The 72,089-nt window shown below is 32.1% G+C and overlaps 6 protein-coding genes across 6 annotated transcripts; 2 read left to right on the forward strand and 4 right to left on the reverse strand.

Annotated features, from left to right (window-relative positions):
- The first annotated feature begins 2,386 nt into the window (after window positions 1-2,386).
- Window positions 2,387-20,542, forward strand: LOC139516498 (eukaryotic initiation factor 4A-III). The gene is made up of 11 exons (XM_071306647.1): window positions 2,387-2,553; window positions 3,616-3,688; window positions 4,037-4,166; window positions 4,578-4,710; window positions 6,480-6,560; window positions 7,700-7,841; window positions 9,726-9,864; window positions 11,335-11,450; window positions 11,803-11,910; window positions 14,079-14,206; window positions 20,153-20,542. The coding sequence occupies exons 1-11, from the start codon at window positions 2,421-2,423 to the stop codon at window positions 20,167-20,169; spliced, it is 1,200 nt and encodes a 399-aa protein (XP_071162748.1). The 5' UTR covers window positions 2,387-2,420; the 3' UTR covers window positions 20,170-20,542.
- A 6,695-nt stretch (window positions 20,543-27,237) lies between these two features.
- On the forward strand, window positions 27,238-29,191 carry LOC139516499 (uncharacterized). Its single transcript, XM_071306648.1, has one exon. The coding sequence runs from the start codon at window positions 28,414-28,416 to the stop codon at window positions 29,062-29,064; it is 651 nt and encodes a 216-aa protein (XP_071162749.1). The 5' UTR covers window positions 27,238-28,413; the 3' UTR covers window positions 29,065-29,191.
- Window positions 29,192-50,062: 20,871 nt separating this feature from the next.
- Window positions 50,063-51,898, reverse strand: LOC139515245 (triadin-like). The gene has a single exon (XM_071304808.1). It carries the CDS (start codon window positions 51,896-51,898, stop codon window positions 50,063-50,065), a length of 1,836 nt encoding a protein of 611 aa, XP_071160909.1.
- Window positions 51,899-55,358: 3,460 nt separating this feature from the next.
- On the reverse strand, window positions 55,359-55,991 carry LOC139515246 (uncharacterized). The gene has a single exon (XM_071304809.1). It carries the CDS (start codon window positions 55,989-55,991, stop codon window positions 55,359-55,361), a length of 633 nt encoding a protein of 210 aa, XP_071160910.1.
- Window positions 55,992-65,143: 9,152 nt separating this feature from the next.
- Window positions 65,144-67,737, reverse strand: LOC139516464 (loricrin-like). Its single transcript, XM_071306600.1, has 2 exons — window positions 67,592-67,737; window positions 65,144-66,965 (listed from the first exon to the last, which is right to left on the reverse strand). Exons 1-2 carry the CDS (start codon window positions 67,653-67,655, stop codon window positions 65,164-65,166), a joined length of 1,866 nt encoding a protein of 621 aa, XP_071162701.1. The 5' UTR covers window positions 67,656-67,737; the 3' UTR covers window positions 65,144-65,163.
- A 1,585-nt stretch (window positions 67,738-69,322) lies between these two features.
- Window positions 69,323-70,259, reverse strand: LOC139514853 (uncharacterized). The gene is made up of 2 exons (XM_071304454.1): window positions 70,153-70,259; window positions 69,323-69,709 (listed from the first exon to the last, which is right to left on the reverse strand). Exons 1-2 carry the CDS (start codon window positions 70,211-70,213, stop codon window positions 69,357-69,359), a joined length of 414 nt encoding a protein of 137 aa, XP_071160555.1. The 5' UTR covers window positions 70,214-70,259; the 3' UTR covers window positions 69,323-69,356.
- Window positions 70,260-72,089: the final 1,830 nt, after the last annotated feature.

Below are 72,089 nucleotides of genomic sequence, written 5' to 3' on the forward strand. Positions count from 1 at the left end.
GTTTTTAGAAATCTCATTGTTCTGGTCATTGTTTCTGTCTCTGTTGCTGTTTTTTTTTAGAATCCAAAGAATTCGAAATGAAAAAAAAACATTATACAAAACACAAAGACTAAGCATCACGAACCCCATCAAAAAAAACGAGGATGGACCTTGATACTCGTCATGGTAGGAAGACATTAGTACAGGGCGGCTCTTGAATATTGTATCAACTAGGAGTGTATAATATATTTGCAGTCGCTGTCGGAACTTTGCTACATGGAATGGAAAGTTCACAATTGGGAAGCTGTGATTATATCTTTTGTCGTAAAGTTTTGTTCTCAAATGACCCTTGTTGCCAATTTCTAGATGTAAGCCAAGATATAAGGCAAACAAATTTTCTATGTTGTGATGTTATGCTATTGTTTCAGAAAAAGGGTTTGATTATATCAAAAGAAAAGATAAGGTCACCGTGCGTTTTTCCCCATTTAAAATACAAACAGCAAAATTCCATGTAGATTCCTTCAGAAAATGCAATATCTCAGAGTTACCTCCCCTTAAATTGCTAATTTAAAAATATTAAAAATCAATCAACACTTTCACAAATATTAATATTTATAAGTTATAATCTTATAAAGTTGTTTTTTAAATGTAAATTCACATTAGTAATCTGCATTCCTGCATCAAATTTTGCTAACTTGATTGAAAATCTGGACCTTAGATTCTCTGTTTTTTTACAATCCAAGATGGCGAAAAACACCCATACCACCTTAAAGTTGGTTTACGCCATCATATTTTGTGCATGTACCAAGACAATTATAATCGAAAATCAGGCAGGAGATATGGTGGACGATAACCATTTTTTCAGTTTTGCTCTTTTTGTACAACCTAGAAAAAAAAGGCAACAGATACCAAAAAGACAATTAAAATTCATATAAGAGGGTGGTAAAGGGTTATTTTCGTGCAAAGTGATCACCGTTTTTTATTTCACGTTCAACGTGTTTTTACTTTTTTATTTGACGTTCAGTCGTGCAAGACGGGTGCCTCGTTCAACGTGTTCTGCTTATTTAATTTTACGTGCATCGTGATTTTCAAAGTCTTATTGTGCGTGCTCGGTATTTTTCAAATAAAATTCAAACACTTGGCAGGGATCGTCAAAAAATACTTTTTTAAAAACCGTAAACCAATTATATCATAAATGTGTATACTAAATCGGGAATATCAAGTAAAACAAAGAGTTAATATATACAAGAAGACAGTGACTCAGTCACAAAAGGTTCAAATAAAAGTATTTATTTTTCGTGCAACGTTCATTACAAAAATTATTTCATGTTCAACGTGAAATTATGTCTTATTTCACGTTTTTTTTGTGCAAGCACCCCCCCTTTACCACCCTCATATAACCAAGGATTTGAATAGTAAGGAGGTCTTACTATACAAATCCTTGATATAACGAACAAAACAATGGCAAAATGAAATGCGACGAAAACCGGATAAACTGACACCAAAAAAATAGAGTAAAGAATAATGAGGTGCTTAAGGAGGCTCGCGGGTATAAGATTTTCAGAAAAAATTAAACATTAATTTTTCATTACAAATTTTATTGATTACCTTAAGTAGCTGTTACTTTATCATATGGTACAAAAATCATTCCAAAAAATCAATTCGTGTTGGCCCCATCGGACTTTTAAAATGTAGATATCATTGAAAAAGCTCCAAATTATCTCCCTTTGGTGCAAAAATGCCATTTTTTGGCATTAAAATTGAAATATCTTTTTTAACTCAACGGTGACCTATATTTTTTATTGTTGTTTTCGAATAAGCTGTACATAAACTAAATAATTGTAAAATTTTATCGATTTCTGTAATTTAGTTCTTTTTTTATTTCGATATAACCGCTATTTCTCCTATTAGTTCAACAGAAAAAAAGGACATTAACAAAAATGTATGCTTCTTTCGAAGGCAGATTGTGAGCGTAAATGAACGGTGACCCCATTTTTTTATTTCATTTTTCTATTAAGTATAAGATAAAGTTAACTTATAGAAAAATATAGAGAAATCCTATATTAAATAAAAAAATTCATTTAGACCCGCGAGCCCCCTTAAATGAAAAGAAGAGAGATTAATGGGCAAAAAGTATAAAGAATAGAGAAAAATAGCATAAAAATTTACAGAAATAAAGGACCCCTATTGATAAAACACGAAGGGATGCAGATGTGTGATGCAGGAAGATTTTGAAAATATTATGATAAATAAACATACGTTCATAGTTTACTTGTAATCATAATTTAACAATGTACTGGTAGCTAATATTTATAATACTTCCTATGCTTTAGTGCTTTGATTGTTTGGTTAAAAGTCGTAATCTATAGTGCGCTTAAAATCAATGAGACAAAATAGTTAATGACAAGAAAGTGATTGACACGGATCAACAAATTTGCAAAATGGCTGGAAGACGCGTGATGACCGAAGATCTCAAAAATGTTGAATTTGAAACCAGCGAAGAGGTTGATGTTACACCAACGTTTGATAACATGGGTCTTAGAGAAGAACTTCTACGAGGAATATATGCTTACGGTACATACATTAATTTATGAGAGAATATACGAATAAAATTGTGAATGGAAAAAATTATGGGGACAACAACTCGACCATGGCATAGAGCAGACACCAGGCGAAGGCCACCAATGGGCCTTCAATGCAGCGAAAAACTCTAGCACCCAGAGGTGTCCTTAGTTGGCCCCTAAACAAATATGTATACTAGTTCAGTGATAATGGACGTCATACTAAACTCCAAATTATACAAAAGAAACTAAAATTAAAAATCATACAAGACTAAAAAAGGCCAGAAGCTCCTGAATTGGTACAGACACAAAAATGTGGTGGGGTTAAACATGTAATGAGATCTCAACCCTCCCCTATACCTATAGCCAATGTAGAATAAACAAATGCAGAACAATGCACAAAAAATTATAATTGTATTTGTTCACTCGTGTTGGTAGTTGGTTTTTCTTCTTCTTTAGTTATCAGCAACGGAAAATATACCATCACACTGTTTATATCGTTTACATATTAGTTATTAGACAGGCTTTACTTTATTGATAGGTAGATTCTGCTTATACTTTGTTGCCCACAGTTTTGGTTGCCCTTTCTTTTAAGTAGTTTTCTACATGATGTATGTTGTGTTTTGTGTACTGTTGTTCATGTTGTTTGTCTTTTTCTTTTTTAGCCATGTCATTGTCATTTTAGTTCCTATTTAGGCAGAAACCATTTGATTTTCAGGGGGGGCTATGGATTCTTTTTGATACAGTTTGTTTCCAGTTTTTGGAGAAAAAATTATTTTATTTTTGACCCTGAGAAAATAAAATGTTCGTTTTACCCTCAGCTGCCACCATATGTAATTCTAAATTGAAAGAAAAAAGTTGTTTTCAACTTGCCGCCAGAAAAATAGATCTTTCTTGCTGAAAAAAAGGTTGTCCAGGAAAAAATCCATAAGCCCCCCAGAAAATCAAATTGTTGAAATAGCTGTCTTATGCATGTTATAAGTATGAATGTCCCTATGGTCTCCTTTGCCTCTCTTTTAAAATTCTTAACAGACATTCATGTCATAGATTTATTTTATTGTTTAATTATTTGTAGGTTTTGAGAAACCATCAGCTATTCAACAAAGAGCTGTCAAACCTATTGTGAAAGGAAGAGATGTTATTGCACAGTAAGTCAGACTTATTGAGTGTTTTGGTATTCATCCTATATATGGCCCCAGGTGCTTACAGGGCAATTCTTCTATCCATTTTGTAATTTACTTTTCAATTTCATAAATAAGTGAATTAGATCTTCTTTTATATATCTTATAAACAATATAATCTGTATGGTAATTAGAATACACATTTTTAATTTTAAAGTTTAAAATGATTAAATTAAGATAACATAGCTTGTAATTTTTGTGTGAACGAAAAAAATACATTGAGATGGTTTGTATAAGAACTTCTGATAAGCCATGTCAATGAAATGATGTCTTTCATGCATTCAACATTTTATTACTTTAAATAATTTTTTCTAGAGCTCAGTCTGGAACAGGAAAGACAGCAACATTTTCCATATCCATTCTACAATGCCTGGACACACAAGTCAGAGAAACACAAGCATTAATATTATCTCCTACTAGAGAACTTGCTACACAAATTCAAAAGGTAACAGTGTCAGTTTAAGTTCTAATATAAACATGATAGATAATGGATAATAAAAAGTATTTCAGTTTTACTTTTTGTTGGGGAAAATAGTTTAAAGTTCAAAATATACAATAATTACTTTGAATCTATATATACATGTAGCATAATATCTTCTCTTTTTCCATTAAAGAATTTAAAACATAAGTCTTCATTCAAACAGGCATGGTTATACATTTGATGAAATTCAATGGGGTGTAGTATTTCAACAGCAGAAAATGTTTTGCTTTAAAAAGTAAAGCAATGAATCTTAAACTGTCGTTTTTTTTTTTTTTTGCCATGGGATGTCATTTTCTTTTAAACTTTATTTAAAACTGGTTTATGTAAACATGAGGAAGATGCTAGGTCTGATTTAATTCATCTTATATATGACAGGTTATCCTAGCTTTGGGGGATTACATGAATGTACAATGCCATTCCTGTATTGGAGGGACAAACATTGGTGAAGACATCAGAAAACTAGATTATGGTCAACATGTGGTATCAGGAACACCAGGCAGAGTCTTTGGTAACTTTTAACTATAAATTAAAAACATAACTACATAAGAGGTGTTATCATGGTTTACCTCAATAGTTTTAAGAAGATGTGGTATGAATGCAAATAGTGTTTCCTGCAGCTTTTAAAAAGGGCAGGGTAATTGTTAGCTCAGAGGGCACATTAAGCTCGATGGACAACAATTTTAGGGCACTTACAATGTACTTAATATAAACAGGCAATTACTATAAAATGGATTCATTTAAAACATACTAGTTTAATGCTATAAAAAGGACATATAGGCTACATCTGTAATCAATCATTAAAACAAATTGTTAAACAAGAAAAAGTGTTTAAAACATATATATGAAATATTTAAAACAATAAACATAATTAAAAACAAAATCAGTTTTTTAAAAATGTTTAAAAACAAGAAAGAACTACATTGTATGTCATATATATAAAAATATTGCTTTGGTCATATCAATTGTCATTGACAAATCCTCCTTTTTTTCCCTAAAAACAGGTTGACACATTCCCTGATATCCAAATCATCTATTGATTTGGTATTTGCTGACACTAGAACAAGATTGTTTACAGTTGACACATTCAGTCTATTTCTGCGTTGTGAAACTGTCATTTGGTGCTGAAAATAAATAAATTACACATAAAACAAGAATATCTTAAATAATCTGGAAGTTTTTTCATAAATTGTTCCTTTCTTAAATTAATTCAAATTAAAAACTGAAGATTTCTGAAGTAAATTTAAAAAAAATAATTTGATGAAAAAATGAATTAATTGAAAGTAATTAATATGCAAGTGATTTCATGAGATCCTCGGCCTAACTCAACTTTAACCTTAAATTATCCCTTTGGCAGAAGTTTATTTTTACCCCCGAACTGACACCGTTGCAAGTGCGTAACCATTTTGTAATAAAAATCTACAAACCTTTGAAAAAATGATAAAAGCTTTCTGCATTTTGCGGCCTGTTTCTCATTTTCTTCCTCATGTTTTCGCTTCATCCGATTTGTTGATGGCATGATTAGTATCTGTATTCACTATTCAATCTATTGCAGTTTGCTAATCAGCTGATTACGAAATCGATTACAAAATGGCGTCCTAGTGAACTTTGTTTACGTTTGAAGGGAAATAACTTGAGCGGTATTCATAAAATATGTCTTTCAGTACCGGTTGTTAATTACGACGATAAACTGATAAAGGCATGGCGTCAGGAATTTCGACAAAATTAGGACAGGGCGCCAAATTTTTTTCCCAAAAAGGGCAGGGCGTCGAGAAATCGCGACTGGGCGCCATTACACGCCAAAACCACCTGTAGGAAACACTAGCAAATGAGACAACTCACATCCAAGTCACTATTTTTAAAAATAAACCATTATAGGTCAAAGTAAGGTCTTCAACATGGAGTCTTGGCTCACACCGGACAGCAAGCTATAAAGGACCCCAAAAAATTACTAGTGATGTGTAAAACCATTAAAACAGGAAAACCAACGGTCTAATGACTCTAATCATTAACCAAATTAAAAATAAAGAATGAGAAACACTTATAAACCACACATCAACAAACGACAACTCCATAAGATGAGTTATTATGCTTTACCTCTAATACATTTCTGAACCACACCCAGAACAAGTTGATATGACTTATTATTGTCCTATGTACACACATATTCTTGTTACTTTTGTTTGATCATATTATTATTTGTAATTGAAAACATCTTCCCTTTTCATTCTGTTTTTTATTTTTTTATTTTATTGTATGAGATTTGACTTGTCGTTACAGATATGATAAAAAGAAGAAATTTGAGAACAAGATCAATTAAGATGCTGGTGCTTGATGAAGCAGATGAGATGTTAAATAAAGGTAATAAGGCCGAGAAAAAAAAGATCGATGTTTCCGGTAACCCGACCGACCCTGTTTTTTAGCCACGACCCTAACTTTTTTATTGGATCTTCAAAAAAAAAAAAAAAAAATTGTATCAACCGACCCCGTTTTTGACACAGGCTTCTGATAGATGACAATATTTTTTCTCTCTTACTTCTACTTGCATAGAAAGCCAGTAAAACATTTTATTAATGTCAAAAGGTATTCCAAATAGGTTAAAATCCAAGAAATTTGCACAGCAGGTGCTTCAAAAACATTGCAAATGGCACACTTCCGGTTTTTGAAACTAATTACGGATCCGGACTTGGAAAAACCATGATAATTTTCCGGATTTCATTTACGATGTCAAAAAAAAAAAGAAAAAAAAAAGAATTCCGACCTACCGACCCTATTTTTCAAAATGATGATACCGGAAACACATATCTTTTTTTTTAGGCCTAAGAGAACGTAATGAAATTATTTGGTACCATTCATAAAAAAACAAGGGCTAATCCAAAAAAAAAGAAATAGGAATTGAATATGTTTGGTTTTTTTTATACCACATCACCCATGATTTTTATTTTTCATTTGTGGTAGAATTGTATTTGCTTTCACTCCATTACCAACAGAAAATCATGTAATGTCAAACTCTTTCAACGGAATAGCCCTAAATGTATAGAATTGAATGTTGTTGTCTTGATGGAAGAAAGTAGCCAACTTATCATAACTGTATTCTCTGTGGTCACTTAAATAATCGCAATGAACATATTACGAGGATTTTTTACAATTTCAACAGTAAAAAAAACAAAAAAAACTGATTCATATCTCGTGTGATCATGGCTTAACCATAACTACACATGTATTACCAATGTTATTTCAAGTGATCGGGCGGAGTATATGTTTTAATTTGCATAAGGACAGTCTATTTGAAGATGTGTGTGATAAGGATGATTGCCGTTATAATTATTACTGATTTCTAATCACTTATCAGTGTCATCAAATGAATTTACAAAACAATGATTGCACACTTTATTGATGAGTTTATTCTAAAACACCAAGGTTAAGATGGACATATTTCTTTGTGAACAGTTTATTTGTACACATCGTTTGTAGTTTTATTATGTATATATCTTTTTCAGGCTTCAAAGAACAGATCTATGATGTATACAGATATCTGCCACCTGCCACACAAGTACTCTTAATCTCTGCCACATTGCCACATGAGATTTTAGAAATGACCAGTAAATTTATGACAGAACCCATCCGTATCTTAGTCAAACGGTAAAACCTTCTTTTATATTTTGCAAAATATATGTTTAAAGTTTCAACCGTATTTTATTTAATTTGTAAAGCATTTGAGATCTCTATTACTTTGAACTTCCTATTTACATGATTTATCAAATTTATTTGTTTTAAAATTTATAATTTATTTCACATTCACACAAACATACCATGTATATTTTGAATCATACATTATAGCATTAATCTTGTTTAGATCTTATACCCTTTGCTGTCATATAAAAAGGAGTTTTGTCTCTTCTGTTGTATGCATGAAAAATCATATCCGTGTTATCAAAGTGTATACTTGAATGTAAAATACAATTGAAAATTCACTTGCCTGCAAGAGAAATATAAGTTAAATTTGAATTACCTCCCATTATGTGAAGGAATATAAGATATAAAAAAAAAAATTAATACGGTACATTTTTGGGATATGATTGCTTTCAAGCAATCTGTAGACATATACCATTGACTCAGGGCCATGCCCTCACGTCAACCGTTTTATTCTAAACATTAAGGAACATCTCAGATTCTTATGATTGTCTTGCTTTAAAAGGTAAAAACAAACAAAAGGATTGAACTTGAACAACTTTCCTGTAATGTTCTTCTCATAATCTTCATGTTTGATATTTCCCTTGACTTATATGCGTGTTTTTAACAACACAGAAAATCAGAATTAAGCAGTATTTATATTTAGTGTTTTTATAAATTTAGAAACACGTCATAGGGAATTCCCCAGTTTTGATAAAATGGGATAGTTCTCTGAATTCCGATAAATCTATTTCTGTCATATAAGAACTGAAGTGGAGTTTTTCTTATATGTCACCGTTATGAAACTGATATTTAATATTGTACTCTCATAAAGAAATGGAGAACCATCTAGGTCGTTTAATTATCATTTAATAAACGTTCTTGTTCCAAATCACAAGTCTATGGTTTGTTTATGTAATTATGCGCATGCGTATAGTTTTCTTGACTTCAAGGGGTATCAGATTAAATGGTTGCTCTGGATTCCCCACTCCATTGATTAATTTGAAACTCATGGGATCCTTTCTATGTCTGTCTGCAATTGATGGTTATTGTTGTTGCATAATTTTAAATCACATGCATCATTTAAATTTAAATAAGTGTAGTCCACATCGTAAAGATGTAACTACAACACCCCTTCAACCGAAATGGAGTCTTCCATATTATTGTTTCGAGTTGTCTCCCTTCAGTAAGTAACTTTGGTTGATATGACTCGTCAAGAAAAATTAACTCGTTAGATGTCGATAAACGTCGTATTATATTAAAAACGATCGCAATTTAAAAAGAGGAGTGTGTACGGAAAGGAGTCATGCCCACTGACCCAAAGGAAATTAAATATTTAAAGAGTTAGAAATAGGGTTCCTCCTAAAATTAAGATACGAAGTGAAATACCTTCTTTCCGCACTCTCAGTGACTGCTGTGGAAAGGAAACTTGGAATTGATAGTACAAAAATAAAACGCATTAAGTACATTGTTCATACACTTGTATCCGGGATTGGCTATTTTTAAAGTTGAGTATAAACTATTCAGATTACGAAAATTACATTTTACGCAGTTGAATTAGTTTTGAAAATAAGCCTTGGAAATAATACTATCCAGCTATACCAGGGCTGCCAAAAATGTGTGATACTCACACATGTTCATGCTTTTTTGTGGCATTATCCTTTGATCTATTGTTTTTTCTCTTCGGTGATCTTTTCAATTTTGGCCAAATCTCACGCATTTGCTTTATGAAAAGTTGGCAGAACTGCTATACATGTGTCAATGAAAACAATGGCAATCGTATCCCTCAGAGAATTCTGCTCTTTGATTGTACTTAAATCATCCAATGCTTATCATTTTGTATTTAATTTACAGTGATGAGTTGACTCTAGAGGGAATCAAACAGTTTTTTGTAGCAGTAGAGAGAGAAGAATGGAAATTTGACACATTATGTGATCTATATGATACATTAACCATCACACAAGCTGTCATATTCTGTAACACAAGGCGAAAAGTAAGTAATAAAATAATTTAAAAAAATCAAATAAGAAGTGGTATTTTCAAGAAGAAAGTCAAAAAAGGACTTGCTTTTAGTACAAAAAAAAGTTGGACAATGTGTTGTAAGAAAATACATAATTGTCAAGAGTTAGGATTTTATACTAATCATTTTAACTTTTTTTTATCATGTATTTGATAAGACCCTCCCTTTTTCCTCATTGGCATAGAACACTAAAAATCTTAAATTGCTGTATCTGTTCATAACAAGTCAATACATTTGGTCTATACATTTTTTTATTTATCATATTTAGCATTTTTATGGTTGGTCTATGTACTAATTATACTTACACTTTATCTACCATATTACTTTGCCATTATATATTTTCTTGAATCCAGGAAAAAATCCTATAATTGTCCACTTTAACAGGTTTGGAAATGTCATTGAAAATTGTAAAAATCCTTTGACGTGTTTGAAAACACTTCAATTGTTTAAGGAGAGCATTATTTTCATCTTTCAAATTGGAGTTATTTCTCTTTTCTTTCTTATGAAGCACAAACAGTTTTGGATAATAAATACACTGGTACAAATAATAAAACTATTTAAATACTTTTAGTGTTTACAAAATTATATATTATTACTCTCATCATGCTCATACATAAAATGAAACAACTGAAACTTCATTGTCTAGAAAAAAAATCAGTAATTTAACATTCTTTTCTAAAATGTAAAACTTGAACTTTATAACAAAAAAGAAGAAGTTGTAAAATGACTCTATTGAGAGTAATGGGACAAAAGGTGTTTGCTGTTTGTCAACAAAAAAGCAATAGCCATGGGTAAACCTAAGTGTGTATGTTTGCCTACTTTTTGAACTCAATATACTGTTATTAAGCTAACAAGTTCATGCTTGTGTCAATTTGTTTAATCCAGTTATGTTTTTGTACCAATGTGTTTCACGATTCTTGCTATTTGGATATAATTCACAGTCCAAAATTCCCGCTACAAAGTCATTTTATCAATAAAAAAAATCAACAGTTTTGTAATCACAGAAATTTGTGTCATGCCGCGATTTGCGCTCTTGGACACAGCTTATACTATTACTTGTAACCCGATTATTTCATGCCCTTCTCGTAATCAATCTCTATTCTCGGTAGATGATTTTGACATAGAGCTGCAGAATCATTTTAAATTACTCGAAGAAATACAAAAAAACAAAATTTGAAACAGGAAGTTTTGAAGGAAATGAAATTTTTTACGGTTAATAGAAACGGAAAGGAACAAATCCGGAAATAGTAAATTTAAAAAAAAATAATAATCGGGAGGGGCGATTTCAGAGGGGCAGGCGGGGATGAAAATCTATCAATTAATTTTAATTGGCCTAATGTAAAAAAAAAATCACTGAAAACATATGTGTATCAATAAACAGGTGAATAATCTTATTCCCAGCAGAAAATAGTTGATTATACTATTGTTGAATATTTTTTACAGGTAGATTGGTTAACAGAGAAGATGAGGGAAGCTAATTTTACTGTTTCCTCTATGCATGGTGACATGGTACAGAAAGAGAGAGAAGCAATCATGAAAGAATTTAGATCTGGGGCAAGGTAAGTACTGAATTCTTCAAGAATAAAAAGAGGGGCATTTAGGATAAATTTCTCTCTCATTATTTGCTTTTTTTTTGTGTGGATAAATGTAACTACCGAGTCTTCAATATTCTGTGAATATTAGTTTAAATTTTCAGTGGTTTCATGCTTTTTAGTCTCTTTAGAATATAAATCCTTTTGCACATTTAGTTTAACAGAATTTATATGCAATTAATTATCAATGAAAGGGAACTCACTCTATTATACTTTGAATTAATAATAAGCAGTATGTGAATAGATTCGTTCCTTACATTGAGAGACTTTTCCATGGCAAAGTTTTTATGTTGGTGTACATAGGACTTACTTTTTTCAGTCGTGTATTAATAACAACAGATGTATGGGCTAGAGGAATAGACGTACAGCAAGTTTCATTGGTCATAAATTATGATTTACCAAACAACAGAGAATTGTATATACACAGGTAAATATTTTCTTAGAAATTAAGACTATATAAAATGTAGATTTATAGAATTTTCAAACTGATCAGTATTATTTGTTTATTATAACTAATGCAATTTGCTTCCATCAGAAATATAAAAAAGATGTGGTATGATTGTCAATGAGACAACTCTCCAAAATAGACTAAATGGCACAGAAATTAACAACTATATTCAGTGGTCTCACTAGCCCAAAATAGAAGGGCGCCGCGCCCTGGGTGCCCTCAGCCGCTCCCTGGGTGCCTTCATCCGCGCCTTTCTGCCCTGACGCCTTTTTCCAAAATTCTCTTGTACCGTTTTGGTAAAATTGCCTTTAGTTTCATCGATTTCTGATCTCCAAGTTAATTACATATATGACACCTGTGTGATTGCCCCCAGGTTAATCATGTCATTACAATCAATTACAATGATAAAGACTTCAAAGGTGTTAATATCTAGGTAATTTAATTAGGACAATGTATCTTTTTGTCATACATTTGATGAATGTTTCAGCGAGTGTGTTTAGCTTGGGTCGAGTGTGTTTAGCTTGGGTCGGCATTTTCGATTTCCAAGTCACAATGGAAGAGTGTATAAATGAAGACTTTCATGACTTTAGAATTGAATTTAAGTCATCAAAATAAAACTATGCCTTCACAGAAATGCCTTCCATCTCAACTTGTAAGCGACAAGCACAGTTTTTAATTAACGCAAACGTGTTGGAAATTAATTTTGGAGTTACTTCCCCTGTTTTAGCTTATTACAAATTTGTGCTCTAAAAATATTATCTAGTACCAAAAAAAGGAATAAAGAACCAATTGAATATATAATAACATAATAATGTTACCTTAAGGATAAATAACAGTAGAAAATTCAATAAAAAAAAAAATTCGGGAAAATTTCCCGAATTTTTCATTGTACTAATGAACTCAAAATCATTCAATTTTTTTTATGTCATGTTTTGAAATCCCGGACCTGCGCAGAAATGTACAATATACTTCCTTTTTCCGGTCTCGTTTGTATGAAACTTTGAGTAAAATATATATTTATCAGTCTAGTATAAAATAGGAAGAAACGCGCAATACCAATTTCATTTTTGATAATTCCTTGATATGAAAAAACGTTACCTAATGATAGCGTTTCTTTGTTTACATTGCATATGACGTCATAATTTAAATAACGTCACAACTAAAATCCCTAACAACAGAACCAAACTCGGAAACGTTACGGTATTTCCGTTTCTTTTTTTTTGACAAATAATTAAGTTACAAAAAAATAATTCATACAGACTTTGTCCCCATTTACAGGTAATGCCTGCCTCATATTAACTGTCTTTGAACATATTAAAAAAAATATATTGCAATTTCTGTTTGATAATTATACTTTTAGCAATCCATGTTCTAAACATTGATAAATTAGTAATACACAAAAACATAAAGATAATAGGTATAAAAAGCTGAAATTCTTATATAGATAAAAAAAAAAATTCTTTGACAATGGGTAGAGTGAAGTTAAACTATAAAAACATAATATGTTGATGAAGATGTACTATATAAATCATAACTATTCATAACTACACAAACAATGAAATAAAGACTATAGTTAAAATGCATCTTTATTTTAAAAAAACAACATATACAGTAAAAAAAAAGAGATTCGTTAACTCATGATACACACAGAAACGTAGACAAAAAAATTAGCAGTGCCTTTTCTTATCATAAAAAGTGCCCTGCCCTCCACTGGCACCCTGCCCCTTTTGATTTCTAGCTAGAGCACTGATATTATAGGTCACCATATGGCCTTCAATGTTGACCAAAGCCCATACCATATAATCAGCTATAAAAGGCCATGAATGCATACTTTCTTAAAATTGAAACATTAATGAATTTGCTCATGTTGACAAACAGTTTCGGGGAATTTCATCACATAGTTTCAACAGTTAATAAATTTTCATATTTTTATAAGATTAATAGATAAGATTACGTGTGATGTTTTTAAAAAATTCAGATATATACAATATAACTCTGTGCATAAGAATAAGAAGGATATTATATGTTAACAGACTGTTTTCATTTTGGGTATAAAATAACTTTTTACATGTGAACTTAAAAGCTTACAATTTTTAAAACTATATAATTAGTTAATATATATGTGAATTTTGTTATTATTATTTTAGAATTGGTCGATCAGGAAGATTTGGCAGGAAGGGTGTTGCTATCAACTTTGTAAAGAATGATGATATCAGGATATTGAGAGATATTGAACAGTACTACGCCACACAGATCGATGAAATGCCTATGAATGGTAAGTTCTTTTGCTTTATTAATGTTAAAAATAGTGGTGTCCTTATCATATACAGTTACATACACCCAAACACCCATGGTTGGAAAATTTGGATGGAATTATCAAATGATTGTACCTCTTCATAGTTCTAAAACAGCAAAGCTTGTTAAATGGTCATTTGATTGTTCTGTTATGTGAATTTATGTAGATATGAACTCCCAAGATGGCTGTTCCAAAGTTGAAAATAATGCAATTAGGTACTTGACAGATATAGATATGTCTTTTTCTTTGAAATTATTTTAGGTTGTTAATATCGATTTTAAGGTACAAAATCACATACTTCAAAATTTACTATCGGCCATTTATTGTACTACTGTGAATTCGTTATTATTTGTGGGAAACTAAATATCTTAATTTCTTGTGTGTAGGTGAATCACAAAATTAAATGTGTAAAATCAAACAAAGAAGGAGTTTTCAATAATTGGCTTGTATGCAGCTTCTTGCAAAATCAATAAATCAAATATCTATGAAAATATAATTTTCCCTATAAACCCATGAAAATTTGTTCCACAAAAATACATGTATCAACAGTAATACTTTTTGGTGTATTCATGTTTATTGTTCACACATTTTTCTCATAAGTGTGTAATTTCACTAGCATTTAAGAAAGCCTTGATATAATATATATTTTATTACTTTATTTCATATTCCTTTTGATCAATATGTAAGATTGTATAATTTTCACTTTATTTGGTTATTTGCTAACATTTTGACAAACAATATTTAAATCTTATGACAAGATAAATGTATTTGATTTTTTGTATTACTAATTTATAGATCATTGCTCCAAAAAGCTGCTTATCTTAAGCTCTGGTCCCAATGCCAAATAGAAATTTTAATAACCAGTTTGATAGATAAAAAGGGGAGTGACCATTTTCAAACAAAAACTTGCATCTTATAAGGGCAGCTATTGTTACATATCCTGAATAGTAGATCAAAACAAAATCTTCTCTTTCATTTGAACTAAACATTATACCCTGAAAAGGCAAAAACAATTATGCAGAAATAAAACATATTAAAACTGTAAAGTTTGTCTATTTAGAGGCAAATTTGAGATATTATAATACCTTTCTAAAGAGGTTATACATGTCTACATCTAGCTGTCAGTCTGTGACATTATTTCCCTTGTCAATAACCTATGCTGTTTCAATTATTTAATCACAATCCAAACATGAGCTGTATCAAACTTGTGTCTATACTTGCTCCAGCTATTCATGAATCAACCTCTGTGATCTTTTTCAAACTGCCCCATGGAGCATTTTATTCACATTTACAAGAACTTTTGGTAACTACCATGCATACTCAACAACAAGTTTTCTTTAGCATCCCGAAGTTTTGTTGAATATTGAAGAAGCAGAAGATCCCTTGTGTCACAAGTTGTGTGCCTTCATCTTCTATTATTAAAAAGCATTATTCTTTGACATATGGAAACTGAGGTGCAAATATGAAAATTGTTTTAGATTTCAGAAGTTATTTTATTTTATATTATTTGTAACATAATATTCAACTAGGCAATTCTTTTCAAATAACTGGAGTTTAAATCTCCTTTCTAACTCTAAAGCTCTAAAGACATTTCTGTAAAATTATATTTTTTTAAAGTAATTTCCATAGTTTGCCTTGAAATATGTGTATGCATATATTGTTGGTTATAAAGTATCAGTTCTTTTAATAAATGTTAGCTCTATCTTCATCATTTTTATACGCCCGGGACGTATTATGGTATACAAATGTCCGGTGTCTGTGCGGCGTAAACATGCCGCACAGTAACTTGAGAACAACTTATCCAAATTTCATGAAACTTAATATAGTTGTTTCTTATGATGGTCAAATGATCTGTATACTTTTTGGTGAAAATAAAATAAATTTTTTTTGAGTTACGGCACTTTGTAACACAAACAGGGGTGTGTTTTTTTCAGATGTCGCACTGTATCTCAAAAACAATTTTTGATTATTGCTTAAAACTTTACACACTTCTTAGTTATATTAATCTCAAGATCTGTATACCTTTTGGTGATGATTCAAAATTTCATTTTTGAGTTATTGAGTATTTTGTAAAAAAGGGGGAGTTTTTTTTACATGTCACGCCGTATCTCAAAAATGATTTATGATTATTGCTTAAAACTTTACACACTTTGTTATATTAATCTAAAGATCTGTATACTTTTTGGTTTTGATTCAAAATTTTATTTTAGTGATATTTAGTTTTTTGTAAAAAAAAAAAAGAAGATGGGTGGGGGTTTCACATGTCTCGCCGTATCTCAAAAACAATATATGGTTATTGCTTAAATTTTTCTCAGAAACTATATATGATTTTTGCATTTAACTTCCACACCAGACGTTGGGCGTATCATGCGCTCATGGCGCAGCTTTTTATTATCTTCAATGGATAGAAGCAGTCTCTCTTATTAGCAGTTATGCTACATGTTCTTTTCATATGGATTGATATAAAATATAAAGCTACCTCCCATTGTTGCTTTAAACTGGTTTTTCTTGAAAAATATTTTCTTATAAAATATTGATAAAAGAGTTTAAGACTTTAACAATTTGTTTGTTATTTTATCTTGATCTTTGCTTTGACACCAACATGACCAAGATAAGATCAGATCAAGAAAAATCAATTTTGAGGCTTATTACATTGAAGATAGTAAAAAGTGTGTGATTGTTAAAATTTTGAAGCAGATCTGAGAGATCAATTGCCAATTTTATAAAAAATTTAATTCAGAAATTAATAGCATAGTTATCAAAAGTACCAGGATTATAATTTTATACGCCAGACGCGCGTTTCGTGTACATAAGACTCATCAGTGACGCTCAGATCAAAATAGTTAAAAAGCCAAATAAATACAAAGTTGAAGAGCATTGAGGATCCAACATTCCAAAAAGTTGTGCCAAATACGGCTAAGGTAATCTACTCCTGGGGTAAGAAAATCCTTAGTTTTTCGAAAAATTCAAAGTTTTGTAAACAGAAAATTTATAAAAATGACCATATCATTGATATTCATGTCAACACCGAAGTGCTGACATTGTTATCAATATAACACTGATACAAAATTTACACAAGCAATATCAATATAACACAAATTTTGTATCAGTGTTAACCAAATTCAATAGTAAAACTGAGAGATTTCATTAGAGATAGGATGCAGAGGGAATGTTACAGATTTTTTTCCAGAGCAGGTTATCTGCTGTTAAAATACCACAGGGAGAAAATTTAATCATGTTAAAATGTATTTGTTTGATATGAATGTCTACTATAAAAATAATGTACATGTGCCTCTCACAGTCATTGAATCATAGTAGTAAAATATCACATTCAGTGGCAATAATTGGAAGTCATGATAGTCTGAATTCAGGGACGGACAAAGAGGAGGAGGAACCCAAGACCTGATAGTAAAAATTCACAAAAATGTACCTAGAATACTTTCTATTCTTCAGGGGGTCCTTTCTTTTACTATTATTATTTTCTTCTTTTTAATCTTGATCTTTACTTTGACATTAAGTTAAGACCAAGAAAAACATCTATTTTGAGGTTTATTGCATTAGATAAGAGATAATGTTTGTGATTGTTTTTGAACCAGATCTGAAAATTATTTGCAAATAATAATTGAAACTTGATTCTGAAAATAATAGCACCAATGTAAACAAAATATAATGAGTAGACCTTAGAGTTTAATTTGAGAAAGGATTTGGGTAAAATATTACAGCTTTGTTTGTCGTAATATGCTGTGAAAATACCACAGAAAGAAGACCAATATTTATTTGATTGTATAAATGTCTACTGCATTACATGCCTCTCACAATAATGGATCATTTCGTTTAATGGCAATAATTGGAAGTCATGATAGTCTGGATTCTGCCTCAGATCCAGAATTTATAAAAGGGAGGCACCCAAATATAAGGAGACCTGATAAGAAAATCACAAAAATGTACTAAAAACACTTTCTCTTTTAAGGGGGTCCTGGATTAAATTACAATGTATGTCTGTAAATTTGTTTTGTCTCACTATGAAACCATATGAGCATTTTCTTATTTACTTAATATCTTGTTTAAAGACTTTTTTGAATTGCTTGTGTAAATTTTGTTTGACTAAAATATGTTAAGTGAAATTAAATGTTTAGATAAAGAAATCTTTTAAGTTATATCATATTACTGCTCATTTAACACGTTTAAAGTTCAAATGAACTCCCTTTAAACTGGAAAAAATGGTAATTAAGGAAAAAATATTAAACGATCTGTTAAATACCTGAAGGTGGGTCTTAATTATGTGATGATGAGGCATAATATGCATAGTACCATGAAGTATGCAACCCTGTGCTAACCTTTTGGTGGATTTTATTTTGTGAGACTTATTTAATTGCATAAACTCATGCAATGCACAACAGTTTCTTATCATTACACTAAAACTACAGTAGATTTAAATAAACTTGAATGAAATTATTTCATTTGTATACCCCTTGATAGTGAAGACCTTGTTACCAATAAACAAGTGTTTGTTTGTCCATTCATGATATTTGTTTTCAGAATAGTTTATTGATACAAATGTAGATACATTGTATTTTTTTTTGTTGGTTGAAAATTGTCAATAATAATAAATTCATGAGTTATACATAATATAAGAAAAGATATATATATGTAGTTTGTTTCAACCCAATGATATGAAACTTATACACAATGCTTATTACCACAAAGCTAAGATCAAGTACAAATAATGTCAAATTTGATAGTGTCTCTTTTACAGTTCTTGTGTTATATCCCTTTATAACATTAACGGTACTAAAACACACCCGTGATATCGCGGGTCCGTGACTGAATTAAAGTATATAACTATGCGTATTATCTGATAAAGTCATGCCGATTATAAGATGCACACTTTTCTCTGCTGTTTGAACCTGTCGACCTGGAACTTATCAGTTATTGGTAATATTAATTATTTGGAAAACAAAAGTGCCTGGAATGGAGAATTTTTTAATCAACAGCATTGTCCTATATTAGTTATAAATAAAGTTGAATTCTTTGATTCACTGTTTTACGTCATGCCGGCTAACAAATTGAAAACTGTACCTATACGCCTTAATTTAAGTCCAGATTTTTAGTAATCGTATTGTCATTTTAGAAAGTCATACCGATTAAAATACTATAATAGGGAACAATGTGACAATGGTTGAATTTAGTAGTGTCAACCCTGTAGTTATGACTTGTGTATAAAGCAAAATCCTAAATACACCGTATGGTGGTGCGCCTGCTAGATGCGGAACGTACAGATAAGGTAATAGGTAACAGGTGAACATACTGATTAAAATACTACAATAGGGAACAATGTGACAATGGTTAAATTTAGAAGTGTCAACCCTGTGGTTATGACCCGTGTATATAGCAAAATCCTAAATACACCATTCTGTGGTGTGCCTGTTGGATGCGGAACATACAGATAAGGATATAGGTAACAGTGGAATATACTATTGGTATCGGTATCGGATTCGACCCGGAACTTGTTAATTATTGGCAATATTAATTATGTGGACAACAAAAGGGTCTGGAGTGGTGTAATTTTTAATCAACACCAATGTCCTATATTAGCTATATATAAAGTTGAATTGTTTGATTTGCTGTTTTTACCTGATGACGGCTGACAAATTGAACCTCGTTATTTTAGTATTATAGATATGCAAGCAAGGGCATCATCTATATCCCATGGACACATTCCTAATTTATTTTTATTGATTTATCATATCATTGTACACTGAAATTGATGTTGATGTGATGTCTGGTCAATACATGTATGATATAAGAGAAAATGGGGGCCTTAAATACCATGTTTCACTAAACAAATACCGGTACATGTACATGCAGTAATATTATTTGCAAAAATGCAGTTTGGACTGACACATAATTTTCTTATATTTTCAGTTGCTGACTTGATTTGAGACCAAGGATGAATAAATGACTTTTCCAAGTGAGGAAATTTACATCTGTGACATTCATTATTTTACAAGGACATGGATCATTTTTTAAATCGTCCCATTTTATTCATATCTTCAGTCAGAATCATGTAAATACCATAAATCATTTTTACATAATGTGCAGTTCTGGCCTAGAAATTTCAAGTGGAAAGTGAAGAGTTGTTTCTGCAGTATGTTTATATAACTTGATAGTTAACATGGGTATTAAAGAGACTCGTTCAGTTTGTCAATAGTGAATCGTGGGAAATTTAGTAGAAACCTATCCATTCTGTCAACGGAAAATTTGTGTATTAATGCTGGGTCAGTGTTAAGTATAATAAAAATACTGTAAATTTTATAGACTGTCTTATTGATATAGATTTAAGTTGTAGTTTGTTATATATAACTTTATTTTGATCTTCAACCATAGAAACATGTAAATTCTACATTGACAAAATCCAACACACAATCATGACAAAGGGAAAATCATTACAAGAAAATAAAAGTTTTTATGGTGACTGCTATGATATAAACAGAACAGAACTTTAATGCCATTAAAGGAAAATGTTATGAAATAGATAAGATAACTGAAGATACAAAGGAGGTTCTACAGCTGATTTCCTACTTCTTGTAGAGTAAAACATTCGTATACTTGTTTGCTCTGTTTGTATAAATGTTATTTCAAGATTTGCAATTAACATTGACAACTTCAAACAATATATATAGGAATATTTTAACCTGTATGAACTATATTTAAATTTTATTGTACATGATCCCAATTACAATTGTACAATATACAAACAAAGCAAGCAAACTAACCAAAGTCTTGCTTTACATGCAGTAGGAAATAAGCTGTAAGGGGTTTAAACCCTCTTATTTTATCAGAATTATGATTTAAATCAGATAAAACAAAGGAATAGAAACACAATTAAGTGTCCCTTGTAATTGCTTGTATGTCGTCTGTCCATATGTTCATTTCATTTTAGTTTGCCTCAACCAAATCTTATACTGAAACTTATATGAAACTTATACACAATGCTTATTACCACAAAACACAAATCAAGTTAGAATTTTGGGTTGCCTCACTTTTACCTTTCTTGAGATATGTCCCTTTATAAGGTTATATGCAAGTGGGGCATTTCCTCTTATTATTTATAGTTAGGTCAAAATGTGTCCCTAAAAGTGCATGTTTTATCTGGTTCTCAATTTATTTCCTCATGTCCTTCATTGTGTACAATGTACATTAGAAAATAGGCCACCAGAAGTGAAGAAATTGTCATATCTTTAGAGATAAGAATTCAAAGTGCACTTATATAGATATGATCATGATGATATAGAAATAGAAATGATTCTTTGTAGACCTTAGTCTAGATAGCCTAGTTAAGTTTAAGGTTCAAATTGATTTTAGGTGAACAGTGTTCTAGCAAAAAACTGAGGGCAGAGGGGCACATTCCTATAAACATGATAGAAAGGACTTTCATATGTTTATAACAGATTTTATCTTGAAGAAAGTGAGATATCAACAAGAAGCTTTTTAATGTTGATTAATAAGATTAGTTAGTGAAATGGATTTTTCAGTTTACTGCAATGCCCCATTATATTTAACAAATTTTGATTATATGATTAGTTTTCAAGTTGTCAAAGATAGGGACAGCTACCAAACAGTTTTAAAATTTATTCCTTTTTGAAGAAATAATCCAAAATTGATTATAAGATTTTCTTCAACCTTTTGGTCAGATTATACATGTACCAACCTTGGTCTAATTCATAATCAGACCTGTCACCATCAAGTTTAAAAATTTATTTTTGGTATTGCTTGTAAATTTAAAATTGGAAAATCCCTTTTCTTAGCAATGACACACATTTAGCCTGCTGGTACATTATAGCACTAAAAAAGTCTTTACTTTTCAGAATGTTTTTATAAAACAAGCACTTAGGATCATAGTTTATTCCCAGTGAAATCATTTACTGTAAAATCAGAAATTATTGCATGCATTGATTATTGTGATTTCAGGAAAAGCTGCATACAGATCTATGCATCAGATATCAGATTGGGTTGGTTGACCGTTATGGAATAACCGTTTCACAAATGATATCGGATATGTTCCTTACGTCGTAACTACAATCCCCTTCCCTTTCATGAATGTAACCTACCGAATTAGACTATTTACCAGATTTGTTATCACATAAGCAACACGACGAGTGCCACATGTGGAGCAGGATCTGCTAACCCTTCCGGAGCACCTGAGATCACCCCTAGTTTTTTGGTGGGGTTCATGTTGTTTATTCTTTAGTTTTCTATGTTGTGTCGTGTGTGCTGTTGTTTGTTCGTCCTTTTCATTTTTAGCCATGGTGTTGTCAGTTTGTTTTACATTTATGAGTTTGACTGTCCCTTTGGTATCTTTCGTCCCTCTTTTGCAAGTTCTTATTATTTTGATACTGATTGTATTATTTGCATTGGTAAATATCTCTTAATTTACAGTACCTTTAATTAGTATTTATTATCAAGGATGAATCATCGGATTTCACCATAGAAAAAACTTTATAAAAAAATCCAGGCTTATAATTTTGAATGCCAGAGATGCATTTCATCGACATAAGGTTCATCAATGGTGTGCGAAATGTAACAGTTGAAAGTTATGTTGCATTAACTTACTATACCTGTGTTTGAAAACTATTTTCGATCACATCCAAAACAAAGTAATTTGACAACCAAGTAATGTTCAGAGTAAGATAGCAATATGAACCATTGGCAATAACAACCAAAGGAGACCGTATGCAAAGTCATTCATCATCATAATATGGGGTAGAATACTAAAATTTACCAAAGCCATTTAACACCAACACTATGAGAATTACACAAACAATTAAAAGCACAAATCATCACTGCATACAGATTATACCATAATCAATCAAATAAAACAGCATACCTGCCAATTGTCACTATTTGCAATGGATTTCATCCATGGATGCTCCACAATTGAAATTTTGAAAGAGCAATTTTGTCCAAATTTTAAACAGAACAGTCAGTTTTAAATTTGTATAGGATTGTAATAGAAAGAAGAAGCAAATGTACAAGTTACAACTTCAAAATATAATTGAAGTCCCCTTTAAAGGTTTTGTAGGACTTGTAGAACAATCTTGCACATAAAAACACCATGGGAATTTTGAAATGTTGAAAGGTATGAAACGGACATCACTGTATAGTGTGACAAATACACCAAAATGTATCAAAGGCAACCTACTTCACTTTATGAAAAAATCAGAAAAATCCATCAAAGGCAATAAACATAGGTTCAAGAATACAAGGCAACATCATGGCATGATAACCCCACAAGAACAACTGATAACATTGTTTGAAAAATATTAAAAATTTAGCAAAAGGAACCAACTACAAACAGTCTTTGAGAAATATATCAATTCATCAAAGACAATCAATATCCTTGTTCAATATCTTATATGACTGTAATCGAAATTTAATGTATCCCTCGTTGGCAGTTGACTTAAATTCATGTATATACACAAAACTTCAGGAAAAACAACGGACATCAATAAATGAAAAATACAACAATCAAAGTACACATTTAACTATCATAGACAGTTGATACCAGTGATTGAGAATACTATAACCAATCACAAGCATTTGACATCACTATCAGAAATAAACAGTAATTAAGCAAAAACAACAGACATCAGTAACTGAGTAAAGGAATTTAACATCACTATCAGAAATATACCATAATCTGACAGCAAAGAAAATTGCCTACTGCATGAAATATGAGAAAAACAATTTCATGCAAATAAGCAACCCACATAAATGTATCAGAAACATATGTTTATCCAGTGAAGACAACTGACATCAAATGCAAGCGACAACACTATACAAGAAACATATAACTAAGGAATTTTTTTCACATGAATAGATTCCATAAGCTGTATTTGGCAAAATCTTTTGAAATTTTGGTTACCCAATGCTCTCCAACGTTGTACTTTATATAAACTTTTTCACTGTTTTGATTCAAACGTCACTGGTGAGCGGTTTGCAGACGAAACGTGCGGCTGTCACGTGTCTGTAAATCGATCTAAGAGTTTTAACATCGGTAATCTACTGTCGCGTTGATTTAACCAACCATTTGATAGTACTGTATCAGAAATACACACTATAGTCCTTCAAAGGCAGCTGCAATCATTGTGTGCGTTATATTCTTACAGGGCAACCAACATCATTGTATGAAAAAAACTTCTATCAAAGGCAAATAATATTTATTTATACAAATTATATCACAAGCCTAGTAGCATAAACATACTAGTAATACATTATTATATGTCTCTGCTATAAATATATATAGTAGAAATTATAAATTAACTCGTCATAAATACCAGGATTAAATTTTGTATTTACTCCAGACACCCGTTTCGCTACAAAAGACTCATCAGCAACGTTTGAATCCAAAAAAGTTAAAAGGGCCAAATAAAGTATGAAGCTTAAGAGCATTGAAGACCAAAATTCCTTAACGTTTTGTTAAATACAGCTAAGGTAATCTATTGATTAGATAGAAAAGCCTTAGTATTTCAAATCTTCTACCAGTCTACCGGGCTGGTGATACCCTCGGGGAATTAAAACTCCACCAGCAGTGGCATCCCCCCAGTGGTTGTAAATAAACTTATCATAGATACCAGGATTAAATTTTGTATTTACTATGTCGCTGCAAGAACTGAAGTCAGCGCTTTTGGTTTGTCATCCCTCTGTTAATTTACTGCTAGCTGCTATAGATTGCTTATACCATATTTGGCACATATTTTGTAAAGTTTTTTGTTTTTGTTTTTTAATGCTCTTCAGCTTTGTATTTGAGTTGTCCTTCCACACTGAGACAGACACCCGATGTTTAAAAAATAATATAAAAACCAACGCACATAATTGCGACAAAAGAGACGGAGAGGAGAACAACGCATTGATTGTGTCCTTTAGTTCAAGTGGTAATTGATTTTGTGAAAGTTTGCTTATCAAATGACCTCACGGCGACCCTCTGCTGGCTAAAATGATACCCTTTAAATGTTAGGTATACACGATCAGATCTAATAAAATGGCTTGAGTTCCAATTTATATTTGTGACAATCGGTGTCAATTTTAGCTTTGAGCCTTTATTCAAACTCTAACACAACCTATATTCATAAACAGGTTGAAGAGATTAGAAATGTATTTGAACATAGTTTTAATCGCAGATAAAATAGGCTAATATTCTCCTGACAAGGTCATTGTCACATAAACTGTGTTAAAAGCCATATACAAGTTAAATCACTATGCACAACAACTAGTTTACACCAATGTTAATTATATTTACCAATATATTTTTAATGTTTTTATTCAATCATCATGGGAATTGTTAAACACTCCAGTAATGTTTTATAAATGATTCAAATAAATCCAACGTTGCTAAAATCAATAACAGAAATGAATTGCACAAAAGTTTGAATTGGATATGTACATTGGTCAGGAAGTACGAAAAGTACATAGAGAATGCTTCTTTGTTGGTATACAGATTGTATACTTGCTTGGTTGATTACATCAAGAAGTAATTATATTAGTTTACAAAGTAAACAACAACAAAAAATTGCATTAAGGTTGAATACAATACAGATGATGGATTATAGTTAATGAAAATAGCACTTTATAAATTTCGTGCGTCCAAAGGGCTTTTGTAGATTTTATTTTATTGGGATCGCTCAAACAAAAAATATATGAAAAATCAAGGATGTATAGGATAACTAAACACCAGGAACAAAAAAGAATAGCCAAATTCATTTAAAGTGAGCTTTGCCGGATAAAGTTAATCAAATAAACTTTTCATAGATATCAGGACTAAATTTTCTATATACGCCAGACGCGCGTTTCGTCTACGAAAGACTCATCAGTGACGCTCGAATCCAAAAAATTTAAAAGAGACACAAGTACGTAACCTTAAACTATAGTAGATACTATGGACAATCCTGGAAATTCCGATATTGAAAAGGGGAAAGGATATGCTTTAAAACTGAACATATACAGTGTAAATTTCCGAGCAAAGCGTGCCGATTTCATGCAAAAATATGATATAATTTTTCAAAAAGGGGGAGGGGTACGGCCTGTGCGCCCCTCTTTAATCCGTCACATGTTTTACAGTTTTAAAACTTAGGAAGTTATTAAAGTTGTCTTAGAGGCGTGTATAAACAAAAGTTAAATTTAAATATTGACAGTCGTAAAATTTTTAATAATTGGTTTTATCCATCACTATTTTCTATTTTTATTGCGTAATAAAACAAATACAAAGTAAGTTTTAAACATTCGTTTCCATTGAAATTTCGGTTTAAGTGCATCATTTTTCTTGCAACTCGAAAATTTCCACTTATATTTTAGTGATACAGATTATGTAATACACAAGAACGCAAACTGTTAAACTATAGGACACAAAGAGATCATGATAGGTCTGCAATGATGGACAATCCTGGAAATTTCGATATTGAAAGGGGGTAGGTGATATTCCCTAAATCTGAAAATACACCATGTAAATTTTCGAGCAAAGGGTGCCAATTTCATGCAAAATATGAAATCATTTTTCCAAAAAAAGGGGGATAGGGTACGGCCTGTGCGTTCCTCTGTAATCCGTCACTGGCGTCGACATCTTTAAAAAAAATCATTTTATGTGATATCTCTGTTGATAGATCAAGATTTTTAAATGAAACAGGATGGGCATACTGAAAAAATACCAGCAGTCAAAAATTAGATAGAAAAATTTAAAAGTGTTTTTCGTGCTATTAAGGGAGACTGTCCTTTGTCGCCATGTGCACCTCCCTAGTGCAAATGACACTGTTACCTTGTAAAAGTGACCCTTTTGCTGTGACGACAATAACACATATTTAAATGTAAAACAAGTCATCACAGATTAATGAATATATAACCTAGAATTTTGATCAGATATATTATTAATAGAAATTCATTAAATGTACCTATTACATCGTAGATTCCATTGTTTGATAATCATAAATTTTATGAATGATCATAGACCCATTAGGAAATCAATTAGTGAAAACGTGGGGATATTACATGAACGGTCCATTAATCCACCGGCCTTCGCTGTTTATAGATGGCTAATCAAAGTTTGTTACATTCTCGTTATATGGTTTATATAGCCATTAAATCTATATGCAAATTGAAATTATTTAAAAACAAACAAACAGTGTGATTCACAACGTTTGTAAATCTTCGGGTGGATGCCGGTTGATAAATGATCGTCTAAAGTGAAATACAGCAACTCTTATGATGGGCTTTAAGTGGAAATAAGCCATTTCAGAAATTTATAACTATTAATTGAATTGGACTTTAAAAGCACTCCATTTATGATTCGAAAATTTATTTTTGACGTTAATAAAAGACTGGACAAGATCCTTTCAGTCTATACATGCAGGGATTTTTCAAGTCTGGTAATAAAAATATTCGGGATTATAATCATAATATGCACTTGAGTTTTCACGAACGCTCCAGCTTGTTCTTTAAGTTAAAGTAGGATGTACAAACGCACGGATTAAATGATGTCAAACCATCAAAAGTTGTTGATAGAGATCTTGAGAAAATTAATCTGTTTGAACGAAGTGAAATTTCAAAGAACAATATATGTATAAATACACAGAAAAACCGGAGTCAGTACAATACATATTAATTGGAATACAGAGCATTGCTACGAGACGAATTCAGTTATTGGCTAATATGCAAAGTTAATCATTATCAGACTGACAAGGAATTAATTTCATTTGACAAAGCAACAATTAATATGATTTGGGAAGATAACAGTATTTCTGTACATAATATAAGTAAAAAAATATCAGTAAAATCAGAAAAGTGATAAAGATTTTAATTATTTGACGGTGAATGGAGAACATTTAGGATCGGTAATACGGTACACATTTGTAATTGTTTTCCTAGACAATATATACCATTCAAGTGATTTAATTAAAAATATAGTCACGTCATCTTCGAGATTTCATTAAATGTATTATCAGCAACTTATTATTTATAAACTAGAATACAATTGGGTAACAGTTGAATAGTTACTGAACATAAATTATTGCACCTGAAATATCCTTCGCAACGGAAACGTACTTTCGGTCGAGGCATTTCCTGGGAGCAGACGGCTTGTGGTTCAATGTGAATTATTATAACATTTTTATTTCGTGATTTTGGAATGAAAATTTGAAATGGAAAACATGACGTTAATTTCGGAAGATTGGGTGTTGGACAGAATAACCAGTTCTAAAATCACAGCACCTCCTGTGAACAATGCCTGTTTACCAGACATTTATAATAAGTTAGATGCGGATACTATAGAGAAAACACGTGTCATTAATAAACTATTAGAGCAAAGATTGAAATTGCAAGAAAAAATAATAAATAAATATCAAGTACGCGCAAAAGTTGTTCATAAGAATGAAAAAGCACGCGTTCGCAAGGATTTGAAAAAGATACGAAATCACCTACCAAATATGGACGATATGGTGTTTATGGATACGCAGATGCAGCTTAAGACGCTAAGAAAAAAACACCACCATGTTCACACCCCAACCGGGTACACGACCACACCCATGGAGATGAAAGGGCTTGCTTCGGAAAAAGACGATAATCCGTTCTGTTCTCGATTTTATGTTCATCATATGCCTGTGAAATCCAAAACTAAACCCGTTAGAATGTCATATATTCCTGGAAGGTCAAAAGACAGATCCCGTGGTTTAGAATTATCACGAGTAATGAGTGCCAGTGAAAACTGTTTAGTGTCAGGAATGGCCAACATAGATCTTCTTGGTGGAAGTTTAAGTCGAACTGTTGATGATGATGATGCTATGACTGTTTAATAAGTTCGGTTTTATCTTAGTTTGGTGCTTTTACTTGGTGCAATACACACTCGTGCAACAAAAGCAATTATACTTTGTTGTAAATATTGAGGATGGCTTTATATTCATAAATGAAACATTAACATTGTGAGTGTCTTATTATATTCTTTGGTCAAGTTATGTTTAACATTTTCTTTTTAAATTCTATCCAAAGATAGAAAACTTTACTTTACAACGTTTTTTTTTTTACTGAAGTAACTTTCATTCGAAGACGTAACATTATAATGTTCTAAACAATAAATAAAGGTATATAAGTATATATTAGACGGCGTGCACAAAGCTGAGTCCACAAACGTAACGTCTTCAAATTACTAAAACCATTTACGACGTCGGCATTTTCCCTCCAGAAAACAAGAGCGTAACAAAAACACTGGACACTTAGTTCATCACATAACTTTAAATATTTACGTTCAACGTATTTCTTTTTCTTTCGAACACAAAATTGCCGCCAAGGCACATTCTAGAAATATGAATAAATATTTGCTAAGAGCAGTGAAATGGTAATGATTAGCGACTATGTCGTGGACCCTTTTCAGAAAATAGCATTAACACGTCATTTCTTTAGATTGTAACATAATAGCTGGACATTAAAAAATTCAGGTGTTCAGTCTGGACTATCGAATCATTCATATTTTGCAGATTATTTTAAACGTCTGGTTATGCAGATTTGGAAAATAAAAAGATTACAATTACATATTTTTTCTTGCCGATTCTTCCATTTCGATTATTAAACCTTCCAAATTACTACTTCTTACAAATAACGGAGATCATTCCAAACTTATCTACCATGATAGTTTTTGATTTTTTGGCGATGAATTTCGTGTGATGTCCGAGTCCGAATCCGAACAATTCTTTTGTACGAAAATGCAGGAAAATATGTTGAATTTGTTTAAGTTTTAGGTCAAAAACTCTGATTTATGCTTATTTAATGTTACAAGTTACACCGAATTTTTGCCGTTTTCTCTCTCTATATATATACATTGACATCGTCGATGACTATAAAATGCACATTTTTACTGTCTTACATTTTAAAACAAAAAAGGAAGTGTTGAGTTCTTCACTGGTAATAAACTGCATAGTTAATGCACAGTTGTATTTGATGTTTTATATTTTAAAACTTAGGCAGTGATCAAAGTTGTTTTAGAGCTGTTATTGTGTAAACAAAAGTTAAATTTGAATATAGACAGTTGTAAAAATTTAAATAATTGGTTTTATCTTTCACTATTTTATGTTCGTATTGCGTAATAACAATTTCAAATGAGTTTTAAACTTTCGCTTCCCTTCAAATTTCTGTTTTACTGCATCTTCTTTCTTGCAACTTGAACATTTCCACTAATTTTGATGAAATTTTTGATCTTGATATTCGAAAATTGTGCCAATTTATTAGAATTATAAATGACAAACTGGATTCTCTCTGATGTTAACCTGTCGGCCATACTGATCATATCGTTGTAAAAAAACTCATATTTAATGCTTTCTCAACAAATGTACATATATGCAATGTAATGTAAACTAATGTGTTTTTCTGTATACCTTTGTCCAACTTAGGTGATACCAGAATAAAATAATATATATAATAGCATCAAATATGCTAAGTGATATAAGCGTATCAAATATATCCATAAAGTACACACATTCATTAAAGAAAGTGACTTTTAGCGCTTTACATTACTGTTGGTTACAATTTCACTCTTTGAATTTTGATTTTTTGTAATATTTTGCATCGAAGTACACCCATAATCAAAATCAATATATTGCTATCTAAATGACAATAAATGGCGTTACATTCTCTAGAGCTTTGATTAAGAAATTATAATTTAACAAATGCTGGAAATTTGCTCAAATCTTTCTCATTTTTAGTTTTGATCCATCTTGAAACATGATTTCTTTTGGCTGCGTATTCAGAGATACGACATAATTTTTGTTACACCAGAGGCTCCATACAAACGCACGAAAAGATTATATATATATTTTTTGATTTCTGTGCTAGCGAGACGGTCGTGATCAGAGACTAAGCTGATGGTTATCGGTAGATATCGGGAATTTAAAACATTCTGGTGTCAATACACACACGCGTGACCAAAGAAATTATACTTTGTAGTAAATATTGAGAATGGCTTTATATTCATAAATGAAACAATTGTTATAGTGAGTTGTCTTTATTTTATTCTGTGGTCAGGCTCAATGTAATATATCCCTTTTTTGAATCATGATCCAAAGGAATCAAACTGTTTTCAACGTTTTTTTTAAGTAATTTTCATTGGAAAACATGACATCAAAAGGTGTCTAATTCATTAAAAACAATAACCGGAGACTCATATATACTCATGTTTTACGGAGTAGATTTAAACAAGTTTCTTACAGTACGTTTTATATACGGAACCATAATTTTAAAGGGGCGCATTGTTGCCCCCAAACATGTCAACCGAAACCAATATTTCTAAAACCGCCACTACATTTTTTAAACGGATTTTGATTTAGTTTCCTATTGGCAAGTTTGGATAAATTTTAATGTAAACAAAATTTTATCATGAAAAATACAAGTATAATTATAAACACATTCACAATTAGGATTCAGAAACAAGCAAAAATTGCTTATTTTAAAATGATATAAATTTTATCCATGCTTAAAGAGTTTGTGTGAGACCTTATGTCAACCAAATAAAAAATAAAATAAAATAAAGATCCAAGTTGAAAAGAAATATTCTTCAATATTATTTCCACTGAAACAAATATTACACTTTTCGTTCGTAATTAAATAAAGAGTATAGAATATTTGTTCCAACAGGAAACACATTATTGCATCGTTTAAACAAGTTTCCAGGGGACTTCTTGTTAGGCGGAATAGAGTGACATCTCCCATAGCTATAATCTGAATATTTAATGTATTGTCGTTATAACTGTATTTCATTTTAAAACAAAAAGGAAGTGTTGAGTTCTTCATTAGTAATAAAATGCAAAATTTATGCACAATTGTTTTGATGTTTTACATTTTAAAAGTTAGGAAGTGAGATTAAAGTTATTTTAGAGCCGTTATTGTATAAACAAAAGTTAGATTTAAATATTGACAATCGTAAAAAAAATAATAATTGGTTTTACCCATCAGTATTTTATAAATCGTATTTTGTAATAACAAATTGAAAGTAAGTTTTAAACTTTTGTTTCCAATAAGATTTCTCTTTTATTGCATCATTTTTCTTGCAACTTGAAAAAATCCATTTATTTTGATGAAATCTTTTGATCTTGAACATCAAATAAGTTTAGTGATATAAGATAATGAAATATATTAAGTACACATATTCATAAAAACAAAGGTGACTTTCAGCTGTTCACATTATTACTGCTGAGTACAATTTCGAGACACTATAAAAAAAATGTATCCTTCTTGAAACATATATTGTTTTGGCTGCTATTCAGAGGTACGAAATGATTTGTGTTACAACCAGAGGCTCCAAGCAAACGCGTGCAAAGATTTATACGTTTGCAAGTTTCTGTGATCAGAGACTTAGTTGTTGGTTATCGGTCGATATCGGGAATGTGAAATATGCTTGTCTATCAGGATTGCTCTGAACATTAGTTCAGATTCGAAGGAACTTTTCCTTCCAGTTTTACCTAACAGCGAATATTCGCATTTTCAAAACTTCTGATGCATCTTATGTCGATAAATAAAGGAGGTAAAACAATACATATGTACACTTTTAATTAAAATAACATAATTTGTAGAAATTTAATATTGTGTATACAAAGAAATACAGTTTTGAACGTTACTTGTTATATTTTTTTTTAAAGTCCGTTACAATTTTTATTATCGTTCTATCCCGACGGATGAAATTGCATATACTTATTTTAAAATCTTGCGTCATTGTTGATGGCACAAAAACAAACATGACAAGAAGTTAACAGTTTTTCAAAATATATTGATAAATGGTTATGAAAATAAAAATAAATATAAAGTAAAAAGAATAGTATTGAATTCTCAAACGAATCGACTGCGTACAATATAAAACAAAATACCCTCTGCATGGTCACAAATAATAAGAGTGATATCAAAGCAACGTTAGAAAGATTTCAGAAATAATTTATAGGAGTCCTTCGGGTTTTTTTTCTTCTTCAGATTTTATCATGGGTAGGCGTACACCGAGTACAAAACATTATACCGATGATAAAAAGTTCTATATATACTTTATCACAGTGTTTAAGAATACATTGTAAAGAACTTCATTGGTGTCTATTAAAATCCAAGTCAATAGTTTAATACTTTTATTGCAAAATGTAACTAAGAAAATTATAAGCAATGGCCGATTTGCTAATGGGTCGTTATCAAAAATTTTGCTTACTTTGTACCTTACGCAATTAAGCATTACACATTTTTGAATGAGTGACCAAACTGTGAATGCTTACAGATGATATTAAAATTCATTTCAATGATTTCTTGTAAATCGTATCTTTGTATAATTGAAATATATTTCAAATTTTATAACTATTTCATTTTTTTCAAACAAATTTAAAAAACACAATATCCGTATTTTCATGCAAATAGCAAAGCACTGGCAAATGGGTGGGTGATACTCTTCTTGGCTAACATTTCACCAGCAGACGTGTCGACCTATAGTGGTCGTGGGAATATTAACGATACACATTTCCTGCACCAGATGTGCATATGTCTTCAGTGATGTTTAAGGTCAAAATACGGGACAATTCAAAACAGAACAAAAGCTATTTAAAACGGCGGACAACGAAAGAAACTTTTTCATGATGGAGATATATTTCTTAATTTCAAAAACTTTGTAACAGAAAATGTCAAAAACACAATAATCGTATTTTAATACCAATAATTACGTACTGGCTACTGGCTTAGTCCTTCTCTAACCTTGGACAGTGGTGTAAAAACATAACATCTAAACCATATGTAAAAATAAGTACATGTAAAGAAACAAAAAGACTGAAGACACAAAGTACTGAATTTGTTATCCTAAGTGATCTTCAACTTCGTACTATATCGTTTGTAAAGACGAAACGCGCGTCTGGCGCAAATGCAAAGCTTCAATCCTGGTATCTATGATGAGTTTATTTTATATTCAATTGTGTATAACTTCTCCAGAGTTTACACATAGCCGATTCTATTGATTCATTAATTTCTATTTCTGGTGAATATATAAATGATCATAAATGAAACCAATCAGAATAGTTTGGATTGTTATGTTCAACATCATCAATGTATCTGAATGTGGAATTAAATGATCTGGCTCCTTTGATGTTCTTGTTTTTGACAAGTGTCTGTGGGAACGCCGAATCATATGAAAATAAGAAGAGGTCGAAAAAGAGAGGCGCACAGTTCATCCCATAGGAATGCCGAAAATTTGTCGAAAGAAAAAACAGATTCAATCGTTTCTTTTTTTTAGTTCGGTCGTAATTTTACTGTGGTTCTATTCCGACAGAGGAAATTCTATTTACCTCTTCAAAATCTAACGTAATTGTTGGTGGTTCAAATTAAATAGAACAGAAAGATGAATGGTTTTGAAAATAAAAAAAAATCGTTTAGAATATAGTTATAAAACGTATTTAATTCTAAAACGAATGGATTGCGTACACTATGAAACATTATATTCTCTGCAGGGTTACACACGGCAAGAGTAATACTAAACCAACGTTAAACAGAATTAAGAAATAATTTTTTTATGTCAGTCCTTTTTTTTTTTTTGAGATTTCATCATGGTAAAGCTATATTTTCATGAAAATGTTACCCATGATAGTACAAAACAATCTAACCATGATAAAATTGAAGTCAATAGTTTAATACTTTTATTGCTAAAAGTAACTAAGAAAAATAAGCGACGGCCGATTTGCTCAAGGGTCGGTTTCCCAAAAAATGCTCAATTCGCAACTTGAGCAGTTTAGTATTATACCTTTTTGAATGTGTAACCAATTTATGAATGCTAACAGGTGACATTAAACTTCATTTCAATAATATCTTATAAATCAGATCTTTGTATTAAGGAAATATATTCCTACGTTTTATATAATATCCATATTTTTACGCCAGTGCCGAAGAACTGGAAACTTGACTGCTGATACTAAGCAACAGTCCACCAGCAGAGGTATCGACCTTAACTGTACAAATTTTACTGTAGCAGATGCGCATAAGTCTTCAGTGATAAGATCCAAATAGGGGGAAATTCAAAATAGCACAAAAGGTACAACAAAAGGCGGGTAAGGAACGAAACCTTTGTATGATTGAGATATATTTCTTAAGGAGGCTTCTGGGTACAAAAATTTCAGCAAAAATTTAAACCTTTATTTTTTCATTACAAATTTTATTTATTGCACTATTAGTTACTGCTTTATGATATGGTACAGAAATCAACCAAAAAATCGATTCGGTTTGGCCCCAGATGAATATCATTGAAAAAGCTCCAAATTATCTCCCTTTGGTGCAAAAATGCCATTTTTTGGCATTAAATTTTAAATATCTTTTTTAACTCATCAGTGACCTATATTTTTTATTATGGTTTTCAAATAAGCTGTACATAAACTAAATAATTGTAAAATTTAAGCGATTTCTGTAATTAGGTTATTTATTTTATTTCGATATTACCTCTATTTCTCCTATTAGTTCAACAGAAAAATTTCTCTTATTAGTTCAACAGAAAAAAAGGACATTAACAAAAATGTATGCTTCTTCCGGAGGCAGATTGTGAGCTTAAATACTTAAATGAACGGTGACCCCATTTTTTTATTTCATTTTTCTATTATGTATCGGATAAAGTTCATTGATAAAAAAATATAGCGAAATCCTATATCAGAAAAAAAAGATTGATACCCAGGAGCCCCCTTAATTTAAAAAAAAATCAAAATCCTTGTAACGCAAATGTCAACAACACAATATCCGTATTTTCAAACCAATACCTAAGTACTAGTTTCTAGGCTAAGTCCTTCTCTAACCTTGAACAGGAGTGTAACAGCATTACATCAAAACTATCTGTAAAAATAAGTGTATGTAAAGAAACAAAAGGCCTTAAGACACAAAGCACCGGCTTGGAGTATTTGCAGTTGCTGACAGCTATAATTCAATGCCAACTTTCGACTTTATAACATAAAAACACCAAGAAGCAACCAAATGTTTTATTTGTAGTAAAGCATTATTAAGACAAAACGAAAACTGTAAAACAAAAATAGAAACATATCCACAACAAAATCAAACGAAATAATGATCAGTATGCAATTCGAAAAAGTCTACATAAATAAATGAATAATTTTGATCTTGAGCATCAAAGAAGTTAAGTTATCAAATATATGAAGTACACATATTCATAAAATCAAAAGAGACGTTCAGCGCTACACATTACTGTGTAGTAAAATTTTGATACACTATTTTTATTTTACAAATTTTGTTAGATTTTGCATCGACGGTTCGATGTTTGAAAGACAATACATAGCTACGTAGATTAGATAAGATTTTGCCTGTGGTAAAGAATGTCTTTAATTTTATGTAGAATAAATACTCAAAGTTTGCCAAAATCTTTCATGGTTTTAGTTATACATGATTTTAAAGGATGCATCAAAATTTGCTGCACATTCAGAGGTAAGACACGATTTTGTTTCAAACGGAAGCTCTAAGTACACGCATGAGGGGATTGTACAAGTTTAAGTGACAATATGACGGTCGTGATGGAAGATTCCGTTGTTGTTTATCAAAAGATTACGGGAATTTGAAGCTTGCTGATATCTATTCGGATTACCTTTAAACGTAGTTTCAGTTGTGTGTAACTTTTCCTGAATTAACATATAGCGAAGATCTTTTAGATTTCTGATGCATTTTATGTCGTTTAATAATGGAAGCAAAGCAAAATATGTTTGCACGTCGGTTTTGAAAGAAAATAATTTTCAATCGTTTTTTTTATTCGTTTTTTTAATTATTTTTTTTATATCTTTTTTTACTCAGTGGAAATTGAGTATAGATCTTTAAAATATAACGTCATTGTTGGATTGTTGGTGGCATAAAAAAAAACAGGACAGAAAGTTAATAATGTTTCAAAATATATTGAAGAATGGTTCTGAAAATTAAACAGAAAATGCTTTAAAAAATAGTTGTGGAACCTATTTTATTCTTCAACGAATGGATGTGCGTGCGATATAAAACATAATGCTCTCTGTCTAGTGACAGTATCACAGCAACATTAAACAGAATAAAGATATAATTTATGTCAGTATTTTGTTTTGTTTAGAGATCTCATTTTCATGAAAATGTTACCCCGAATTCAAAACATTGTACCTATGATGAAATGTTCTCTACTTTATGAACGCATTTAAATCAAAGTCAATAGTTTTATACTTTTTTTTGCTAAAGGTAACTAAGAAAATTATGCGAAGGCTGGTTTGCTCCAAGGTCGTTTTAAAACAATTGCTGATTTCACCCCTTTAGAATTACACTTTTTAGAATGTTTAACCAAATTATGAATGCTTGCAGATGACAATAAACTTCATTTTCATAATGTTTTCGTAAATCGGATCTTTGTTTTATGGAAATATATTCCTAAATTTAAAGTAATTAAAAAAAATATTGAAAGCAAATTTCAAAAACACTATCTCCATATTTCCATGCCAGAACGGGTTGTTGATACCTTCCGTGGCTGACAGTCCACCAGCAGAGGTATCGACCTATAGTAGTCATGGGAATATTAACGGTACCCATTCCCTTCACCAGATGCGCACATGGCTTCAGTGATGTTTAAGGTCAAAGAAGTGGAGTATTCACAACAGGACAAAAGGTATACCAGAAGTCGGGCAAGGAATGAGACCGTTGCATGACGAGAGATATTCCTTAATTTCAAATAATTCCAAAAACTTTGTAACAGCAAATGTCAAAAACACAATATACGTATTTTTCATACAAATACCAAAGTACCGGCTACTCGGTTCGGCCCTTTCCTATCCTTGGACAGGGATGTCACGACACAACATTAAAACCATCTGTAAAAATAGGGGAATTTAAATAAACAAAAAGACAAAAGACACAGTACCGGGTAAGAGTAACTGCAGTAGCTTACAGCTATAATTCAAAGCCCAATTCGACTTAATGATATAGAAGCAACACAAATCAACCGAATGTTTTATTTGGAGAGAACCATTATCAAGACAAAAGGAAAACTACAAAATCAAAATCATAAACATATCCACCACAAAAATCAAACCAATATAAAGATGAAGCAATTTGTAAAAGTCTACATAAAGGTATCGGTGAAGGTGAAAATATATAAAACTGCTTTAGAAATCTAAGATGTGTACAGGTAGAAATTCGAAGCTTTTTGTCTGAACTCTCCTATATTTCGATTTGAAAATACATACGTCATTTCAAACCAAATGGGCTTTATTTTGAAGTGCTTTCTAGCTTTCCTGTCTTAAAGGGCCATTATGGGTTACTCCCATCACTAGGCGTCAGTCATGTTTTTTTTTACAACAGCATCTTTCCTGAAACTACTAGACCAACAGAACAAAATTTTGCCACAATCATCATGTGTCCGATGACCCAACCTGCCAACCAATATGGCGGACATGGATAACAATAGAACATAGAACTTTGCAAGTATTCTTGTTGTTTTTTTTTGATTTTTTTGGTTTTTGTTTTTTTGTTTGTTTTTTTGTTTTTTTTTTGTTTTTTTTCATCTCTAACCGATATAGAAAATTCAGAAAATTTTGATCTCTATCTACTGTACTTTTACATGAAAAGTGTTGGACGACTTCTTATAGTTATTGCCCCTAAATGAAGAATTTAAACTTTTTTTTTTGGCCTAATATCTTGAAAACTAAAATAGCAAGAGAGAACCTGTATGCTGCAAAATTTACCAGAAAGACAAGATTGACAAATAAGTAACCATGGCAGAGAACATGATTGGGAGCAAAAGATTTGGCATCTTCAAACGCAGTAACATCAGGTGCATCGACTGGTCGTCATCTCTTGTTATGCATACATCTCTTATCCCTAACGGTCCTACATCCAGTCGATGCTATCGACTAGTATTTTGGCATAGCACAATGCCATGCATTTTTTAAACTGTTAATGACCTCATTCCTGTACTCTTAGATCGGTACTTGATCACTTATATTTGTATGTTGGTAGTGCTTCGTTCTTTTCAGTTCAGTTAAGCTGTTCCTCTATATTCATATTCAGCGTAGAAAATACGAGTACAAAGGGAAATTGTTACTATACTATATATAAAAATATTAATTTTCGCGAACCATTTAGGTCACGGAAATTCCAAAATATGGCATCAGTAAGGAGAGTTGTGCAAATAATGTGAATACACAGAACCCCCATCCAAATTATCTTTAGCTAAAAGTATTCATCATTTTCTATTTTATATGTACTAACAACATTCCATTTTTCTATAATTTCGATTAAAATATTCCAAAATCTGAGTTAAAAAAAGTCAAATGCCCAAAATAAACATTGTCTGATTGGTTGAAGTACTGTGGCGTCAATGATAAGCATAGCAAGCCTCGATGTAAAGCACACGCTTCACATGAATAAGGAGAGTTTTACAAATAATGTGAATACACAGATCCTCCATCCTATTTATATTTTGCTGAAAATGTTGCAATGTTCATCATTTCTGTTTTGATTCTGCTAACAACATTCCATTTTTTCTTTAATTCCGATTTATATATGTGGAACCCGCAATAAAAATAGATGGCCTCAATGATTTAAACGCAACGCAAAAAATTCCGTTGACCCTGAATTCAACGGATCGATAATAGCATCATCACCATCAACAAAATGTTTACCGTTATCTTTGTGAAATTTCAGTTATATAGTTCTTTAATTAGAGAAATTTTGGTAAGTATTACTTATAAATGTTAAGGTTCTACTGATGTGCTCCTCTAGACCTTTTTGACGGTCCGTTTTATCCCATTTATCTCAATATTATCTGCGATGACAGTAATGTCAACCCGACCTATTCGTGTCAAAAGTGAAAATCGCATCGATTTATTGAACTAATTTCTTCTTAAACTGTGCATGCATTATTTCTGTATTATATGATAACCAATCACATTCACGTTGCATGTTTGCATGAAAATGGTCATGTATTAGTGAATTGTAAGGGCGATGCAACTTGAGGTCAGTGCGCGATCACGTGACATTATTATTTGTAAACAAATTTAAAACATGCTCCCCGCGTAACACGTGTCTGAATTATCCTTTCAAAGTGTTATGAATCTTTCAATCACTATTTTATGAAATATTTCTAGGTTTGCATATCAGTAGTCAAAGTGAATTAAACGTAGTTCTTAGTTGTGTTTTTTTTTATATAGAATTAGAAGGTAAATCTACATAAGGGGGTCTCATTGGGGGGGGGGGGGGTGTTCTGATCCCAGATCCCACTTACTGTTTTGTCAGATTCCCATATCCCGCTTACACTATGTACATGAGCAATTTTCATTTTTTTGTCATTTCCGGGGTCCTGCAGAACCCCATTTCCAGTTTTCACGACAGACCTCATTTCCCGTTTTCATGACACAATCATTTGACTTTCACGTTTCACGCTTGCGAAAAATTGTCAATATTGGTCACGCTTAGACCCAATGAGAACCACACACTAGTCAGTATTTAACTTCACCCAAAAAGATGACTCAACTTCCCTCTATATTTAAAACCTGCATACTAATTTAAATAGCATTTGCTCCCCTTGAACACTATTTGGCCCCTTCCGTGTCATTTCCCTTTAAATTTGCTGAAAAGTCATACTTTAAGTCCATTTACAGTAACGGCTAATATTTGATTTTACCATCTTAATTTCAATTTTCATATTGAACACATTTGACCATTCAATATGAGTTCCCATGTATTTTTGTCATATATGAAGGAGGTTTTAGGTCATGTTTTCCTAAACACCTTATTGCTATTTGTCTGTCTGGATTGTTAAAACCACAAAATCAAATATTGATGAATATGCAAGTTTTCAACAATCCCGGAACATTAACAAAGATTTGTGTGAGAGGGTGAAAATTACCCTTCTGATGTACTGATATTTTTAGCACCCCAAGTGAGAATCTAACTCAGGACTTTCAGCACTGTAGCCATCGGTCTTAACCACAAGATCACGAACTCACATTTGATGAACTAATTTCTTCTATATTAACTGTACGTGCATAAATTCTGTATTATTTGATAACCAATCACATTCACGTTGCATGTTTGCATGATAATGGGTTCTGTATGAGTGAACTGTAGTGTAGTGCAAAATTAATGCAAATTGTGACGTCAGTGCGCCTTCACGTGACATAATTATTTGTAACCAAACCGGCTTCTCATGTAATGTAACGGTTTATTTCGTCCTCTGTGATATTTTATCCTGAGGATAATTTGTCCCGGTAATTTTTTTCCAGGCATGGTATTTCATTTCACAGGTTGATTTTTCCCAGAGGAGTGAAAATCTATCAGATTTCTGTGTTATGCGGATAGTATGTACGGGTATATATTTGCCGTATTATATTTCACAGAACCGTGTGAAAAAGAGTCCCATTAACTACTATGTAAGTTACTCTCAATCAATATATACCTGACTATAATTATAAAATGTTTACAAAGGTAAGCAACTGTCTAGGGCCAGGTAAGGGAGGGGAAAAATTAGTATTAGTACTATTTCGCAGAACGATAAACAGATGCATAGACAGACCAAGGGGGTGGGGGAAATTTAGCTTATGACATATATGTAAGAAATCATTGAAGCTTGATGGGAGTGGGCAACCCTCTGGTCCATCAGAGCCCCCACACCTTTTTGAAAAGTTCTGGATCTGCCACTGAGATTTGCAGGTTTTCTTAGTAAAGATACCTTAAAATATAAAAAACTGTGTGCTTTCCAGACCATAGTTTACATTTTTTTTCATATTTTGCCGTGTCAAAATGACCTAAATTTAAAGGACAGTATATAGACCCAAAAATGGTATATCACATTCTACACATCAAGATTTTAGCAGGAAAGACTGCCATTGGAGTTTTTAACCATTGTGACTTTTTAATTTGATCTACTCCACTAATTAAAGTCGTTGAAGTAGAATATTTAATGTAGGTTTGTCCACATTTTGGTATATATTAATACATGTTTAGAAATAATGTTGAGCCTGTTCCTAGATGCCTGTTATAGACTTCAATATTTATTGTTTATTGAAAATAAATGGAATCAATTCTTTCAGAAAAGTTTAATTCTATGGAAATGTATCCCCCCTTTTATAAGTTGAAAAGGCTACATAGAGGTCAATATACAGTCTCCAACAGAAAACCAAAAAAGGAAAAATAAAGTGAATTTTGGAGAATTATTAAATGTACATGCATTTGAAATATTTAAGATATATTGTTTCAATTTTTTTAGTTCTAGGTTCCACATAACTACCATTTTAGAAAACGATTTCAATGCTTAAAGTCTATTAGAGGGATATTTGATTTTCATTGGTTGTAAATATGGAATCTTATTCAGTGGCAAAGGAAATAGACACTGACAAGTCTTAGATAACATTTTATATAGTTTTGAATTTTTCTTCGTCAGTTGACTAAAATTAGATGGAGGTGTGTTCTAATTTCCAACAGAGGAGCAATCAACCTATATCAATATGTGCATGAAGCAAATTGATAGTTGCTAGATACTGAATGATTATATCCACAATAAAGGTTTAACCTGTGCATATATACTTAAAACAAGATAAAAAAAAGTCATGTCTTTTTCAGGACTTCTGAATCCAATCATGTAGTATGGAATGTTATTGAGATATGGTTTGGGTGGATGGATGGTCATGAAGGACCTGTAGTACAAAGTATATCACTGGATTTAGCTCTTTGTCTAAGTGTATTATTAAAGTACTTTGCTTTGAGCTCAGTTCATTGTTATGCAATTCATTCTTTGTGAAATTAAGATTTGACAGACAACTCTAATGGACAAGGATTTGTCAAAGTAGTATCATCTCTATGTACAATGTAAGTATTCAGGAGATAAAAGCATTTTATTTTGATTTGAACCATACATTTTATAAAAAAAAGTGGGAACAAATTTACTGGACAATGCTACTCCCACTACTAGCAATATGATGCTAGGTTGTTTTAATACATTTGTATTGCCTGCTGATGACTCGGCCCTGAGTGTAAACGGTCCTTCAATTAGGAGGGGAAAAAATTATAAGGCCTATCCAGTCTAAGGGAGCTACCATTTGATTTTTATGGGGGGAGCTAGGATGAAATTTGAAAAAAAAGGCAGGACAGGATTTTGAGTAAAAAAAAAAGGCAGGATGAGTAACTTGGCAAAAAAAAAAAAGGCAGGATGACAATTGTTGTAAAAAAGTCAGGATAAGCTAAGAAAAAAAGAGGCAGGACCGAATAGACTGAAAAATAAAAAGGCAGGACAGAGATTACAACTAAAAAAAAAGGCAGGACAAAATTTTTCATCCTAGCCCCACACCCCCCCCCCCCCCCCCCCATAAAAATCAAATGGTAGCTCCCTAATCGATTTCTAAAACTATACTTCATTGCACATGTTCAACATTTTTATACAACCACAAAAAATTTGGGGTCGTAAATTGGTGTCCTGTCCGAAAGATGGTTTCTGGATAATAACTTTATTATAAGTCAACAGAAATCAACAAAATTATAACACAACGTTTATAACCACAAAAGGAAGCTTGGGATTGATTTTGGGGGTTATGGTCCCTAAGGTTTAGGAATAAGGGGTACAAAGGTGCCCAAAACAAGCTTTAATCTAGTGTCGGTTTAAAAAGTTGTGTATAAGTATTTCAATTGTCCTGAAATTGTACCACAATGTTTAATACCATAAGGAGAAGGTTCGGATATATTGTGTGGGTTATGGGACAAACAGTCTAATAATTACGGACCAAAAACAAACATTTTTGTAAATTCAAGACCCTTAATTGGAGTTTGTCCAGAATGGTTCTTGAATTACCTAATACCAATGCTTTATGAAATCTTCTTTGAAAATTGGAGTTATCTTTCTTTGTTCAGTCAACTTAAATCAATTATACAATATATAATGCAATATTCACTTTATTACCAACTGATAAATTAAAGCAGTCATTAATAACCATTCAGTGATTGCAAGCACTTTCTAGGGTATGCCCTTTTACAAATGGAAAAATTATACATTTTTTTAGTTTCTGATCTCTTAACTGAAGTTTGTCTCCTCTAAATGTTTCTCATTTCAGAAATTAAAAAGAAAATTTCTTTAGATATTTTTGTTTGAAAGGATTAATATTCAGCAGCATAGTGAATTGCTCCTAACACAAAAGCAAAACAAATATTTAAGTTCATTAGACCACATTCATTCTGTGTCAGAAACCTAAGCTATATATTATCTATATATATACGTTTCACCAACCGTTTAGGTACGACAGTAACTCTGAAGCCCGGCTAACTTACATAATTTGGTTATCCAGTTTTCTTGTGAACTAAAAGAGTAATATATTATTTGGAAGAGAGACCATTACGGTCACTATAGTCACAGTTAACTTATGATATATTTAACCTACTGATTTAGAATATAAACGAACCAAATTTGACTGAAATCTATTTAATCACAATTCAAACTCAGAGCTGTTTCCAGCTTGAATGTTGTGTCAATACTAGCCCCAACTGTTCAGGCTTCAACCTCTGCAGTCGTATAAAGCTGGGCTCTGCGGAGCATCTGGTCCATTCATTTGTTTATTTTTCAATTTGTGTGAATTAACATATTTACAGTAAATGCTAATTACTGCACTTTCATACCACAACAAATATTGTATTGGTACATGTATCACTCAAATGTGTATCCATATAACAAAAAAAATGAAAAGGAATAATTTTGCATTACCTTTTGAATACTATGACTTTTTAGATATGTAGACATATTAAGACTCATTAGTAGATGTTGATAATATTGGCTTAAAATGCTTGAAATTCTATCAGATTACTTTTGGAGCAGTTATGAGTTTTGAAATTAGAAAGATCATATCATATGCAACAAGTGTAGTAAGTTTCAAGTTGATTGGAATTCAGCTTCATCAAAAACTACTTTGACCAAAAACTTTAACCTGAAACTCCCACTTCCATTTTCTATGTTCAATGGACCGTGAAATTGGGGTCAAAAGTCTAATTTGGCTTTAAAATTAGAAAGATCATATCATAATGAACATGTGTACTAAGTTTCGAGTTGATTGGACTTCAGCTTCATCAAAAACTACCTTGACCAAAAACTTTAACCTAAAGCGGGACAAACGAACGAACGGACCCACAGACCAGAAAACATAATGCCTATCTACTATTGTAGGTGGGGGCATAAAAAATTTAATAAATAACACTCATAATGCTCAGATTGGTTGTCATCGTGCAACATAGTTAATAACACCATATAGAAAAAACATAGAACTCATTTTGTCATAAGACACTGTCAAACATCCATACATACTATCCACACTCATCTGTGTCCACACTTGTATACTAGTAAATTACTGGTATTGTAATATCGTATGGATCATGAAGGGCAAGAACATATTAAATGAGCGAAAATAAGTATAACATTTAAAGAGTATTTACTTAATACTCCAGCCTCTCAAAGAAAAATTTTAACGAATATAAAAGGACGATGCTCCTAGCGACCTTGACTAAAACAAGTACAAAAATGGTACTTATATTCTTTATTCCATTACCAACGATGCGAATTAAAACTTTAATAAATTTTAAAGATAGGTATTTATTATTAAAATGTTTATTAATCCAACACGTTCTTTTTATATTATTTCAAAATGGGATTGTAAAATTTGACATATGAATTTTTGTTCTCTTATGCATGTTTTCATAATTTAAGCGTAAACTGTTTTTTTCTTCGTGGTAATTTTGAAAGTGATAACGTTTTCAGAAAATAATTCATTAGAAATTACAAAATCCTTTCAAAATATGGCGATTTTTCCAAAAGTCAATAAAACCGCATCTTTACCTCATCAAAAGTCAGTAATTGTATAATATTGATGAATATTAACTAATATCAAGGAATATCAATGATTTCCATAGAATCTAGCTAATATTGGCAATTATCTTACCTCCAATACATTTTAGGAATATGATTAGTTAAAAGCGTCCTCGTGGAAATCGTGTATATTTAATAGTAGGTTAGTTGAGAGGCGGGGCTTATTTCATACACGGTTAGTAGTGGAGCTACGTCCCTTTATATTCCATATAAGGTAATAAGGAGGCGGGGCAATTTCATACACGGTTAGTAGTGGTGTAACGTGCCTTTAGAAAAACAAAACAGTACTGAGAAAAAATCTTAAAGGTTTCAATAGACGAAGAAAGTGATGATCAAGTGAAATAAATTCATAAAACCCATTTAAATCTAACAAGTTGTCATTGTTGGCATCTGTTTTTGTAGGATCAAAGGAAGTAGTTAATGCTAACTGTATTAAAGACTTGCTCATTTTGATAGGTCTGTGGCACCGTTAAAGTCCACAATTCCTCTAAAGTCCACAACACCGCTAAAGTCCACAACAATTTTACGCTAAAGTCCACAACGCCGTTAAAGTCCACAAACTTTCCGCTAAAGTCCACAAAATGACCTCCGCTAAAGTCCACAAGAAAACACCGTTAAAGTCCACAATAACAAGTTCCGCTAAAGTCCACAAAAAGCACCGTTAAAGTCCAACTTTTTTTTTATTATCAAAAGATCAATTTTCTGTTTCTTATATATTATAGATTTAATTAAAAGCATGGACTTTTGTTCTTAGAAAGTATATCTTGTCTACATAAATTATATTTTTGATGAATGAAAAGATTATTAGTATTTTCTTTATCACCAAAAATTTGATCTTTGTGTTGCGATTTTTTATCAATCAAACAGACAACATTTCGGAAAAGTTATCTAGCTATTATACTCTTTTTATTCTTAAGTAAACATTTGTTCATCCACAAGAAACTCCAACATAGCGTTCTCTTTATGTATATGCTGGAGACATAATTTGAAGCCTATATTTGACATTTAAATTTCCTTTGCAAATATCTATAAAACATAAGTAAGATGCCCATTCAGTGTCTGTTAGGCTCAGCATTCGTTACATAGTGTGCTAGTGACGTAATACGGTATATGGTATATATACCATATTAGGTCACTAGTACACTATGTAACTAATAATCTTAGCATGTATCAAGATGAAGAACAGCTATAAGCAGTATTCTTCAAATATAGTGGAATATTTTTTAGTATTTCATTGTCCCAAATTTTGTGGTTTGTGTTTAGAATACGTTGCGACATATATACCTCCCAAGCGATAAACATGCTGATGCATTCAGCTATATTATCTCTGCTATTCCTCCGGCAAATCTAATGATATATTTAACGGAGTGTCTTTTCGTCCGGCTAGCTGGACGAATAGTTAAAAAATCTCTATTTGTCCGGCCTTCCGTTTGCGAATGCGCAAATCTTTAATATCAATAAAGCTAGTGTCATGTGGCACTGAAAGTGTTCCGGATGAGGTGTCGGATAACAAACGCGCGTATGCAATGGACGTTTTTGAGAATAGAAGATCGTAATTTAAAGATGTCATATTAAAAGAAAACTAGAATGTGATTGCTTTAAAACAGATTTGTGTATATAAGTGACTCCAGAACCAAGAGTATATAGTATATATGTAAGCTGAGAGGAATAAAGCCTGACATCAAACTGCCGATTTACCCCATGGAGGCAAAACGTATATGGAAATATTACTAAATCAAATATGCTTGGATGCATTATTTCTAAGTTCTTCTACAACGGAGATCTATGAACATGCGCTGATATACCTCGACTGGAATAGGATACCAGGGTTGGGGTAACCCCCTTTTTATTCTGTTTAACTTAATACACATTTTTCCCCGTTATTTTTCTATCGTAAACACAATCTTACTTTTGGGAAAGGCGTTCATTTTTATTTACATAAATAAGGCCGATAGTTTTCTCGTTTGAATTGTTTTACATTGGCTTATCGGGGCCTTTTATAGCTGACTATGCAATATGGGCTTTGCTCGTTGTTAAAGGCCGTACGGTGACCTATAGTTGTTAATGTCTGTGTCATTTTGGTCTTTTGTGGATAGTTGTCTCATTGGCAATCATACCACATCTTCTTTTTTATATTACACGTGCCTACCGTTCTCTCTTATTTCCTATGCGGAAGAATCCCCGAACATTTTAAATAAAAAATCACTGATGACCTGATTTGAACAAAACTTCAAGGACGGAAACAATAAATTCAGATTCTTCTTTTGGAATCATAGGTGTCTATTGAAGCCAATAAATCAGTGATTCAATAGACTATTTACCTTACATGAAATAAATAAGTAGAACAAATAAAAAGACTGAAAGTCTTCAGTCTTTTTTGCCCCTCCCTCAAACTCCTTTAGAATAAAAAAAATTGAATAAAATGTATATTTTGTAGTATATCATTTGCATTTTGATTTGTTTTAGTGAATGAATCGAAATAATTTGCACAATTTTTTGACAAGACTAAAGTAACCAAATCATTTTGTATTTGTAGCATAGATGTTGATATACTATTTTAGACAATATTTCTCATAACTACTCAGCGTTTATTTATCTCCTTAAATCACGATGTTATATCTTCACCATTATATTTTTGGCCGGACAAATAGCAAAATACCGTAAAAATGCTATTTGTCCGGCTTGCCGGATGAATAGACATTTTTGACTATTTGTCCGGCTAGCCACTGCCTATATTTAAAAACAACATATATACAGTACTAAAAACGAATCATTAATATTCTCATGATTCAGACTATTGTACTACTTTCAACGAACTGAAGAAAAAAATATGTAAGGTTGTCATGGAAATGTCTTTAATCAAAAGAATGTCTTCCGATGATATATATCGTTGATACAATTTAAAAATGGTTTTAAACTTTACACTAGTACTCGTTTTGTTATCATGAAGAATTATATGTGTTGTTGTTTTTTGGTATTGATGCTGGTTGTATTTTTAAAAAAATTTCTGGGGGCAAACTGATGCGGTGGTTGTTGTTTGTAGATCATATTTTTCCGTTTGTAGTTTTTTACATAGGCCATTGTCTTTTTCGTTTGAAATGGTTTTTTTTTATATTGTCATGGATAGAGCTTTTGTAGTTTGTACCTTCTAACAAGTGCGAATTGTGTTCATTGTTGAAGTCTAACCTTTAACCCACAGTTGCCAACATCTCTATTGTTTGGTTTCTGATGGATATATATACTTTTCTAATTGGCAATCAAACTACATCTCCTTACTTGTTTTAACGGAATTAAATTGGGACAAAGATAAACCATGGATTAAAATAAAACCCCAGATTTTTGGTTAATTTTGCCTCAAACATATATGTCGGGTATAAAAAAAATGCAATCTCAGACTTGCGGGAACCGCCAGAATTTAACCAAGTTTTTTTTGTACACTGATTAAATTAACACATTTGCCAGCTTAATTATTAAATATTTAGTCGGTGAACTGGAATGTCGAACGTAGTAAAATCATATTTATATTGTAAAATAGGATTAATGAAATTATATAGGATAATGTTATTTATAGAATGTCATTTGTTAAAAAGAACAATACTTGAATTTATGATTTATAATATAGATTTAAAATGAAAGTGTTTATATAAATTAATCTTAGCGACCGTATATACAAACAATGAGCACATGACTACAGTAATTCCAATGTTTTTAAATTTTGCAAATATTTAAAGGAATGAGATTAAAATCTTTATCTGATGACCGAAAAAAGGGTATCACTCACACCTGGGTACAGTATTACAAAGTCAATATATAAATGTTCCTGCTCACACATACCAACCAGATGAATATACACATTTTTAAAATCCTGTCAAAATTTACCATGATCTTCCGAAATTGAAAATAAAAATCATAAATGATACTGAACGTGTATAGTTTTTAACTTTTTCTGTTTATATATGTCTTTATGCGGTATCTGGTCTATCGGGGTCCGTCCTAGATTTCTTAAGTATTGATTTTGGTTTTTTAGTTGTACCTTCGTCCTCCAGTGGAACAGAACAATAGCCGAAAAATTCTGAACTGTTTCCCATCATTTTGAACGAATCAGTTTTCCTTAGAACATGATTTTTATCTGCATATTTTCTCTTTTGTTCATTCGCTTTTGGTATTTTTGATTTTACATGTTCTGTATTTGAGATCTTGTTTGTTGCTTTGCTAACTTCTGATACATCACTTCTGTCCGTTTTTTGTGTATTGAACTTAGAATTTTTTTGTTTGGTTCTGTCGTCTGAAATTTTATTATTTTTTCTTCCATAAGTATTCCCTTCAACGTGATAATCTGTCGTTTTTGAAAATGAGTTTTCCAACGCCACTGTGTTATTTGATTTGACGGTTTTTTGTTGTTTCTTTGTTGACGGCAACGAATCAGATTTAGCAGCATCGTTTAATTGAGAATTAGTTTGTTGTCGGCTGTCCCTTTTCTTCACTGGTACTTCACTTTCAGGTTTTGTTCTATCAGACACAACCATTGTATCAATTTGTTGTCGGCTATCCCTTCTCTTCACTGGTACTTCATTTTCAGGTTTTGTTCTATCAGACATAACCACAGTATCAGTAGTTTGAGCAGCTTCATCATCCTTTCCGGAACTCTTCTTGTTTACACGTTTCTTCGAACGATAATGTTTTAAAGCGGGAGATGCAGTCGTAGAAGAAGAAGGTACCGAGTGAACAGAAAGTGGTGTTTCGTTTTGTTTCCTTGAAATCTTGCTCATGGTAGACTGACGACTGTTGACCGTCGAGCTTTTCCTAGAAACTGTAAGGTTCGTATCACGCGATGGATGTCTTTCATGTGTGCGCGCCAAATTCATATTTTGGGCTAATTCTTCATAATTTATCTTGTCAATTTCATTTCCAGGTTCCTTGGGAGGAACTTTCAAAGATTGTTTAGATTTTCGTGACATCAATGGATGTTTCTTATCCTTTTCATTCACAATTAAGTCATCCAGAGTGATTTTTGAGTTTTTCTTGACCAACCGCCTACCGTTGTATGAAGCTTCCCTTTTATTGCTGTAAGTCTCCGTTTCATCTGGAATGTTCTCATGACCGTTATTTACCTTTTCTAGAATTTCACGATTTTCTGATCCTATGAAATTGTTCGGATCGACTGAATGTCGTTTCACTAGATTGTTAGGAAAGCCCGTTTTTGCGTTGTAAGTTACGGGAATATTTTGACTCGCAAAAGATGGCGGTAAAACTAACGGATTTACGGTCTCCATGTGCATTTGTGATACATTTGATTGTTCATAGCTATTCAATCTGACTAGAGCATACCTTGCTTTACCCCTGGCGGTATCCAATGTTTCAGGGATCTGATAATCATGTTCGTTCCTATCCATGGGCATATCTTTCGGAACCCATACGTCCTCAGCATTGGGACCTCCATTTTGATAATTTCCCTGTCCTTTGTTGGATTTGTTATTCTGCTTACTAAACAAACTTGAATATGACTTTTGAGGTTTTTGAAAATCATTCACACTGTTATGCTTTGACAACACTTTGTCTTCTTTGTGTTGTGTTTTCACAGCCTCGGTCTTGTGACGGCTGATGATGTTCTTTTGAATTCTCATCCTGTTTTCTAAATACAAGGCTTTGTCTAAATAATCATCTCCATACTGATTATACATCATCATTGGAGCCTTCTGACTACCGTATGAGTCTCGGGCACTTAGTGGCATATATGGTTCATCGTGTAATATCCGAACGTCCGAATATGAATTGTGACGAGAATTCCGTAAATCCATTTTTAGTTATTTATTTATTTTCTTTAAATAATTATTCCTACGAATAATATTTTTCTTTAATCATTTTATAATTGTATATAATTCACGGTTGATTTTGACAATGTCCAGATTTCGAAAGATATAATCACAAAACACTATATTCGAAATGTCACATTATACCTAATTATATGCACGATATTCGAAACGTTACATCCAATTCATTTCTTTCTATTGCTACTTTTTTAACAAGCTATGTAGGGGTATTACAGATTAATACTATAATACTCTACGTCAATCATATTAAAGTTATAAAGGAATTAAATGTATAATAATTTTGGCAAATATTATTTTTCTTCCTTTCATTAACAATAGAAATACCATGAGATTTAATTTATTGGGAGCATAATACTGTTTGTACACCCGAAGGTTAGAATTTCTTATGTCAAAAAGTAACATTTAAATTCAATCTAAAAGATAAATATGTTAATGTTGCAGTGTTGATAGAGGTTAAATTTCTTTTATTCCAAGTTTAAAAAACCTTTTTTTGACAAATTACTGTGATTACATACTAATACTGATAAGCCGCACTAGAGAAAAAGCAAATATAATATTGATCTTAACACTCATTCCCTTTCTCAGATTAGAAGTGATTGATTCGTCAGCACTTATGCAACTTTGCGTACACGTACTACGGTATCATAACAATTCCAAATTGTCAAAATAATTATTATAGAGTTATAAGAAGATGTGGTATGAGTGCCAATGAGACAACTCTCCATCCAAGTCACAATTTGTAAAAGTTAACCATTATCGATGTACGGCCTACTACACGGAGCCTTGTTAGAAGCGACTGCTGCATTTTAGCTGACACGAGATATCATAGATGCGACATTAACTGCATGATAAACATAGAGGTTTTTACTATCTCTGGTCATAGTCGTGCTGCTACTTTAAAAATATTTGGTTTTCAGTTTTCTTTGATTTCGTAATTTTATTCAGCTCTCCAATAGAGACGAAGAACGCTGTTCTATCGAGTTTTACATGATAAACCGACCTGGTAATTTTGATGGACAAAAACCACATACTTAATAGTATGTTTAGTAATACTTGGCACGGAATGAAAAATGATAGAAGTAGAAGGACAAGGTTTTCTATAAAGCCAAACCAAACCAACAAAACCATGTGCACAGAATTCAATTTTAGCATATTGGAGGAAGGATAATAGATATTTCACTCCAGGACAGGATAATTTTGTACGCTGTGTAGTTTATGGGTAAAACGTGCATATGCTACTTTAATTTTAAGCATAGATATGCAGGCTTCCCTTTTAACTAAGTATATACCTGTAAGTCTTAAAAGACGCGAGAAATCTATATGAATTTAACTTTATGTTTATTCAAAAGAAAATCTGACATTACAAATCAAAGGCAACAGTTTGAACGTTATTAATTTTCAATAATATCATAAATCCACTTTTAAAACACTGTACTGTATTAGATTATTTGAAATTAAACATGTACCATTGTACCAGTTGCTCGAGTTCTGGTAAAATAACACTAAAAATGCAATTCAAGACAGGTTATGATATATGGTTTGAGATCGTAATTAACCATCCTTTGAAACAATTTCTTTTTTCATTAGTTATAAAACCCGCCATTTCATTGTAATGTAATTCCTGCTTTTACTAAATATTTGTCAATTTGTCAAAACAAAAACAGAAATCAAGGACAATCTATGAACCAACGGCGAAAACAAGAGACCTGAATGATATTTTGTGTATCAACATTCACAGGAAATGAAAATAAAATGTCTCTATGCATTATAATTGAAATTCAATTTTGAAATTGTAAAATACAATCAGACAATGAAAACTTTCGAAGAAAGATACATATTGCATGCACTCACCTGCAATACAAGTAATTCTTTTAACTTGCCTTAATGTGAGGACTAACGACAACATGTATTTTTGTCCATCTGATAAGTTGAGCCTTTTTCAACTGATTTTTATAGTTCGTTCTTATGTTGTACTGTTATACCACTGCCCCAGGTTAGGGGGAGGGTTGGGATCCCGCTAACATGTTTAAACCCGCCACATTATTTATGTATGTGCCTGTCCCAAGTCAGGAGCCTGTAATTCAGTGGTTGTCGTTTATTTATGTGTTACATATTTGTTTTTCGTTCATTTTTTTTTTATATAAATAAGGCCGTTAGTTTTCTCGTTTGAATTGTTTTACATTGTCTTATCGGGGCCTTTTATAGCTGACTATGCGGTATGGGATTTGCTCATTGTTGAAGGCCGTACGGTGACCTATAGTTGTTAATGTCTGTGTCATTTTTGTCTCTTGTGGACAGTTGTCTCATTGGCAATCATACCACATCTTCTTTTTTTATATTGTATGTCCTAAAATATATGTTGCATTTAGCCCTGGGTGTTTATGTAGTAAAGTATTCAAAACTTATGAAATAACATCATTGCATTGTTATTCTTTTTCAGAAAAAATATTTACTGTACGTTTTAAATATCGAGTTCTTTTTGTTTTAAGTTTTTAGAAACCAGGTTAAACTTTTTTCAACTGATTTTTATAGTTTGTTCTTTTGTTTACTGTTATACCACTGTCTCAGGTAAGGAGGAGGGTTAAAATCCCGCTAACAAGTTTAACCCCGCCACATTATTTATGTATGTGCCTGTCCCTAGTCAGGGGCCTGTAATTCAGTGGTTGTCGTTTGTTTATGTGTTAAATATTTGTTTTTCGTTCATTTTTTTTTATACAATTGAGGCCGTTAGTTTTCTAGTTTGAGTTGTTTTACATTGTCATTTCGGGGTCTTTTATAGTTGACTATGCGGTATGGGCTTTGTTCATTACTGAAAGCCGTACGGTTAGTCCGTTTGATTTCTATAAATCTTCAGAAAATGAATCTTAAAAGTTCATTTTTACAAATAAATATTTTTTTCCTTCATGTGTGTTAATGTATGATATATACGAACTCTGACTATGAATAACATAATTTTGAACCAAAAATCAAAAAAGTTACTCATTAGGTCTCTATGTTACTTCTATTGTTTTTAATATAAAATACTCAATGGAGTAAGTATGAGTAGTGTAACAGCCTTCCATTCAAAACAAAAACATAAGACATGTGCTTTAAACCTGTTTTATTGTACCATGTGACTTTACTCATTTGAATAACTCTGACAAGCATTCAATTAAGTCATGTGATAACTGAGCTTTCTGTATAAATGATTTTGTATTTTTCATTGTTCTATGAGTCACATAAGTCCTTAGTAATATTTTCCACTGAACATTACTAGTATTACATTTAAAAAAAACTACAAAGTACTTTTTTTGCAAAATTCAGTTTAGAAACAAAATTTTGTGAAAGATATAAAACATATTTGTTAGTTATTTATGGAAAGTTTTATCTGCTTACTTTGATCAATTTGAGGAAAACCAAACACAAAATACTCACAACAAATTTATTATTAAGGCCATTCATAATCTTCAGTCTCATCTCCATCACTTAAATCATCATTCTCACTTTCGCTTTCAATTTCAGAGTCTGATTCAATATGAATGATTATTTTTTGAATTTCATCCTGTATAGCATCGTTTTGCCAATATTTTGGTTCAATATTGTTTTTTACATGATTGCATGAATTGAACCATGTTGTACTATTTATCTGTTCAAATCCTTTTTGAATAAGGGATTTCACATCATTTTGTTTAAATGTAGAGTTTTCCTGACCAACAAATCCCTTTAAATTTCCCCAAATAAGTTCAATAGGGTTAAACTCGCAGTGATATGGTGGGAGTCTTAGAACTTCATGTCCTTTCTTTTTCAAAAATTCATCAACCTTGTATACAGGGTCAATTTTTTTGGATTTAATAATTTCATATATCTTGGGTTTGGTTTTTTTCATGTCAAATTCAACACCAAGTTTATTTAAAAAGTCAACCATGTCACCTTTTCTGGAATTAGATGTGGGAGGTTTTGTACCCTCGACACGCACACTATGATATGACGCATTGTCCATTACTATTAGACTTTTTTTTGGCAAAGCTGGAACTAATTGTTTTTCTATCCATTGTTCAAAAATTTTGCTGTTCATCTCCATATGGTAATCTCGTCCGTCCGTACTGATACCCTTAAAAACTAAATCACATCCCTTTAAAAAACCCTTTTCACACCCAGCATGCAAAACAACAAATCTTTGACCTTTACCTAGGGGGATTTTTCTGTTGTTTGCATATTCTGAACTAGTCCATTGATGGGAAGTTGTATGGTTGGTATCAACCCAAGTTTCATCCAAATAAATAACAGTATAACCTTCTTCATGCTTTTTCCTAATTGTCCTAAGATATTGTATGCGTTGGTTAACAATGTCCTACCTTCCAACTAAACCTTTTCTGTTTTTATCCACTCTCTTATATCTAAAGCCTAACTCATGCAGAGTTTTCCATAATTTGTATTTTGATAAACTAATTTCATGATTTTTTTCCAAAAGTTGTTTTAATTTTTTTAATGTCACACATTCGTTTTTCCTAAATAAATTATGCACAGTAGTTTTTATCAGATCTTTGTCAAACTGATCAATTTTGTCCTTTTTAGTTGACACACTTTTTGACTTCAAGATTTCTTCTGAACCAAGCATTTTTTTTATAAAGCTTTCACTAACTTTCAAACAGTGGGCAGTTCTTTTTGTGGTATTATGCCATGAATGAAATGGAGCTCCCCGCTTTGACTCGGCAAGAAAATAATTGAACACTTTCAGAATTATATCCTTTTTTTCTTTAGAAATTTTTGGAGGCATGTTAATTCCTTTCTTTATTCATAAGTAAGGGAGACAATGCATAATTTAAAAACAATATTAAAAAAGGCCTCTTTTAATAATAAAGGTATTTTGGGTTATATGTTATCTAATTTTATTTTCATTTTTGAAAGTCATAATTTAGCTGTGGTTTTTTTTCAAGAAAAAGGTAAATATCAGATATATTCTGTAAATAATTATTTGTAAAACTTTTTAGAGCTTCTCCATTTTGTTACTACTGTCACCATGCTTAAAGCATGAAAAGCTTGCTTAATTTCTTTCAGAAGGTATAAATTTATAATCAAATTAAGGTTACAAAAAAAGTTTAGAAAGGAAAAAAAAATAAAACATATGTTTATAACATTTTTTCCACTAATAACATCTTTGTAGATAAATGCAAGTTCATTTATAAAATCATAAAAAAACTTAGATGATGGTCATTTTTCATAACATGTATAGTGCCTTTAATATTCAAATGAGTAAAGTCACATGGTACAATGAAACAGGGGCCGGTTTCACGAAGCTATCCTAAGACATGTCATAAGACATATCTTAGGACATGTCTTATGCTCCTCTTATGACTATCCTAGGACATATCTCAGACCTCGTCTCGAAGCTGTCTTAGGATCATCTTAGCAAAGACATCCTAAACCTGTCGCAAGTTCTTTAAATTTTCAAATATAAATATGATCTACGGACAAAAATCATGTAAATGTAGTATGTCTTACCATAAATTATTCTAAACGTATTGATTAATATAATGACATAATTTGCAAAATAAATATAAAAAAATAAAAGTAATTTATATATAAATTATCTTTAAACAATACATCAATATAATTATATGAAATTTTCAATGCAAAATTAAGAAAAAAGAATATAAAATTATGACATTGTTTTGGTACAAGTGAGTTGAATTCAATTTCGACTTTATTGGTTATAAAAGGTTAAGAGATAAAATCGTGCAATTTTTATATCAATACATCGAACTTTCATTGTTGACAAACCCTGATAATCCGTCAATGTATATATGTTTTAAGCAGGAACAGGAGAATAGATAATTAGATAATAATAAGATATTTTTTTTCAAAATTAATATAAAAAATGAGTGTAATTTATATAAATAAACGTATAACTATCCTGAGACAATCATAAGACACCTCTCGCGTTGTCCTAACTTTATGACCAACTTTAAGAGATGTCCTAATTTAGGACCGCTTTGTGAAACCCACTTAGGACTAAGATATGTCGTAAGACCATCCTAAGACATGTCTTAGTCCTAAGACAGCTTCGTGAAACTGGGCCCAGGTTTAAAGCACATGTCTTATGTTTTTGTTTTGAATGGAAGGCTGTTACACTACTCATACTTACTCCATTGAGTATTTAATATTAAAAACAATAGAAGTAACATAGAGACCTAATGAGTAACTTTTTTGATTTTTGGTTCAAAATTATGTTATTCATAGTCAGAGTTCGTATATATCATACATTAACATACATGAAGAAAAAAAATATTTATTTGTAAAAATGAACTTTTAAGGTGGCTCATGGGTACAAAAATTTTAGCAAAAAATTAAACCTTTATTTTTTCATTACAAATTTTATTTATTACACTATTAGTTGTTACTTTATGATATGGTACAAAAAACAACCCAAAAAAATTATTTGGTTTGGCCCCAGATGACTTTAAAAATTGAAAAAGCTCCAAATTATCTCCCTTTGGTGCAAAAATGCCATTTTTTGGCCTTAAATTTGAAATATCTTTTTTAACTCATCGGTGACCTATATTTTTTATTATTGTTTTCAAATAAGCTGTACATAAACTAAATAATTGTAAAATTTAAGCGATTTCTTATATTAGGTTATTTTTTTATTTCGATATTTCCTTTTTTTCTCTTATTAGTTCAACAGAAAAAAAGGACATTAACAAAAATGTATGCTTCTTCTAGAGGCAGATTTTAGCTTAAATGAACGGTGACCCCATTTTTTTTATTTCATTTTTCTTTTAAGTATATGATAAAGTTCATTTATGAAAAAATATAGCAAAATCCTATATTAGAAAAAAAAAATCATTTATACCCAGGAGCCCCCTTAAGATTCATTTTCTGAAGATTTATAGAAATCAAACGGACTATACCTATAGTTGTTAATTTCTGTGTCATTTTGGTCTTTTGTGAGAGTTATCTCATCGGCAATCATACCTCATCTTTATTTTTATAAATATACACAAAGACCTGTTGGTGACCCTCTGCTGTTGTTTTTTATTTGGTCGGGTTGTTGTCTCTTTGACACATTCCCCATTTCCATTCTCAATTTTATAATGTGACATTTCGAATATATTTAATGAGACAGACAACCAGACGCTTTATATAGAGAATAATACATGGCAAAATCCGTATCATATGTCGTATCATCCCGAGACATCAATATCAGCCCAAGGGCCTTTAGGCCCGAGGGATGATATTGGTCGAGGGTGATACGGCATGTGATACGGATTTTGCCATGTATTATACACTTTATCATATATTTCAACAGAAGAGTATTCATATAATATGAACTGTTTTCTGATCCATAGCACTGGGTTACCTTCAGTTCTACTTTTGTCTTGTTTCAAAGGCCTCAAAAGAACTGCTCAATTACTTATCCAAAGCACTTGGGTTACCTTACAATTTGCGTGCTGTTGTTTTAAAAATATTTTGTTTATTATTGTATTAATTTGTGTGTTTTGTAGGGGTGTGATAAAGGGTAGGGGTGTGATAAAGGGTATGCGATAAAGGGTAGGGGTGTGATAAAGGGTATGCGATAAAGGGTGCGCATCAAAGTTGCGCGATATGGATTGAACAGCAGGCTATTTATCACATATGCAAAACTACTGTATTTACTACTAAACATATGATAAATAAATATATCTATGGGTCATTAAATAGATATATATTACAATACTTGTAAATCGTCTTTAACAATTTACCGGTGTCTCTATACTAATACGTTAAGCTCTAAATCGCCACGGGTCTAAAAAGTTTTAAATTGATTTAACAGATACTAAAACAGAACGAGTCTTGATAAACCACATATTTAGAGGAAACTGTTTATCTAGACTATATCCTAATAAAAAGCAAATCATAAAATATCGCAAGATGACCTTGCGCCCGTCACTTTGAGAGCAATACATTAACTGAAAAAATATTAGCCATTGGTTGAAATCTATGAGAATATATAACCAATAAGAATATGTAACCACTTATAAAATTACACAAGATTTTTATCAACGATTAAGCGAGTTACGGTTCAAAAAGAATCGAATGGTTGCCAGATTTCAAAGATTAAAAAAAGAACACAAAATACCGCCCCCACCACCCTCACAGTATTAAATTCGCCAAAAAAAAGGAAACAGGATCAATCAAAGGAATAATTGAATGATGACTGTCAAATTCCTACTGATTTGGAAAATGACGCCAAAAATAAAACAAAGGTTGAATAAAGAAACTAGAAACTTATTCTTTAAGTGCCGTCTCTCAAATGGCCTTTAACAAAGATGACAGATAGTGCATCATGTAATGAAAATTCTGCACCAGACTTAACCCGTAATTTTTATTCAAATATCCATAAACGTATTTTGTATGAATAGATTTGCATGTTTCATTGAAATACTTGATAATGGTAAAAATTGCTTGTTGAATGTTTTACCACATTTTAAATCAATATCAATTCTTTAATATTGGTATTTAAATTGTAATTAGATAGGATTTCTCAACTTAAACAATTAAACATCGATGCTGGGGACATTTATGCTGTGAATTAAACATTTGTGTTGATGAAGATTAAAGATTTTTCGCTAAAATTTTCCAAATACGAAACTCACTGCTCTTTTTAAACGCCCTTTTCTTCGATGTGATGTTGCCCTTTTGAAATATGCTATATTATATCCAAAACATGAAATGAAATATTTCGGAAGTTAAAAACGTTATACCACCTGGGAGATTTTTAAACAAAAACATTCGTTTATTAGATAAACTCGTTGAACTTTTAATTTCAGTACACGCTTTGACAATTTTCACCGGAATGACTCGGCATACCATCTGGTATTTAATATACATAGTATACTTTAAACTTTTAATTTTCATATCATTTGTAAGAAAAACAATGACTCTTTAATGTTTGTGTAACCATAACGTTAAGTGTAAAACTCTTTCTTATATTATCTGTTTAACAAAGATTTAAAGCTATCTTTTCATAATCTTATAGAATCTTCGATACACCATTAATCTTCATCAAATTGCTTTTTAACAAATTAAAAAAAGTAAGTCTAGGTATTTATTACATTCAATGATACTTGTTAAAAGATATCTCTACAATGAATCAATACGTAATAAGCTAGAGAAATAACGCCACCCTACGTTTCACTGATTTTAATAAAAATATATTCAATGAATTTCTGTTGATTCAGTCATAGTGTCGTACAAATATGTAATTATAAACCAACTGCGATCGAACAAGTGTAAACACAAAAATCTTCTCAGTTCGTCAATATTTGAACGGAAACTTCAAACTGCGAAAAGGCTTATTCCTTTTTATGAAAGACGTTTGACTTTTCAGAAGATTGTCTTTTATACAAATTTACATAAATTGTGATTCGAAAGGGAGACAAAATCATTACCGTTAGCATGACAATATTGATTTTAAATAACACAAAATGAAAATCCGCAGGTTTCAAAATTGTTAGCGGAATTATGGAAGATTCGTTTTTAAATTCAGCAATATTTCAAGAAGGAGGTGGATTGACCGTTGCAGCGCCTCCTATAAACAATGCATGCTTGCCGACTATTTATGATAAATTGGATGCTGATGCGAGGTCAAAAGTCAAAGTGATAAACCGAATGTTAGACAAACAATTACGTGTTCAAGAAAAAATAATATACAAGCATAAACATGATGCTTTACGGATCGGTCAAAGTAGAAAAGACGTGGTGGAAAGAGACCTTGAACGAATTTTACGGAGATATCCAAATATGGACGAGTTACCCTTTCTTTCTCTAAGACTGACTGTTGCAAAGAAAAAAGAAACGCATACTTTAGGAAAGTTTAAAGCATATTCGACAGAAGCAATTGGAATTAAAGGAATACCGTCAACCCGGTCAGACGATCCATTCTGTGACCGCTACTATTGCCATCACCTGAAAGGATTCAGAGGGCGGAGGAACAGGAAACTAGCGCCTTTAGAACCACTACCTCAAACAGAGAAAGCGAAAACGCCACATATTTCAAGGTCATTAATTCTTTCAAAGCGATTAAGTGTTAGTGACCATGTACTACACAACAAACTTCAAATGTTTTACAAACGTGAACCAATTGAAGAAGATGCCATGACGGTTTGAAATGGACACGCATATATATTTCATTGTTAGAAGTGGTGCTTTTTCATTTAATGTTGTAATGATATTGCTGAGAAACACAACCTTAGTTATTGCATTATGGCATATTGTTTGTGCGATTCTTGTAGTATTCTAACATCCAATCTCCTAAAAAGACCTGTTTTGAAAAGTTTTGGATGTTACGACCAACCGTATCGTCTGTGTTCGGAGTAGCAGAAGGCAATACTACATGACACCTGTTGATGTTGTTTTCGAAGTATGCAATGTTTAAGACATACCAGACAACGGATATAGGAACTGAATTATAAATAACTCGAAAAAACTTGTTAATTGTTTAGATTATTTTAATGGATATATATGGAACGCTATGCACGATTAAAAGAAAATAGCAGAGAATTAGAGACGTCTGTATTATTCATTATAAAGGCGAATAACTCTTAAATCTGAGAGTATTATTTGATATTCATGAAAACCATTTTATGAATAAAAAACAGGTATTATTTATAAGATGAAGCATCATATGTAAGGATAAAGGTATTTTAAATATGTGATTGAAGTGAGCAATTAATTAATATATTTCATTTTAGCATTTATATTTGCAAATTAATTTAATTTATTTTATTTTAGCATTTATATTGGAAACCTACATTTAACTTATGTTTACGTGAAATAAAATTTATCTTGAAAATATAAACTTAATTTATTTTCCATTTTATATGCGTACGTAGACTAGTTGTCAATGTCTGTCAAATCTTTAAAGGACGTATTTAGTTTTGCTCGCATTGTATCGCCAAGGCTGATAATATTCATCGAAAAGGATGACGTTTATAAATCATTTTACAACGATATATTGTATTATGAGTAGTAAATTACATGATGTCAGCAATTTAGCTTGTTTCCAGCGAAAGATACCAACGTGACATTCAAACTCAAAAGTCGAAAATAGACCAACAACACAATGGCAAAAAAATAAAATACCAAAAGATAAGCAACAGTTCACGAAACATAAAAAAGAAGCAACACGAATCCCACCAAAATCCCAGGGTGATCTCATGAAGGGTAAGCAGATCCTACTCCTCAGCATTCTTTGACATGCACGATGTAACTTCTAACTATTGTTTTTTTTTTGTGTGTGTGTTTTTATTTGTATGTACTTTTGTCTTTTATGACTTCATTGTAGAGTAATTATTTATAAAAGGGGATAACATGAATTATCAAAAATACCACACATTACAACTGAACACACCAAAAAAACAACAACCGACCCTTTCGAGAAAACAGACATATTATAAGCAAATACGATCAACAACGTACACCACAGGGTTCAGATAGCCCGACTCATATACCACACACTGATATTCTCAAACCCGTTTTAGGTTGGGACAAATTTCCCTCTTTTACCTTGCTAGACCATTTATCTTAAAACGAAAATATACAATAGGATAAAGGCACATTATTTCGAAACCGGTTCCGAGTATGTGCTAGGTACTGGATGCTAGACATAAGGAAATAAGATACCACCGCTCAAAATGCTTTTGGTCTAAATAATTCGTTGTATGTTTTTGTATGCATGTTGATGGTATGAATCATGTCTACATAAATGTATAGGGTTGATATCTTCAACATATAGTTAGACAATACACATACACAAATGCATGCCAGGATTTTTTTCAGTGGTTGTCTTGCAGTAACTCTTGACCTTTTTTGCCGTTTTTGACATATGCAATTTTGATAGCTAATCTTCGATAGCGTTTTAAAAAGATATATAAATAACTTTTGAAAATTCGGTACGATTAAGCAGACTTTGATATATTATAGACACCTATCTGAATTATAGGAACTTTAGGTGTCTTTTATATTCTTTTTTGTCGATGGTTGGTGTCATATTGACCGTATGTAAGAAGTATATGGTCAATTAGACACCAACCATTTAATATGATTAAAATGAGATATAGCGTATATGGAGTACATCTCCATTTTTAATTTAAAGAACGCATTCAATGGCTAGAGTTAAATCACTCGGAAATTATAGTTTACTTTTTATCAAGTTAAAAAAAAAATACATTGAAAATTTAATTTAGTTACATTAAAATTTTCACTGTTTTGCTTGTGACTGTGTATCGAGTTATTATATTTTTCTACTAGTATTTGTCAGACGATCCAAAATCGAAACACTTTATTGCATAAATATAAATATTTCATTTCTATTGAACACACAAGTTTAGGTTTTCACAGCAAGCTGTTTATTAACAGTAAGTGTATGTTTTATGAATTTTTTTTGATTGAAATCAAAATGAATTTTTAAATCCCAATATATTAAAGAATTATATATAGGTATGAAAGAGAGTTTGTGTTTCGATCGTGACCACATGGTCGCCTAGCTGTATTAATTACAGCAATAACTTTCCTTTAAATGGATTTATGATCAAAAATTAAAATGAAAAGTAAATTTATTTTACTGTTTAAAGGTCCTTTAAGAGACATGCGCCAATAGTATACTTATCCTTATGATATATCCGATCTACATGTTCATTTAATGCCATTTAAAATATAAACATGACATTTATTTGTCAATTATCAATGCAGACATATAATTTACATTTTGATCAACAAAAAAGCCTCTATTAAAATTGTCATTTACATATTATATCATTTTGAAACGTATGTTTAAGATTATTTAGATACGGTATATGGAACACTGGGATTATATTTTTCACCATAAAACCAATCGATTTTCTTCAAAATGACATTTGATTGATGAATTGATTGATTGTTGTTTAACGTGACGTGTGCACGGAACAGCATGTATCGCGACGAGAGCCTGCAATTTGACCGTCATCAATAATTTAGAATTCTATATAACTATGAAGAAATAAGTTTTTGATTACTGTAAGTGTCACAGCAGATCGATCAGCTTGTTAGTAAGTTAACAAAATGTACTGCATGTGAGATGACAAAACGACATACAAGACATTTTTAATCTCAGCGACTTCGCAAATGACGTCTTTGTCACTCAGCAACGTTTTAATCAATATATTCTCTACAAGTCAAATAATAATTAATGACATAATGATAAACCTAATACTATTAAATGTACTTTTAAAGTTTTATTTTCCAACAAATTTATTTGGATTAAACAGATTGTACTGAAGATCTTTTCCCATTGATCCGGAAGATGCTCCTGCATTTGTTCCACTCATGAACTGAGAAGGGTTCATCATATTTGATTGAGACATCATCTGTTGATTCAGCTTATTTGGGTCAAAACTTCCTGTCGATCCACCACTGGAACTTCCACTCTGTGAGCTACTGCTTGATGAACCCCCAGATCCGCCTGAACTTCCACTCTGAGAGCCACTGCTTGATGAACCCCCAGATCCGCCCGAACTTCCACTCTGAGAGCTACTGGTTGATGAACCACCAGACCCACCTGAACTCATCTGTGAACTTCCAGAACCCATCTGCGACCCTCCAGATCCCATTTGTGATCCTCCAGAACTCGTCTGTGATCCCATTTGTGAACTACCAGAACCCATTTGTGAACCACCTGAACCCATCTGTGAACTACCAGATCCCATCTGTGAACCACCCGAACCACCACCTGAACTCATTTGTGATCCTCCAGAGCCCATCTGTGGACTACCAGAACCCATCTGTGAACCTCCTGAACTCATTTGTGATCCACTGCTAGAACTTCCACTGGAGCCTCCATTCATCTTATTTGTTAAAGCATTTGTTCCACCACTCATAAACATTGACGGATCTATTTTATTTTTTTCTGGACTGTTAAGTGCATTTGGATCAAACCCTCCTGATCCACCACTTGAACCACCACTCATAGAACTACCGCCACTGCCCATGGAGCTACTACCGCCACTGCCAATAGAACTACTACCTCCACTACCCATAGAACTACTACCACCACTGCCCATAGAACTACCGCCACTACCCATAGAGCTACCGCCACTTCCCATTGAACTACTACCGCCACTACCCATAGAACTACCGCCACTGCCCATAGAACTACCACCACTTCCCATAGAACTGCCAGTTGGTTTACTGTTGGCGATTTGTTTCAGATTCTGTTGTAACATTTGATTGTTCAAAGCTGAAGGATCGAATCCACCACTACCCGAAGACTTTCCACCTCCACTACTACCTGAAGACATTCCACCTCCACCAGAACTTTGTGATTGTGCTCCTCCACTTCCAGCACTTTGCTGTTGCTGAGGCATCTGACTGTTCATGGCATTTGGATTAAATGTTCCTGTTGATCCACCAGAACTTTGCGGTTGTGATCCACCAGAACTTTGTGTCTGTGCTCCACCACCAGCAGCACTTTGCTGTTGCTGAGGCATCTGACTGTTCAGGGCATTGGGATTAAATGTTCCAGTTGAACCACTTCCTGACGACTGTTGTGATCCACCAGAACTTTGCGGTTGTGCTCCACCGCCACCAGTACTTTGTTGTTGCTGAGGGATCTTACTGTTCAAGGCATTTGGGTCAAATGTTCCCGTTGCAGCACTACCAGACTTCTGACCGCTCATGGTCTGTGGGGACTTTTGTTGTGATGTCATTGTATTTACAGCATTCGGGTCAAAAGTTGCACTTCCGCCACTTGACTGTTGTCCTGATGAACTACCAGATGACTGTTGTGAACTACTTGATAATGCCTGACTTGTTTGTTGTGATTGCTGTTTGAATAAAGCATTTGGATCAAAAGTACCCATAGATCCACTACTTGACCCTCCTGATTGTCCAGAACCACCAGGTGATGCCACACTTCCGGAACCACCAGACGATGATACACTTCCGGAACCCTTTAGGTACGATTGTACCGACTGTGACTGTTGTTGATAAAGTGCATTTGGGTCGAAATTTCCGAGATTAGTTGCTCGCCGTGCATAGTCTGAAAGAAAGATAAAATTGAACATACTTACTTATAATAAAGGGAACGGTTATACTAGCAATAGTCTTATATAGTCTGAAAGGCTCAGACTTAATAGTCTTACATATAAAAATGAAGATGTGGTATGATTGCCAATGAGACAAATCTCCACAAGAGACCAAAATGACACAGAAATTAACAACTAAAGGTCACCGTACGGCCTGCAACAATGAGCAAAGCCCATACCGCATAGTCAGCCATAAAAGGCCCCGAAATGACAATGAATTTTCCAAATAAAACTGCTGATTCAGTAAAAAATTGTGAGGTATCTTGCACCCATAAAGCTTTTATACCCTTTCTATCAGAGACAAAAGTTCAAATACATGCAGTTCGAAAAAGCCGGTGTCTCGGTTTAGTGAAATTGCAATTACACGTAGATAATGACGTACGTCTCCAAACTATATAAAGTAAAACAACATCGGTTGTGTTTATTTCGTGGGGTTGTTATCTCATTGATATATACACTGGATCTCCTTTAATTAATCATCCATAACAAGCAGACATTACGAGAAGTATTGACTACAGGACACTTTAACAACTCGGCGCTAGTTTGTTATGTCGTAGGCAATACATGTACAAAAACTCACCTCTATAAACTGGAGATCCTTGTGCGGTACATACTACCAGTAGTACAAATGTAGCCGTATTCATGACGATAAAAGAGGGTGAACAATTTTAAACTTTGTCTTAAATTATATTAACCAAACATCTGTCATCCCACGGAACCCTAATCTTGGACGTATGACACTAAAATAAAGATAACTGATAGATGACCTTTCAGGACATGAAGATATAATTTAGTTAACACAGCAACAATTTAATTCCAATTTTCTTTTTAAATTCAACAAAATCCAGTACAGATATTTATTTCAAAATCATGATTCGGAAAGGAATGACGTATTGTATTCACATTTTTCTATTGCTGAAAACCATATGATGTATCTCATTTTTGTAACTCGCATGCTATTTTACTTGTTTTCTCTTTCCCATTTCTTCTGTTGTAAATACGATCATATTTTATTGATTTAAAAAAGACTAGTTGTAAAAAGATTGAAGACAAAATTTCTTTGACAAGTGTTGGCTTTTCTTGTATGTAAAACACACTATAATTAGATTAATTGATTGGTGTAAAGGAATACAAGCATTCAAAAAGGGCTAGTCGACTCTTAGCTGATGCAAATGGAAAGTGCTTTCGCTTTGTAGATTAATTCATTTACTAGAATAGCCACGTGCATCAATCAACAAATTTTACCACACACGTGAGGTCACACTTTATGAAGTAGTATATATCGTTTAAAGTTGTTGTTTACGAAACTCCAGAAAATTCGCATATTTATAGATAAAAGTTACCTGTGTACCAATATCATGAATATGCATGATTATTGACCAGGCAAAATCTAATTGCTTAAATAGAGAGGACAAATCCGATACTCTACGGGATTGAAGGACATTTACTAGGTTTGGATTGTCCTAACCAATCAATAAACTTTGATTATTCACGTCTCGTAATATCTTCCAATCGGGTAGCAAGAAATATTCACGCACTGATTGTCCATCGTTCAATTCTAATATCGACTCCTAGGAGTCGATAACAAGAGATTAGGGTTATACGTAAATGAGGAAGCAACTCAAGTATATCAAACATAAACTTTTAAGGATAACCGGAATCGCAAGAAAAACCACTCAGTACAACAGCCCTCATCAACCATCAGCACCCAACGGCTCCGTGAAATCAGATACTAGTATACAAGAGCCAAGGCTCCGTGTTGAAGGCCGTACTTTAACCTATAATGGTTTACTTTTTAAATTGTTATTTGTATGGAGAGTTATCTCATTGGCACTCACACCACATCTTCCTATATCTATAAACACCCACGAAGAACACACGTATTGTATAGAATTGGAACAGGTACACTATATGTGTGATTAGGTTAAACCAGACTAACGGGTGCAAAAAGGCCACCCTTTCCCCGCTATCTATACCATCTGTCATAAAACGAAAACACACTATAAGATACCTTCATAATGCAGCTACAAACAGGATGACCAGTAGCATGAACAAGAAAATAAAACAGCACATAATTTGGAATACAGGGTCAAAATGTACTCGCTACTACAGACAATTAAGGTACCAACTTGGTTTTTGAAGAGTGGTTCAATCGAAGCAGGTGAGTATCTTCCTATACATCTGTGGTTTACAATGGCCATTTGAACGCGAGTCCTGTTTAGTCCCTATGTTTAACTCCTTACGGCCTAATTTAAAAAAAAAAGAATATTTCAAAATGTTGATGTCGGTCAGTAAAAAGACAGTGGTCAGTATTTAGCTTTTTATTGACACACGATTGAATGATATCATTTAACTGTCCTTTTCCCGATAAACTTTCCGGGGTCAATGAAGCTAAAACTGGAACTATTTCCACCAGAACTGAATGGATTGATAAACTGCTGCGGAGAAAAAATACCACCGGAAGTTGATGAACTGTTCCCAGATGAACTACTACCACCGGTACCTCCGGTCCCTTTAAAGAACTGTGAAGGATCGATGAAACTTGGCATGAAATTTGGGTTGGTGTTGTTGACATTCTGTTGGAATGATGGATTCAAGAATTGCTGTGGCTGAAAATTAGTTCCACTGGATGTAAAGTTTGGACTAATAAACTGGTTTGGTGATAGTTGTGGATTAGTGTTGGCAGTCAGTCTTTTTTCTGTGAATAAAACATGAAATACGTTGTTAGCTATTTTATTGGACTATTGTTTTCCTGGTTACTTTTAGCCATCTAAATGGCCTAAGTCGAAATCAACTGATCGATTATTATTCGAACGCCACTGTGAAGTCTTGTCTTATAGATATAGGAAGAAGTGTTATGAGTGCTAATGAGACAACTCTCCATCCAAGTAACAATTTATAAAAAGTAAACCATTATAGGTCAAGGTACGTCCTTCAACATGGAGCCTTGGCTCACCGTTTATCTGAAAGTGTTGCATATCAGTTCTTATTTTTTTATGCATCACATATACTTTGACAAAAGAAACATTTATTCATAATAGTTACAGTATTTGAAAAGTCCTTAAATGTTTTAATAGATATAGTCTACATGTGATCAATATAAAGTAGGAGTAAAAAATGCTTAAAATTATATCCACCTACCTACAGATGGTCTACCCGTTACCACAGAAAAAACCAGAAGGAACATTGCATAAGACGACATCTTCCAAGTCTATCCAGGGACAATAGTAAAAACATGAAAATACTAGTATCTTAACATGTTGTAAATAATCTTTGCAGCTGTCAAAGCTGCTGGCCCAGTGGTCTATAATATCATTCATTTATATTTCAAACGTCAGGTCGTGCATTTGAAAAAAAAGAAGTAAAATCGGTTATCTCAGGACGTCAGAATTTTTCTCTTTATTTTTAAAACAAAAAAGAAGTAATGTGAGGTATAAATCCTAGATCCATGATACACAATCGCTAAATAGCCTAGAGGTATGGGCTTTGCTCATTGTTGACGGCCGTACGGTGACCTATAGTTGTTTTAATTTAAAATTTCTGTGTCATTGGTATCTTATGGAAAGTCGTCTCATTGGCTATAATACCACATCTCAGTCTTTTTGTATAGGCACACACACACAAGCTTTCATTTTTGTTTTTTATAATAAGGTAACAATGATGTTTTCAACTCAGATCGAAATCATACACCGCGCTAAAACGTAAAGATTGACCTTAAAACCAGTGGGGCAGGGCAGTAGTGCGAACCTTATTGCTTTTTTCTCTCTCGATAAAGCTACACATGTGCATTGGAGTCTGACACAGAAGCGTAGTAATAAGAGTAACTTTGTCATCGACTTTTAAGTCAGCATTTAGCAGGACCTGTGCTCAACACTACATTTTGTTCTATGAACCCCTTCTCAAATTGCTTTCCCTAGTCATAAAAATTTAGACCGGATTTCTTTTTCGTCAGGTATGCCCAATCTGAATCATCCACTATGATAAAACAAATTCTCATGATTATATTAACTTCTTGAAAAGAAATTCGCACGCACTATCTCTAAAGAGTGTCATTTCCTTTTTTTTTTTTTAAATTACTACTGTAAAAGAAGATCTCTATAGAATGTATAAATTATATGTATGCATACACTGTCAAACTGCAAATGACTTCTAAATACATAATAATTATTTAAATAATTGTAGAAGAATTTTAACCTCAATAACACCTTATTTATATTCAATTGTGATGAAACCTTTAATGTATAAACCTTTTATACGTTTAAGTACTTCGTTTTAGGTAAAGAAAATCAAAGTATAACGATTGCAATTTGAGTCATAGTTTAGATGCAATGGAAATTTTAAACTGACAACCTTTATACTCCGCGTAATGAAAGTGATGCATAATTGATGATGTTCTCTCACTAAATAATTCAAAATTTGGTGACTATGTTGAACAAATCTATTTAGACGAACTTGAGACAAAGCCTTATGATACAGCAGTTAAGTCTGCCTCATATCTTGACTTACATCTAGAAATTGACTGTGTTGAATGCATCTACCCATCGAACTGGATAAAGGATACAGTTAAGTCTGCCTCAAATCTTTACCTACATCTGCAAATTGTAAAAAGGGTCGGAGGAAAACAATACTACGACACATGAGATGATTTTAGCTTCCAAATTGTGTACTGTGGTTTGTCTTACTGTCTTTTTCTTTTTTACAATGTTGTTGACAGTTTATTGTCGATTGATGAGTTTGAATGTCCTTTTGTTATCTGTCACCTCGCTTTTCCTTAAGAGTAGTCACAAAGCATCTTACAATAATTATTGTACTCGATGAAATACAGCTTTAAAGTGTTGTTGCTTGTAGATACATTGCTAGAAATCAGGTTTCTGTGTGACGTGATTGCTTCCCTTTTTAGTAGATGCTTAGACAGTTTTGTTAGCAATTGAGCTTAGGAAGTACTTCTTTAGCTCATTCGGCTAAATCACTGCCTTGTAATATTGACGTCGAGGTGGAAAGAAGGTTGATTTTGTGTTTAGAATCATGCTCTCCGGTTACACATGTACATGCCTACGCCTTGGCAAAATAAAAATAAA

This window comes from Mytilus edulis, chromosome 3 (genome assembly GCF_963676685.1).
Source record: "Mytilus edulis chromosome 3, xbMytEdul2.2, whole genome shotgun sequence".
NCBI lineage: Eukaryota > Metazoa > Mollusca > Bivalvia > Mytilida > Mytilidae > Mytilus > Mytilus edulis.

Bases quoted from the DNA above. Each gene is read 5' to 3' on its own strand.
- LOC139514853 (XM_071304454.1), bottom strand. From the start codon at position 70,213: ATGTCGTCTTATGCAATGTTCCTTCTGGTTTTTTCTGTGGTAACGGGT. The intron at 69,710-70,152 runs GTAGGTGGATAT...TTTTATTCACAG, and splicing joins AACGGGTAGACCATCTGTAG to AAAAAAGACTGACTGCCAAC.
- LOC139515246 (XM_071304809.1), bottom strand. From the start codon at position 55,991: ATGGAGATGAACAGCAAAATTTTTGAACAATGGATAGAAAAACAATTA.
- LOC139515245 (XM_071304808.1), bottom strand. From the start codon at position 51,898: ATGGATTTACGGAATTCTCGTCACAATTCATATTCGGACGTTCGGATA.
- LOC139516464 (XM_071306600.1), bottom strand. From the start codon at position 67,655: ATGAATACGGCTACATTTGTACTACTGGTAGTATGTACCGCACAAGGA. The intron at 66,966-67,591 runs GTGAGTTTTTGT...TCTTTCTTTCAG, and splicing joins AGGATCTCCAGTTTATAGAG to ACTATGCACGGCGAGCAACT.
- LOC139516499 (XM_071306648.1), top strand. From the start codon at position 28,414: ATGGAAAACATGACGTTAATTTCGGAAGATTGGGTGTTGGACAGAATA.
- LOC139516498 (XM_071306647.1), top strand. From the start codon at position 2,421: ATGGCTGGAAGACGCGTGATGACCGAAGATCTCAAAAATGTTGAATTT. The intron at 6,561-7,699 runs GTAATAAGGCCG...TATCTTTTTCAG, and splicing joins AGATGAGATGTTAAATAAAG to GCTTCAAAGAACAGATCTAT. The intron at 7,842-9,725 runs GTAAAACCTTCT...TTTAATTTACAG, and splicing joins ATCCGTATCTTAGTCAAACG to TGATGAGTTGACTCTAGAGG.